The sequence below is a fragment of the Primulina tabacum genome, chromosome 3, assembly GCF_025594145.1.
Source record: "Primulina tabacum isolate GXHZ01 chromosome 3, ASM2559414v2, whole genome shotgun sequence".
Taxonomy (NCBI): Eukaryota; Viridiplantae; Streptophyta; class Magnoliopsida; order Lamiales; family Gesneriaceae; genus Primulina; species Primulina tabacum.
Genome location: NC_134552.1, coordinates 37,937,062 through 38,009,150, shown reverse-complemented (window position 1 = coordinate 38,009,150; position 72,089 = coordinate 37,937,062). Strand labels below are relative to the sequence as shown.

The 72,089-nt window shown below is 39.5% G+C and overlaps 3 protein-coding genes across 3 annotated transcripts; 2 read left to right on the top strand and 1 right to left on the bottom strand.

Moving 5' to 3' along the window:
- The first annotated feature begins 24,893 nt into the window (after nucleotides 1-24,893).
- On the top strand, nucleotides 24,894-25,616 carry LOC142538697 (uncharacterized). The gene has a single exon (XM_075643998.1). It carries the CDS (start codon nucleotides 24,894-24,896, stop codon nucleotides 25,614-25,616), a length of 723 nt encoding a protein of 240 aa, XP_075500113.1.
- Nucleotides 25,617-30,378: 4,762 nt separating this feature from the next.
- LOC142538696 (uncharacterized) lies at nucleotides 30,379-30,846 on the top strand. Its single transcript, XM_075643997.1, has one exon. The coding sequence runs from the start codon at nucleotides 30,379-30,381 to the stop codon at nucleotides 30,844-30,846; it is 468 nt and encodes a 155-aa protein (XP_075500112.1).
- Nucleotides 30,847-44,621: 13,775 nt separating this feature from the next.
- LOC142541067 (putative galactinol--sucrose galactosyltransferase 2) lies at nucleotides 44,622-57,128 on the bottom strand. Its single transcript, XM_075647607.1, has 14 exons — nucleotides 56,578-57,128; nucleotides 49,778-50,040; nucleotides 49,243-49,333; nucleotides 49,098-49,146; nucleotides 48,933-49,024; nucleotides 48,734-48,841; nucleotides 47,202-47,321; nucleotides 46,701-47,111; nucleotides 46,479-46,620; nucleotides 46,037-46,104; nucleotides 45,780-45,914; nucleotides 45,486-45,712; nucleotides 45,172-45,260; nucleotides 44,622-45,090 (listed from the first exon to the last, which is right to left on the bottom strand). Exons 1-14 carry the CDS (start codon nucleotides 57,054-57,056, stop codon nucleotides 44,809-44,811), a joined length of 2,556 nt encoding a protein of 851 aa, XP_075503722.1. The 5' UTR covers nucleotides 57,057-57,128; the 3' UTR covers nucleotides 44,622-44,808.
- Nucleotides 57,129-72,089: the final 14,961 nt, after the last annotated feature.

The following is a 72,089-nucleotide window of genomic DNA, read 5'->3' as shown; positions in this document are numbered from 1 at the left end:
ATTTTCCTTTATTTTATCATGCATTTTTCGGCCACCCTTAGTGCTAGAAGATTCATTTTCCAACTCATCAACTTTGACCAATTCTTTGCATGTAATTAGTAGGATAATTCTAGGATTTTTGGGAGCACAATTTAATTAAATAAATGGACATATCCTAGACTAGAAAATAAGGAAAAATCGGCCACTACCTCCTAGAAGCATCCACCAACTCATTTGATATCAAACCATAATTCAAAATTCAAATTTGGGAAGACTTGGTCTTGATATGATCCTATTATTGTGCACCCTTCTCCTCACCCCTCATAACCATTTTTCCCCCCTCTCCTTTTCAAAAATTCAGAGTGAATTCACACTCATTTTCAGTAGAAAAATTGTGAGGTACCTAGCCAAAAAGAAGAGAGAAAAATCGAGAGCAAGGTAAGGTAGAAAAGAGAAGCGCTCCACCTCCTCCGTGCCGCGTCGTCGTCGTTTCGTTCGTTTTCTTTCGAAACGAAATCAGGCATGTCTAGATTTCTTTCAAACCTCAATCAAGTCATATTATCATTTATTTTTCAGTACATGATCATGTTTATTCAAGTAAAAATCGAGATCCAAGTCAAAACATTTTGAAACCACACATGCAGAATTTTTCGATTTCCTTGGCAAGCTTCACGATTTCTTTTGGTTTGTGAGTTTCAGGTATTGGATCGACTCCAGGCTCCCAAGGCAGCTTGTATACATGTAGTAGGATGCATTATGACCATGTTGGTCCATTCAAACCAGCCCCATGCTTGCTGGAAATTCAGAATGACAGCAAGTCCCCATAGGTGCAGAAATGTTGTTCGAAAAATTCAGTTTGTTGTCATGGAGGAAGGATCTGATCTTGGCTGCCCCAAGGGCCTATATCCATGGTTGGATCCCCTCCCTAGCATGTCTAAGACGTGACTAAGTTGCCCTTTTGGTGGCTTGGTCCATGGTTCATCGGTTTTTAATCAAAACGTCACAACAGCCCCTTTCCCCATTCGGCCCCTTCCATTTTTCAGCATATGGTTTCGTTTCTTTTGTTGCTTGGTATGGATCTTGGTTGGCCTATGGCCCTTAGCCACGGTTCATATCATGCTCCTAGATGTCTAGATTGTGCCATGGTCAATCAAATGGCCACTGGAACGACGCAAGACATCGATCATAGCATAAACACTACACACGCATGCAGGTTGCTCTCGGTTGGACCCTTCGGTTAAGATTTGGTGTGATGCGGATTGTGGCTAGCCTATGGCCCTTAGCCATGGTTCAAATCATTCCTTGGGATGTTGGTAAGAGTCTCTGGTCGGTGGTTCACTCCCCTAATGGCCGATAGCCTCGAAACCAACGCAAGTCTTGTAGTTGCGCTGCTGCTGGAAATTACATCAAGTTGCTGTGTCGGTTCAGAGGCTCGTTCGAGTTCTTGGTTGGCTTTTAGCCAATCGCCATGGACTGGACAGTGCCTCATTGAGTTAGGAAGGTCATGTTTTTGACCGTTCGTCATTCGGATCATTTTTGAGGTCGTACGAGAATTTACGGTGCGATGTGCCAAATTGACTCTCGAAAGAGCGTTTCGTGTTTTGGCCTCCATTCCACCTAGATTTCGACCCTATCATTTTAGGAACATTATTTTATGATTTTTCAGCGTATTTTAATCATGACTATACGTCGGTTCAGTGTCGGTTCAGGTTGGCTCGGAGTCATGATTAAATGCGAAGTCATTAGGCGTCATAGTCGCATCTTTTGAACGTAAATTGCATAGTTGGTCATGTTTAAGCTATTGCATATTTTTCATGGCACAGTTAGGTTGCAGCGAGCCTGGGAACGATCCAATCCAATCCAGTTGGTAAAATTACAGGAATTTTCATTACGCCAGTTAATTATTTTACGTGCATTAAATAGAAAATGATTATTTTTGAGATTTATGCGATATGTCTTGTGGTTCATTCACTATGTGGGAGTGTTATTTTATACGGTCGCCGGTGACCGATCAGTTCAGTATGGTACCACCCGGTCGCCAGTGACCGGCCAGCTCAGTTCAGTTTCAGCCTCCCCTGTAGCCAGTTACCGATCAGTTCAGCTTAGTGCAGTGGCCACAGGCGTAAAACATAATCTCAACAGAAAATTTTATCAGTTATTTCAGTACAGGCTCCAAGGAGCAAACATTTTTACTGTGATTATCAGTTCAGTTATGCACGTAATATAATTGCTCAGTACAGATTATTTTCAGTATGCCTCAGGACAGGATATGTTAACTCATGCATATTTTAATTCAGATTTTTACTCGTTACCTGTGATATATGCATGCTGAGTCTTTAGGCTCACTAGACTTGATTGTTGTAGGTACTGATGAGGCCAGGGCCGAGGGCGGGGACCAGTGAGCCAGCTTAGGTCGGCAGTAGTGGCACCCGAGGACCTCAGAGCAGCAGTTGTTATTTTTTTCCGCAAACAATTTTATCAGTCGTTGGATATTTTTAAATCGTTGTTGTTGGCAAAACTTTAATTTTCTTTCGCTGCAATATTTTGAAATATTGAACTTGATTCACCAGTGATTTTATGAATGAGGCCATTTAAGTTTTTTTAAAAAGAAAATTTTTAATTTTCCGCAAATTTTCAAGAAAGGAGTTTTAGGCCCTTCACAGTTGGTATCAGAGCGGTGGTTCTGTATAGGGTTTCACTACTACTGACCGCGAGAAGCTCACGAAGCCACGCCTTTGGTCTGTAAGTTTTTCAGTTCAGCATTTTGTTCAGCATTTTAGTTAAAGCATGAATTAGTTTGTCAGCATGCTTCCAGATTTTCAGTATTTCAGAGTTCATTTAAAATAAATTATGGAATTATGCATGTTAGTTACGTATGGGTTATGTTGGAACAGTATGCCCCCTAGACGCATTTTAGAGCGCAACAGAGAGGAGGAGCCTCGCCGAGAAGACAGGGAGGAGCGTAGACCAGAGGGAGACCTACCACCTCCTCCACCGCCCCCACCGGACATGAGTGCCCAGATGTTAGCTGGGATGGCAAAGTTCTTCGCACAGTTTGCGGGGGGCAATGCCGCAGCCGCAGCCGCAGCCAGGCCGACAGGGCCCGAGGCTGTGTATGAGCGATTCATGAAGATGCGCCCGAAGGAATTCTCTGGGGCATCTGACCCCATGGTTGCCGAGGGATGGATCAAATCCCTCGAGGTTATCTTCGATTTTATGGAGCTGGGGGACGCAGACCGAGTCCGATGTGCCACCTACCTGTTCACTGGAGACGCCCGCTTATGGTGGGAAGGAGCTTCGGTAGCCCTGACATTGGCTACACTTTCTTGGACCCGCTTTACGGAGGTTTTCTACTCCAAGTATTTTGCTGAGGAGGTTCGCACCAGGCTGACCACCGAGTTCATGAGTCTGAGACAGGGGGATATGTCGGTTACGGAGTTTATCCGTAAGTTCGAGAGGGGCTGTCACTTTGTGCCCCTGATAGCGAATGATGCCAGAGCCAAGATGATGCACTTCCTGGTGGGCTTACGGCCGATCTTGCGCCGGGATGTTAGGGTATCTGACCCTGCTACTTATGAGGTTGCCGTCTCCAAGGCCTTAGCCGCAGAGCAGGATCTGCGGGATATCGAGAGGGATCGCCAGGGCAAGCGCCCAGTCCAGGCACCGCACCGCCCTCCTCCTCATCAGCATCAGCAGCAGAATAAGAGGCCTTTTCATGGACCGCCCAGGAACCGAGGCCAGCAGCAGCAGCAGCGGGGACGCCCAGCCCCGAGGACTCAGGAGCACCCAGTTTGTCCCAGGTGCTCACGTCGCCATCCTGGAGCATGTATGGCTGGCTCAGGAAAGTGTTTTAAGTGTGGCAGTCCAGACCACATGTTGCTGCAGTGTCCTCAGAGAAATCTGCCTACCCAAGGCAGAGTTTTTGCTCTCCATGCCGCGGAAACCAACCCGGAGACTATGTTGTTGACAGGTACCTTTAAACTTTAAGTTATTCTTCGAATTTCAGCATTTTGGGAATCGGGATTTAGATTTTTGAACTTAGAACTGTTATAGGATTGCATGCTCTACTCAGATTTATTTCAGAGGAATTAAGCTAGAGGAACCTTGACCTTTGCATGTCTATAAGTTTAGATCTTGTAGTGGGATTCAACTTAGAGCTCCGCTCTTTCAGGGAGAATTTTTATATCTGGTTCCGCTACCAAGGCCTTGATAGATTCAGGGGCCACTCACTCGTTTATTTCGGAGGTCTTTGCAAACTTTCTCAAGATCCAGACCATTGGGCTAGATACAGCCTTTTCAGTAGTGTTGCCGTCAGGCGAGGAGATGGCAGCTACCAATGTTATCCGAGATATAGACCTTGAGCTGCACGGTAATCTTGTTTATGCGGATCTGATCGTGTTACCGATGCCGGAATTTGACATCATCCTAGGGATGGACTGGCTATTGAGGAACAGAGTGTTGATAGACTTCCAGCGGAGATCCGTTCTTGTCCGACCGCCTGGAATGGAGCAGTTCTTATTTGAGCCGGACAAGTACTTTTCTTTACCGCGCATTATTCCTTATGTTCAGGCTAGGAAGCTCATGCATAGAGGGTGTCGGGCATTTCTAGCAACCTTTTTATCTATCCCCAAGGAACCCAGCCAGTCAGCCTCAAATGTTCCGATAGTTAGAGATTTCTTAGACGTTTTTCCCGAAGACGTCTCTGGTATGCCACCAGAGAGAGAGGTGGAGTTTTCCATTGAGCTTATGCCAGGTACGACTCCGATATCCAAAGCGCCGTACCGACTAGCACCGACAGAGATGGCAGAGCTTAAGAAGCAGATCCAGGAACTTCTCGACAAGGAGTTCATTCGTCCGAGCTTTTCTCCATGGGGCGCGCCAGTCTTATTTGTGAAAAAGAAGGATGGCTCGATGAGGCTTTGCATTGACTACCGGGAGTTGAACAGGGTTACAGTGAAGAATAAATACCCACTGCCGAGGATTGAGGATCTGTTTGACCAGTTGCAGGGAGCTTCGATTTTCTCCAAGATAGATCTGCGTTCCGGTTATCACCAGTTGAGGGTGAGAGATGCTGATGTTTCGAAGACAGCTTTTAGGACTCGTTATGGTCACTACGAGTTCCTAGTGATGTCGTTCGGTCTGACGAATGCGCCAGCGATCTTCATGGATCTCATGAATCGCGTATTTCAGCCGTACCTCGACCAGTTTGTGATAGTGTTCATAGATGACATTCTCGTCTACTCCAAGAGTCGGGAGGAGCACAGCAGGCATCTGACCACAGTGTTGCAGACATTGCAGAAACATAAACTATTCGCAAAGTTCAGTAAGTGCGAATTCTGGTTAGAGAATGTGGCGTTCTTGGGCCACATTGTTTCTAGCAGTGGTATTGAGGTAGACCCCGCCAAAGTTGTAGCAGTCAGAGATTGGGTTGTGCCTCAGAATGCATCAGAGATCCGCAGTTTTCTTGGGCTAGCAGGATATTACAGGAAGTTCATTCAGGGATTCTCATCCAATGCCGTTCCACTCACAGCACTGACAAAGAAAAATGTAAAGTTTGTGTGGAGCGAGGAGTGTCAGAAGAGCTTCGATACTTTGAAGCAAGCTCTTATCTCAGCACCCGTTTTGGCTGTACCGTCAGGATCTGGTGAGTTTGTCCTTTATACCGATGCTTCGAAGCTTGGTTTAGGTGCAGTTTTGATGCAGCATGGGAGAGTGATAGCGTATGCTTCTCGACAGCTGAAAATCCACGAGAAGAATTACCCTACCCATGATCTGGAGTTAGCGGCCGTAGTTTTTGCTTTGAAGATTTGGAGGCACTATCTGTATGGAGAGAAGTGCCAGATCTTTACCGACCATAAGAGCCTCAAGTATTTCTTTACGCAGAAGGAGCTGAACATGCGTCAGAGGCGTTGGTTGGAGCTTGTGAAAGACTACGATTGTGACATTAGCTACCACCCGGGTAAAGCTAATGTAGTTGCGGATGCTTTGAGCAGGAAAGTCGCAGTGATGGCTCATTTGACGATGCAGAAACCTCTTCAGATTGAGATGCAGAGGTTTGATCTTGAGACTTATCCTCGAGGTAGAGTTCCTCGTTTATCTACCTTGACTATCCAGTCCTCTCTTATTGACCGTATTCGCAGCGGTCAGGCAGCAGATGAGCAGTTGGCACAGTGGAAGAAGAGAGATGAAGCCAAGGGCAGTGTTTTGTATTCAGTCAGTGACGGTATTGTGAGATACCGAGATAGGATATGGGTTCCTAGCAGTGATTCTATCCGAGCAGACATCTTATCAGAGGCCCATACGTCCCCGTACTCCATTCACCCTGGGAGTACGAAGATGTACAAAGATCTGCAGCTATTGTATTGGTGGCCAGGAATGAAGAAGGACATCAGGCGTTTTGTATCCGAGTGCCTGACTTGCCAGTTAGTGAAGGCCGAGCATCAGAGACCAGCAGGTTTGCTCAAGCCTCTTCCTATTCCCGAGTGGAAGTGGGAGAACATTACCATGGACTTTGTGACCGGATTGCCGAGGTCAGCCAGAGGATCGAATCCTATCTGGGTGATTGTAGATCGTCTTACCAAATCAGCGCACTTCTTGCCTATTAAGACGACTTTCACCATGGTTCAGTATGCAGAGCTGTATATCCGAGAGATAGTCCGACTCCATGGTATTCCAGTTTCTATCGTATCCGACAGAGATCCCAGATTCACTTCCTCGTTTTGGAAGAGTTTGCATTCGACTATGGGTACGAAGTTGCTGTTTAGCACAGCTTTCCATCCGCAGACAGATAGACAGTCAGAGCGAGTTATTCAGATCTTAGAGGATCTTCTCCGTGCTTGCGTCATTGATTTCTCTGGGAGTTGGGAGTCGAACTTACCATTGGTAGAGTTCACCTATAACAACAGTTTCCAGTCCTCTATAGGTATGGCTCCGTATGAAGCGCTGTATGGCCGCAAGTGTAGATCTCCTGTTCATTGGGATGAAGTAGGAGAGAGAGCAGAGTTGGGTCCAGAGATTGTTCAGCAGGCAGCAGATGTAGTAGTCAAGATTCGTGATAGAATGAGGACTGCTCAGAGTCGACAGAAGAGTTATGCCGATCAGCGGAGGAGAGAGTTAGAGTTTGCAGTGGACGATCATGTCTTCGTGAAAGTGGCACCTATGAAGGGTGTCATGAGATTTGGCAAGAAAGGGAAGCTCAGTCCGAGATTCATTGGACCGTTTGAGATCCTTGACATAGTTGGGACGCTTGCTTATCGTGTGGCTCTTCCGCCAAATCTGGCCGGAGTACACAATGTCTTTCACGTCTCCATGCTGAGGAAGTATATGGCAAATCCTTCGCATGTGCTGAATTTCGAGCCGTTGCAGCTTACTCCGAACTTATCTTATGAGGAGAGACCCGTGCAGATCCTAGACAGACAGGAGAAGAAACTTCGGAACAAGTTGGTTAAGCGAGTCAAAGTCAAATGGCTCAACCATTCAGAGGAGGAAGCTACGTGGGAGTCTGAGCCGGAGATGAGAAGTCGATACCCTGAGTTATTCGGTGAGTTCTAATTTCGAGGACGAAATTTATTTAAGGGGGGGAGGATTGTAGAACCCGTAAATCAGTAGACGTATAAGCCATGCATAATTCTAGGTTTTCTTAAATTTAATTGACTTCATTGCATGATGCATTTATTTGAAGTTAATTATTTATTATTTCAGTTCAGTAGATTGATTTTTAGCATTTCAGTATTTTCAGTGAGTCCGGACCGGAGTTGGAGTTTTGAGATAGAATTTAAGATTCGAGAAATATTTCCAGAAGTTAATTTAGCTAGCAAGTAAGTTCATTTAAGTTAGAAAGGGAGGTTTGAGGATTTAATTTAATTATTTGAGGTGATTAAGAAATGAACTCATTTAAGTTATTTAATTAAGGGGTTAGCTCACTAAAATTATTTAAGGGATTAGTAAGGCTTTCAAGGATTATTAGTTGACTAGATAATCAACATTTCCCTTTATTTTATCATTCATTTTTCGGCCACCCTTAGTGCTAGAAGATTCATTTTCCAACTCATCAACTTTGACCAATTCTTTGCATGTAATTAGTAGGATAATTCTAGGATTTTTGGGAGCACAATTTAATTAAATAAATGGACATATCCTAGACTAGAAAATAAGGAAAAATCGGCCACTACCTCCTAGAAGCATCCACCAACTCATTTGATATCAAACCATAATTCAAAATTCAAATTTGGGAAGACTTGGTCTTGATATGATCCTATTATTGTGCACCCTTCTCCTCACCCCTCATAACCATTTTTCCCCCCCTCTCCTTTTCAAAAATTCAGAGTGAATTCACACTCATTTTCATTAGAAAAATCGTGAGGTACCTAGCCAAAAAGAAGAGAGAAAAATCGAGAGCAAGGTAAGGTAGAAAAGAGAAGCGCTCCACCTCCTCCGTGCCGCGTCGTCGTCGTTTCGTTCGTTTTCTTTCGAAACGAAATCAGGCATGTCTAGATTTCTTTCAAACCTCAATCAAGTCATATTATCATTTATTTTTCAGTACATGATCATGTTTATTCAAGTAAAAATCGAGATCCAAGTCAAAACATTTTGAAACCACACATGCAGAATTTTTGATTTCCTTGGCAAGCTTCACGATTTCTTTTGGTTTGTGAGTTTCAGGTATTGGATCGACTCCAGGCTCCCAAGGCGGCTTTTATACATGTAGTAGGATGCATTATGACCATGTTGGTCTATTCAAACCAGCCCCATGCTTGCTGGAAATTCAGAATGACAGCAAGTCCCCATAGGTGCAGAAATGTTGTTCGAAAAATTCAGTTTGTTGTCATGGAGGAAGGATCTGATCTTGGCTGCCCCAAGGGCCTATAGCCATGGTTGGATCACCTCCCTAGCATGTCTAAGACGTGACTAAGTTTCCCTTTTGGTGGCTTGGTCCATGGTTCATCGGTTTTTAATCAAAACGTCACAACAGCCCCTTTCCCCATTCGGCCCCTTCCATTTTTCAGCATATGGTTTCGTTTCTTTTGTTGCTTGGTATGGATCTTGGTTGGCCTATGGCCCTTAGCCACGGTTCATATCATGCTCCTAGATGTCTAGATCGTGCCATGGTCAATCAAATGGCCACTGGAACGACGCAAGACATCGATCATAGCATAAACACTACACACGCATGCAGGTTGCTCTCGGTTGGACCCTTCGGTTAAGATTTGGTGTGATGTGGATTGTGGCTGGCCTATGGCCCTTAGCCATGGTTCAAATCATTCCTTGGGATGTTGGTAAGAGTCTCTGGTTGGTGGTTCACTTCCCTAATGGCCGATAGCCTCGAAACCAACGCAAGTCTTGTAGTTGCGCAGCTGCTGGAAATTACAGCAAGTTGCTGTGTCGGTTCAGAGGCTCGTTCGAGTTCTTGGTTGGCTTTTAGCCCATGGCCTTGGACTGGACAGTGCCTCATTGAGTTAGGAAGGTCATGTTTTTGACCGTTTGTGATTCGGATCATTTTTGAGGTCGTACGAGAATTTACGGTGCGATGTGCCAAATTGACTCTCGAAAGAGCGTTTCGTGTTTTGGCCTCCATTCCACCTAGATTTCGACCCTATCATTTTAGGAACATTATTTTATGATTTTTCAGCGTATTTTAATCATGACTATACGTCGTTCAGTGTCGGTTCAGGTTGGCTCGGAGTCATGATTAAATGCGAAGTCATTAGGCGTCATAGTCGCATCTTTTGAACGTAAATTGCATAGTTGGTCATGTTTAAGCTATTGCATATTTTTCATGGCACAGTTAGGTTGCAGCGAGCCTGGGATTGATCCAATCCAATCCAGTTGGTAAAATTACAGGAATTTTCATTACGCCAGTTAATTATTTTACGTGCATTAAATAGAAAATGATTATTTTTGAGATTTATGCGATATGTCTTGTGGTTCATTCACTATGTGGGAGTGTTATTTTATACGGTCGCCAGTGACCGGCCAGCTCAGTTCAGTTTCAGCCTCCCCGGTAGCCAGTTACCGATCAGTTCAGCTTAGTGCAGTGGCCACAGGCGTAAAACATAATCTCAACAGAAAATTTTATCAGTTATTTCAGTACAGGCTCCAAGGAGCAAACATTTTTACTGTGATTATCAGTTCAGTTATGCACGTATTATAATTGCTCAGTACAGATTATTTTCAGTATGCCTCAGGACAGGATATGTTAACTCATGCATATTTTAATTCAGATTTTTACTCGTTACCTGTGATATATGCATGCTGAGTCTTTAGGCTCACTAGACTTGATTGTTGTAGGTACTGATGAGGCCAGGGCCGAGGGCGGGGACCAGTGAGCCAGCTTAGGTCGGCAGTAGTGGCACCCGAGGACCTCAGAGCAGCAGTTGTTATTTTTTTCCGCAAACAATTTTATCAGTCGTTGGATATTTTTAAATCGTTGTTGTTGGCAAAACTTTAATTTTCTTCCGCTGCAATATTTTGAAATATTGAACTTGATTCACCAGTGATTTTATGAATGAGGCCATTTAAGTTTTTTTAAAAAGAAAATTTTTAATTTTCCGCAAATTTTCAAGAAAGGAGTTTTAGGCCCTTCACACTTGGGTACACGGTTAGCATTCAGTACAGCATATCATCCCCAGAGCGACGGTCAATCAGAGAGAGTTATTCAGATTTTAGAGGATATGCTCAGAGATTGTACTATAGACTATCCAGGTAGTTGGGATTCCAAATTGTCTTTAGTTGAGTTCACGTACAATAACAGTTACCAAGCGACGATCGGCATGGCACCATATGAAGCGCTTTATGGCCGAAAATGTAGATCTCCCTTGTATTGGGATGAGATTGGTGAGAGGAAGATGTTGGGTCCAGAGTTGGTCCAACAGACAGCTGATGTTGTTGCTGTTATTCGGGAGAGGATGAAGACAGCGCAATCGAGACAGAAGAGTTATGCTGATGTGCGTCGTAGGCCGTTGCAGTTTGAGGTTGGCGACCATGTGTTCTTGAAGATTGCACCTCTCAAGGGTGTGATGTGGTTTGGCAAGAAGGGAAAGTTGAGTCCGAGATTTATTGGCCCATTTAAGATCTTGGATAGAGTTATATATCGAGCTTACAGGTTAGCCCTACCGCCAGATCTTGACAAAGTTCACAATGTTTTTCATGTATCTATGCTCAGGAAATATATTGCGAATCCTTCCCATGTTCTTCACCACGAGCCTTTGGATTTGACGCCGAATTTGACTTACCAAGAGATTCCGGTCCAGATTCTGGATCGCAAAGTTAAAGTATTGAGAAACAAAGCGATCGGCATTGTTAAAGTCCTTTGGAGGAATCATTTGATTGAAGAGGCCACGTGGGAACCAGAGGACGAGATGAAAGAGAAGTACCCTGAGTTGTTTGCGCAGTGACGTCAATTTCGAGGACGAAATTCCTCCAAGGAGGTGAGATTGTAATAGCCAAGCCTGGTGAACGGTATGGTTTAAGATTTCGTATGATTATTGGCTATTTGGGTAAGTTTAAGTATAGTTTGGATGTTAAGAATGTCGATTTATTATTTATAGCATGGTTGATTATAGATGTTGTGTATTGTTATTGTAGCGGCGTTACGATTAAATTCATGATAATTTTTATATTGATCCAAATGAGGTTAGGCTACTTCCATTAGAAAGATAAGACATAGAGGTGTAACTTTCTTATTTTGAGTTTTGTTCAAATCATTGTGGAAGGTAACCCAAAAGTGCCCCGAAGTGTGTCGTGTGTTTCGACGTTCTTCCAGTGACACATGTTGGGAGATTTATCTTAACTTTTTAATCAGACCTCCAATTGATCTGAAATTTTGAGAGGTTCCAGAAAAGACATAGATCTACAACTTTGTAGTTAACCATTTTTCCAAATTATGAAGAGAAGAGGCGTTTCGGAGGCGATCTTTGGAGAATATGTGCGCAGAGTGGAGAGCGCACCCGCGCTCTAAAAGATGACCGCACCCGCGGTCTACTGTTTCAAATTTTTGGATGAGTTGCCGAAGGCATAGCGCACCCGCGGTGCATGGGCTAGCGCACCCGCGGTCTGTGAATAGTAAAGTCGTGTTTTTGGTGTTTTAAGGTATAAAATAGGTGGAGACTTCACTTTTCTCTCATTTCTTTCCCATTCTCTCGGTTTCTTCAGAGCAAGGAAGCTAGGGTTCCTTTCCTTTCATTTCCTTCCTTTGATTCAAGCATTTTGTTGGATTATTGAAGTGAGATCAAGATAGTTTTGGGTTCAAGGAAGCTAAGTTACGCTTTTGGTCTAGTTTATTCTTAGTTTTTGGTGTTGGAGATGATATGGGTTTGTTGATGGTGTTGGTTTATGGATTAATTGATATGGCTTTTTGATTATTGAGATATTGATGGTATTATATATGGTTTATTGTTGTAGGAATTCAACCAAGGGTTTAGATTGAAAATGTTCTTGTTGGTAGCAAGTGGAATTTCATTATTGTGCTCACATGATAATATATGTATGGTATTTCAATGGTTTTAATGTGATATTCCCTTCATTTGATTCATGATTATGTATTGATACACTTGTTATATATATTGGAGGCATTTTATGTCTCAATTGTGAAAAAGGGAATACAAGAGAAAGAGTATGCAGTGTTTGATAAAATGCCCAAGAGAGAGTTCAAATGTTTTATGGATTGATAGATACATAGTCAGAGATTGCATGCAATTAGTTGATCAACGACCATAGGCTTATATCCCTCAAAATTGTCGATTTATATCGATGGGATATAGGTACAGAGATAGAGATACTATATAGATATCAATCCAACCAGAGTAAAGAGAAATACCATCATTATTGTTATTATTGCTATGATATTCATGTTTCAGAATATTCATGTTTCAGAGTTGATGGTATTTAATGTTTTCAAAGCCATGTTTTACAGAGTATGCTATGTATCCATTGTTATGTAAGAGTTCCACTTGCAGAGTTTTATACTCATTTCAGTTATTTCATGTGATGCAGATAAGAGCGACGGACCAGGACGTTGACTGGAGCCGGGGTCATATGCATATCATAGATGGAAGGAAGAAGATATTTTGATAGCTCTTTGGACATGATCATACAAATGATATTTTGTATTTTGGTTTCATCATTTGATTGATCATATATATACTTTTGTTTGTAAAAAGTGAATTTATGTGGTTGTCAAGAAAATTTTTAAATCCTTCCTCCCTTCAAAGAAATGTTTATTTAAATTCCGCTGTTATTTTACTAAAACGGGTCAGAGCGTTACAAAAGGTGTATGTCTATGTGTATAATGATACAAAATATGTTTGTATATAAGGATAAGATTATATGTACATATTGTTATTGTTGCTTGAGTGTTGGTGTATTACATATTGTTGTTGTTGCTTGAGTGTTGGTGTAATACATATTGTTATTGTTTCTTGACTATTGGTGTATTCAAAATATAGGGACATCATGCCAAAATTTTTATAAACCGTCATATTGATGCCTCTTGTTTAAATTGCTTCATAATATAGATATATCATTCAAATCCTATTTTTATTATGGTAATCATGTCAAGTATAGAGTAAGGGTATAACAGTAACAGTGTATCACATAATCAGATTTATCGAACAGAACTTATCATGAATTTGAGCTAATTCAGCGGAATCAAAGAATCTCAAAATCAGAAAGAACATAACATTCATCGATCGGGATTATAAATCAAATAAGCAGCGATTTTCGAAAATGAAGGACACACATACATGCATGTTTTGTTATATTTATGCAAAGTTTAAATTCAAGAAAAATACGTAACAAAAATCCACTTACTGAAATTCGAAGGTGTACTTCGAAATTTGCCGAAACACGGAGGTGAAAAACTTGCTGAAATTCGGACAGGTGATGGTCGAACTTGGACAGGACTTCACGATAATAAATTGATGATTCCAGCATGAGAATTCCGGCACGAGCTTCCCTTCTGCCCTCTTTCCTAGCGGTGGCCGAGACCTTCTTGGTGATGGTGAGGAGCCGAAATTTTTTATCGCATTTTGGGTGTGGTTTCTTTAGCACATTGAGGTGATATTTATAGGTGAGGTTGGTCTTTTCCCCTCCCCATGGCCGTCCACTTGTGTCCCAAGCAAAGCCATCAATGTGGTCAAGGCTATCCAAGCATCAAAGGTCATCTTGATCAACTCAAAGGTTATCTCTTACATAAAAAATTTGTCCTCTCCCTTAGCTCATATTTTAGCTCTCTTTTGGTTCTTTAACGACAAGAAAATTTGAGCTTCTTTGAGCTAAAAGATTGAGTTTATGAGCTGGGGTTTTACTCCTCCGGCGATGATGCTTTGATTATTGCGATTTCTCATAGCATAGCTTCTCGTTGAGCTAATCTTTGAGCTTTGGAGTTACTTCATCGAGCTGTGTTAGCTGAAAAATTTAAGTATATAATTTATTCTTATAATTAAGCTTAAATTTTTGAGTTTAATTTCGAGTTTTATTTCTTACATGATCTTCTTCAAAAATTCCGGGTTTTCACAGCTATCTTAGGGATGGACTGGCTGATGAAGAACAGAGTTCTAATTGACTTTCAGAAAATGTCAGTTTCGGTAAGACCGTTGGGCATGGAACAATTTCTTTTTGAGCCAAACATGTGGAGAAGTTTCTCTCGGATGATCTCTTGCATGCAGGCACGGAGATTTAGTAATAAGGGGTGTCAGGCATTCTTGGCCAGTATTATTTCAGCACCTGACGCACCCACCCCGTTGATATCTGATGTACCAGTTGTCAGAGATTTTCCTGACGTTTTCCCCGACGATGTCACAGGCCTTCCACCAGAGAGAGAGGTGGAGTTTGTCATTGACCTTGTGCCAAGCACTATGTCAATCTCTAAGTCACCATACCATTTGGCTCCAGCAGAGATGTTAGAGCTCAATCAGCAAATTCAAGAGCTCCTAGACAAATAATTCATCCGCCCTAGCTTCTCACCATGGGGCGCACCAGTGCTCTTCGTAAAGAAGAAAGATGAAAGCATGAGGTTGTGTATCGATTACCGAGAATTGAACAAGGTAACGATCAAGAACAAATACCCATTACCAAGGATCGAGGAATTATTCGATCAGTTGCAAGTTCTATAAGATAGATCTACGTTTTGGGTATCATCAACTGAAGGTAAAGGATGCATATGTTCATAAGACAGCCTTCAGAACTAGATATGGACACTACGAGTTCTGAGTGATGCCATTTGGACTAACGAATGCTCCAGTGATTTTTATGGACCTATTGAATCGAATATTTCAGCCCTACAAAGATTGATTTGTCATAGTATTCATTGACGACATTTTCATATACTCGAAGAGCCATGAGGACCACAGTCAGCATTTGGGTACAGTTTTGCAAGTCTTGCAGAGTCATAAGTTGTTTGCAAAATTCAGTAAGTATGAATTCTGGTTGGAGAAAGTAGCATTTTTGAAACATATTATACCTAGCAGTGGCATTGAGGTGGACCTAGCTAAAGTGGCCGCAGTAAAAGAATGGATTGAGCCGAAGAACGCATCTGAGATCCGTAGTTTCCTAGGCCTGGCAGGCTACTACGGGAAATTTATTCAGGGGTTTTCTTCGATTGCAGTGCCACTCACTTCATTGACTGAGAAGAATGCTAATTTGTACGGAGTGAAGAATGTCAGAAAAGTTTCGATACTTTGAAGCAAGATCTTATCACAGCACCAGTTTTGCTATGCCATCAGAGCAAGGTGATTTTGTGTTATACACCGCCGATGCTTTTAAGCTCGTTTTAGGCGCAGTATTAATGCAGCATGGTCGGGTTATAGCATATGCCTCGAGACAGTTGAAAGTGGATGAGAAGAACTACCCGACTCATGATCTCGAGTTAGCTGCCGTTGTCTTTGCGTTGAAGATATGGAGAAATTATTTGTACGGCAAAAAATGTCAGATATTAACTGATCACAAGAGTCTCAAGTACTTCTTCACGCAGAAAGAGGTGAATATGAGACAAAGACGGTAGTTGGAGTTAGTAAAAGACTACGATTGTGAAATTAGCTACCATCCACGGAAAGCTAATGTTGTGGCAGATACTTTGAGCAAGAAAGTAGCAGTCGTAGCACAGCTGTCAGCGCAGAGTTCTCTTCAGTCAGAGATTCAGAGGTTTGGCCTAGAAGTTCACCCTAAGGCAAGAGCTCCCAAGTTGTAATGCCCCAGATTTGACGACTGTCCTCACTGTTCCAAGACGAGTATTTCCAGCGTGCTTATGTCCTCACTCACACGCACACTAGAAAACTTCCCAGGAGGTCCACCCATCCCAAAATTTCCCCAAGTCAAGCACGCTTAACTTTGGAGTTCTTATGTGATGAGCTACCGAAAAGAAGATGCACATTCGTGATATGAGTAGTACAAATCAAATCTTTTAAGCCCTCTTCAACTGTATAGTCCATTACATTGAACAGTCTCGGAATCCCTCTCATTCCCGTGTGGGTCGGTTCATTCATGTTCCCTCCACCTAGAAGCCTGCAAGGAGCCGCTCATTGTCCGTGCAACAGATGGCACCGGCGATCACCCCCGCCCTCTTCGGCCCCGGGCCTCACATGCCCACCAGCTTCCGCTTGGTTCGTCCCCAAACCACACCGTACTAAGAGAGGTCGGCTCTGATACCAACTGTAATGCCCCAGATTTGATGACTGTCATCACTGTACCAAGACGAGTCTTTCCAGCGTGCTTATGTCCTCACTCACACGCACCCTAGGAAACTTCCCAGGAGGTCAACCATCCCAAAATTTTCCCAAGTCAAGCACGCATAATTTTGGAGTTCTTATGTGATGAGCTACCGAAAAGAAGATGCACCTTCGTGATATGAGTAGTACAAATCAAATCTTTTAAGCCCTCTTCAACTGTACAGTCCATTACATTGAACAGTCTCGGAATCCCTCTCATTCCCGTGTGGGTCGGTTCATTCATGTTCCCTCCAGCTAGAAGCCTGCCAGGAGCCGCTCATTGTCTGTGCAACTGATGGCACCGGCGATCACCCCCCGCCCTCTTCGGCCCCGGGCCTCACACAAGTTGTCTAATCTGACAGTCTAGTCTTCTTTGCTTGACTGAATCCGTAGAGTTCAGCCTTCGGATGAACAATTACAGAAATGGAGACTGAAGGATGAAGCCAAGGGCAGTGTACTCTACGCAGTGTCCGATGGTACCATGAGGTACAGAGGAAAGATGTGGGTGTCTAGTGTTGATTCGATCAAAGAGGATATTTTGACAGAGACACATACATCTCTGTATTCTATCCATCCAGGGTGTTCCAAGATGTACAAGGACTTATCGATGTTGTATTTGTTGCCAGGGATGAAGCAGGGCATTCGTCGATTGGTATCTGAATGTCTCACTTGTAAGCAAGTGAAAGCAGAGCATCAGAGGCCAGCAGGGATGCTTAAGCCGCTCCATATTCCCGAGTGGAAATGAGAGAATATCACCGTGGATTTTGTTGTTGGATTGCCGAGATCAGTCAGATGATCTAATGCCATTTGGATTATAGTGGAACGTCTTACTAAATCGGCACACTTCTTACCGGTGAAGACAACTTTCTCCATGACTCAATATGCAGAGCTCTATATAAAGGAGATAGTCCGATTGCATGGGATCCTAGTTTCTATTGTGTTTGACAGGGACCCGAGATTCACATTGTCCTTTTGGAAGAGTTTACATTCAGCTATGGGAAGAAGTTGCTATTCAGTACGGCATTCCACCCTCATAAAGATGGCCAGTCTGAGCGAATGATTCAAATTTTGTTAGATTTTTTGTGAGCATGTATGATCGATTTCTATGGGAATTGGGTATTGAAGCTACCTCTAGTGGAGTTCACCTACAACAACAGTTTTCAATCATATCTATGTATGGCTCCCTACGAAGCACTGTATGGAAGGAAGTGCAGATCACCGATTCATTGAGATGAAGTCGGTGAGAGATCAGAACTTGGCCCAGAGATTGTTCAGCAGACTGCAGACGTGGTGGTCAAGATCCGAGACAGGATGAAGACCGCCCAGAGTCGCCAAAAGAGTTATAATGACAAGAGAAGAATGGATCTCGAATTTGCCATAAGAGATCATGTATTTGTGAAGATAGCACCTATGAAGGGTGTTATGAGGTTTGGGAAGAGACGCAAGCTGAATCCGAGATTCATTGGGCCATTCGAATTTCTTGACATAGTATTTTGTTTAAACGTGAACAAGTCCCGAGTGGTCTAGAAATTCATAACTTATTTAATTACTTTGGTGGTGAGTTTGATTGGTAAAGTTAAGTTATGGAATTTTAAGTTGTTGGAATAATGTATTAGTTTGTATGTGCAGCAGTAGCCCAAGCGAGATCTAACGAAGCTCTCAACGCTATGTAAGTATGTTCGACGTTCAAAAAGAAAATATTTTATGTTTTTGAGGTATGCGATTTGTCTTGTGACCAATTATGAATGGGTTTGGAAGCCGGAGAACGTGTCCGGAGACCTCTCCATCCAGATAAAGCATGACCAGGTTATGATCAGGATTAGGAAGCGGTAAAGCATGGCTAGGGACCAATCCACCTGGTAAAGCATGAACGGGGATCTTATGTATGTGGCAGTGGACATCCCTGCCAGCCCAGTACTGCGATTTAGTCTAATCGGGCGCATTATGTTATGGGTCACTAGCTTTGAAACATATCTCTATGCAAAATGATAATGATTATGTATGTTCAAGTATGTATGTTGCAAGAACGATTATGAAAAGTTTATGAATTGATGGCACATCTATATTTATGTAAGTATGCTCAGAGTTTAAATATGTATTGTGAAGGGCCTAAAACTCCTTTCTTGAAAATTTGCGGAAAATTAAAAATTTTCTTTTTAAAAGAACTTAAATGGCCTCATTCATAAAATCACTGGTGAATCAAGTTCAATATTTCAAAATATTGCAGCGGAAGAAAATTAAAGTTTTGCCAACAACAACGATTTAAAAATATCCAACGACTAATAAAATTGTTTGCGGAAAAAAAATAACAACTGCTGCTCTGAGGTCCTCGGGTGCCACTACTGCCGACCTAAGCTGGCTCACTGGTCCCCGCCCTCGGCCCTGGCCTCATCAGTACCTACAACAATCAAGTCTAGTGAGCCTAAAGACTCAGCATGCATATATCACAGGTAACGAGTAAAAATCTGAATTAAAATATGCATGAGTTAACGTATCCTGTCCTGAGGCATACTGAAAATAATCTGTACTGAGCAATTATAATACGTGCATAATTGAACTGGAGATCACTGTAAAAATATTTGCTCCTTGGAGCCTGTACTGAAATATCTGGTAAAATTTTCTGTTGAGATTATGTTTTACGCCTGTGGCCACTGCACTAAGCTGAACTGATCGGTAACTGGCTACCGGGGAGGCTGAAACTGAACTGAGCTGGCCGGTCACTGGCGACCGGGTGGTACCATACTGAACTGATCGGTCACTGGCGACCGTATAAAATAACACTCCCACATAGTGAATGAACCACAAGCCATATCGCATAAATCTCAAAAATAATCATTTTCTATTTAATGCACGTAAAATAATTAACTGGCATAATGAAAATGTCCCGTAATTTTACCAACTGGATTGAATTGGATCGTTCCCAGGCTCGCTGCAACCTAACTATGCCATGAAAATTATGCAATAACTTAAACTTGACCAACTATGCAATTTACGTTCAAAAGATGCGACTATGACGCCTAATGACTTCGCATTTAATCATGACTCCGAGCCAACCTGAACCGACACTGAACCGACGTATAGTCATGATTAAAATACGCTGAAAAATCATAAAATAATGTTCCTAAAATGATAGGGTCGAAATCTAGGTGGAATGGAGGCCAAAACACGAAACGCTCTTTCGAGAGTCAATTTGGCACATTGCACCGTAAATTCTCGTACGACCTCAAAAATGATCCAAATGACGAACGGTCAAAAACATGACCTTCCTAACTCAATGAGGCACTGTCCAGTCTAAGGCTATGGGCTAAAAGCCAACCAAGAACTCAAACGAGCCTCTGAACCGGCACAGCAACTTGCTGTAATTTCCAGCAGCTGCGCAACTACAAGACTTGCGTTGGTTTCGAGGCTATCGGCCATTAGGGGAGTGAACCACCAACCAGAGACTCTTACCAACATCCCAAGGAATGATTTGAACCATGGCTAAGGGCCCTAGGCCAGCCACAATCCGCATCACACCATAACTCAACCGAAGGGTCCAACCGAGAGCATCTTGAATGCGTGTGTAGTGTTTATGCTATGATCGATGTCTTGCGTCATTCCAGTGGCCATTTGATTGACCATGGCACGATCTAGACATCTAGGAGCATGATATGAACCGTGGCTAAGGGCCATAGGCCAACCAAGATCCATACCAAGCAACAAAAGAACGAACCAAAAGCTGAACAAATGAAGAAGCCGAAGGGGTATAGGGGCTGTTTTGACGTTTTTATTAAAAACCGATGAACCATGGACCAAGCCACCAAAAGGGCAACTTAGTCACGTCTTAGACATGCTAGGGAAGTGATCTAACCATGGCTATAGGCCCTTGGGGCAGCCAAGATCAGATCCTTCCTCCATGACAAGAAACTGAATTTTTCGAACAACATTCTGCACTAATGGGGAGGTTGCTGTCATGTGCTCGTTCCAGCATGTATGGAACTGAAACTCACGATCTATCATGGCCCTAACATGTCCTATTACATGTCTATATGAAGCCTCGAGCCCCTGGAACGATCCATCCCTGAAATCGAAACAAAACATACCAATCGTGAAGCATGGAAGTCGATAAAAATCTGTGCAGAATTTTCTTTCTTGTTTTGCTGAAAATTTCGGTTTTTGAAATGATAAAATCTGATCATGTACTGAAAAATAATTAATAATATGACTTGATTGAGGTTTGAAAGAGATCTAGACATGCCTGGTTTCGTTTCGAAAGAAAACGAACGAAACGACGACGACGCGGCACGGAGGAGGTGGAGCGCTTCTTGTCTACCTTTCTTGCTCTCGATTTCTCTCCCTTATTTTCCTACTGGATTCCCACGGTTCTCAGCTTAAAATTTCACTCAGATTTCGAAAGAAAAGAGAGGGGAAAAATGGTTAGGAAGGTGAGGAGAAAGGGTGCAAGATATAAGGAATGAATCAAGACTAAGTCCACTCTCCTTTGAAATTTGAATTGTTGTTTGATATCAAGTCTACTTGGGGATGAGGTGGCCGAATATTAGCTTGTTTTCTATTCTAGGATATGTCCATTAATTAATTAAATTGTGCTCCCAAAAATCCTAGAATTATCCTACTAATTACATGCAAAGAATTGGTCAAAGTTGATGAGTTGGAAAATGAATCTTCTAGCAACTAAGGGTGGCCGAAAAATGCATAATAAAATAAAGGGGAAATGTTGGTTATCTAGTCAACTAATAATCCTTGAAAGCCTTACTAATCCTTTAAATAATTTTAGTGAGCTAACCCCTTAATTTAATAACTTAAATGAGTTCATTTCTTAATCACCTCAAATAATTAAATTAAATCCTCAACCCTCCCTTTCTAACTTAAATGAACTTGGTTGCTAGCTAAATTAACTTCTGGAAATATTTCTCGAATCTTAAATTCTATCTCAAAACTCCAACTCCGGTCCGGCCTCACTGAAATAACTGAAATGCTAAAAATCAAACTACTGAACTGAAATAATAAAATAATTAACTTCAAATAAATGCATTTAAAATAATCATGCAATGAAGTCAATTAAATTTAAAAATCTAGAATTATGCACGGCTTATACGTCTACTGACTTACGGGTTCTACATGTATTGAGCTACTTTAAAATGCATGTGGATTTATTATATATTACTTGCTATTCTCATTTTATACATGTTGAGTCTTTAGACTCACTAGACTTGCTCGATGCAGGTGAGGACGAGTTAAGGAGACGAGAGGCGGGGATCAGTGAGTTGGCCCGGACTTTGCGGAGACTTAACCCGAGGACCGCTTTAGTTTCAAGAGTTTTATGCATGATAAAATTGTTTATTCTGATTTTTAATCAAAATTTCTTTATGTTGTTTTAAACAAGTACTCTTTCAAGCATTTTATTTTTATGGCATTTTGAAGGAGAATTACTTATTTAAGAAAAAATTTTATTTTCTGCAAATTTTAAGTATGTTTAAAAGTACGGTACATTACAACCTCGCCAGCCACCTGATGATCCTCGATGGAGTCGATAAACGGATCAAAGTGCATGCTAGTATGTAAAGCTCCTACATCGTCCCGGGTCAAAGAACTAATAGTGTACAACCATAACTGCGGACTTTTCTACTCGATAAGTGAGAACCACTTGGACAGTCCATTGGAGGGTTGTTCAGTGCATCATCATATGATCACTCATCCTTGTGAATGGACATCTCCATGCCCTTGCCAATGAAACATGACGTTTGCACCATTGATGCTAGTCTTGAGCTTGAGCGACCTTTATCCTCATTTTAGGCGTCTGAATCGACTAAGAACCTGTTTAGAATATACGGTACGCTTCCTAATGATTTTATGATCTTATTTGCATTGCAGACCTCGTGGTACCTATTGATTCAAGAACTTTATTTATGCAGCTTGCATGGGTGTACAGGTAAAGTATAATGTCATAATCGAATAAAATCTTAAAATATTATTAAAATAAAGATTGTTTTATATTAGAGTCAATAAAAGCCTAAGCCACAAGTTGGCTTGTCGGGAACCTACTCTAACACTTGACTCGCCTCGTTGATAATACTTTCTCCACAAAAACGACGTGAAATCAAAAAGTAGTTGTCCCATTCGCAACAAGGAAATGAGCCAAATCTTTGAAAGGAAATTTTGCAAGAACATGCATTTACTTCACATTTTACACAAGGATAATTGTTATAGATAAATTCAAACGAGTTAAATTTCAATTATTACAAGAAAATATCGGCACTTAATATTACTGTCGTATGGAAAAGGGATGCAGACGTTACTATTTGGAGGCAAAAGAGTCAAACGACTCCGGCCTATTTTTTTCGGGGTCAATAAAATTTTTTAAAAAAGTGTAAATTAACTTGATATAAATTTATTATCCACTTATCTGTTTTTCTTTCTATCACAAAAAACTATTTTTCATGTACCAGTATAAATTTTTTTATAATTCATGGGTCTTTCGATAAATTTATTTATAAAATTTATTATTTCTAAGTCACTTGATAATTTTTTCCCCAATATATATTTATTTTTCCCGATGCCAATATAAAAAAATTATTTCATAGTGGTGTAATTGAACTAATATAAATACATATCATCTTACTCGTAGGGGTTTTGTAAGAAATTAATTGAATAAAATAGATGAAATTTCTCAACTGCTCTGTTTGGGCTAAAAATAATTAATTATACAAGCTCAATTTAATTAGAAGCCTAATTAAATTATACAAGCCCATAACGGAATAATTCTTATCAATTCAAAACTGAGCGTGGAAAAGATAGAAGAACATGGATGGAAAGAGAGATCGTGGCATGAAAAGCGGGGAACGTGGTTCATGGGGGAGTGGAGAGAAACGGCCCGTTGCTAGGAAGAAAAGAGATGGGCAAACACAACAGAGAAGGACCCACAACTCAACTCATCAAAAACTTGCAAAATACTCTCTGCTAAAATTTCAATCTTCAAGCACTAGTTTTTTAGCGTTCCAGTATAATTTCTAGCACTCTATCGTTTTAGATTTCAACAACTTTATATTTTATATATATATATCTTGTAAATTTCTACAGTTTATTGAAAATATAAACAATATCAGGGATTTATTCCTCAAATTCCAATAGTTTTCTTTATTTTGGCATTGCATTTGTTTTAGGAGATTAGAACCGCCGATCAAATTTAGGATTCGCTTTTGCTTGTTTTTAGAAGTTAGATTTTATCATTTTCACACAAATCGGTGCAACTTCGCACCTGGCACGCCCGCAAATCAAATATTGTGCAAACATATTTTTGGCACGCCCAGTGGGACCCTCACTATGCCGCCAAGAAGAAAAGAAAACATCAATCAAGGGGATGGGGAGTCTCAACCAAGCCAGGAAGAGGCTCACGCTCCATTGGCAGAGCAGACGGCCGCTGAAGAGCCGACCAGGGAGTTGGATTTGCATCCAAGTAATGTTCCAGAGATGCACGCTCATATTTCAAACCGTTTGGTTGAAGAACTGACTGCGATGAAAATTGAAGAAATATCATAAGCACTGTCCAAGGCGGTGTCTGATTGCTTGAAGACAATGTTGGGTAAACCGAACCAGTCAACCAACAAAGAGCAGAACATAAGTGAAAAAGAAGGGAACCAAGGAAGCAACCAAGTCCAAGGAAATAACAACGTCCATGAATTTGACCAAGGAGTTGGAAACTCAAGGGCTGGCGATCATCGCCGCCCGGAGTTCACTCTCACAAATCATCCAGAAAAAAGGTATACACTACCTCACAAGAGAGAAGAAATCTTAGGAGGAAGATCCCAGCCATATCCACGTGCTCATGGAGTGGGGAGCTCGAAACAACCAGTTACTCAAGTGTACAGCATGACAAATCCTCTATACCAACCAGGAGCTTATGATGACATATCGCACATGGATTATCAAGAAGTGGATGGGGGCTTCCCAGGAGGTAATATCGGTTTAAATGCAGGGTTCCAAGCTCGGGGGGCAAATCATTACCATCACCAACTCTCCGCTCGGAACATGCATGGGATTGATCCAGAAATGGTGAGAGAGGCTGTTCAAGAGCTATATGGGCCGGCCTTGAAATAGATTGACCGTCCAGAGTTCCACAAACCCTATCCAGACTACATAGACGTGAATAACCCGTACCCAAGGGGTTATAGAGTTCATGATTTCAGTTTTTTCTCCGGGGAGGATGGCCAGTCCAGCATGGAACACATTGCCAGATTAACCATCCAGTGCGGGGAATTAGCCAACTTAGAGAACTTCAACAATCTAAAGTTGCGGCTATTCCCGAATTCCCTCACTGGGACTGCATTTGCTTGGTATGCCTCACTCCCCAGAAATTCAGTGATAAGTTGGCAAGAGATGGAAAGACAATTTAACATTCAATTCTATAGAACAGAGCTAGAAGTGTGCATTGCCGACTTATCCAGAATCACTAAAAAGAAAGGAGAGTCTGTGGAATATTTCATAGACAGGTTCAAAAAGATAAAAAATAGGTGCAAGATATTCCTACCTGAGACCGAGTTCGTAAAGATGGCACAAAAGGGGCTGGATTTTGAATTAAGGAAGAAATTCCAAGGTATGGAGTTCAGGGATTTCTTTGAGCTAGCCGCCAAAGTGGCTGAATACGAAGAACTCTTGCGGGAAGAGTCATACAAGAAGAAAACTGCTATGGGGTCTTATTATCAGGAGGTTGAAGACGTGGCATTGGCAGAAATTCGATCAGCTGGTTCTTGCACAGTTCTCCTGCTAAAAAAGAAGCCAGCAGAACTTGAAAAGAAGAACAACTCCCAACTCCCCAAAGATATGCAGTATACATTTGATGTATCAAAGACCGAAGAAGTTTTTGATTTCTTGGTAAAAGAAAAATTCGTCACTTTTTCAGCTGATCACAGGATGCCACCCACAGAAGAGCTGAAAGGGTGAGAGTATTGTAAGTACCACAACTCCTACAATCATGCTACTAACTCTTGTTGGGCGTTCAAGAACATTTTGCATAACATAATTAACAAGGGAGTCGTGAAGTTTTCTAACAAACAGGAGTCTATGGTGGTGGATGATGATCCTTTCCCCCCAGTAGCTTTGGTTAATGTGAATGTGACAGATTTGAGGGATCTTCTCAATGAGAAAAGAAACCGATCCTTTGCAGTGAAAGACCGAGTAATCAAGAAATACTGGATCCCAAAGGGTCAACTGTTTGAAGATCATGGAAGGCATAGTGCCGATCAAATACGAACAGTTCAGCAGCGTTTCCCCAGAAATGTTGGTGAATCCGCGGCCTATCGGCAGAGGAACCAACATTTCCTTGAAAGACCGGTGCTTGAGAATCAAAAGTTCAGAAGGGAATCATCTCGTGATCAGCACCAGAGATACTCGGACAGGAGAAACATACGTAGAGTTGAGTCACGAAAGGTGGAAACCAGGAAAGTATCAGCTGATCAGTGCATAGAGCGGCGTGCATATGAAATGTCAAAAGAAAAAATGATTGAGAGCCAGAGAGCAAAGCCGAGATACGTCCTTCCAGCCAGAGGGGAGTTCAGTGAGTCTTGGAGAGTGGCCCAACACAAAAAGTTCCCTAGGCCATCGACTAGGACACAAAAGAGACGGCTGTTGAGAGAAAGAGCTATTGCAAGAAGAGAGGAGTCCGCTAAGTTAAGAAATGAACCCACAGTTGATGTTCCAGTCTCCAGGGAGCCAATGGGGAGTAAATCTAAGTTTGGAAGATCGGCTACTGAGGATAAGTTTGTGGAAGATGATGATGATTTTTTAAGCGAAGAGGATGATCAAGCAAGAAAAACAATTAATTTTTGCGTTGGAGAATTTCACATCACCGTGGATTGTGCCACAGGAGTGGTGATACTACCCGAGAGATTTAAAATGATGAAAGAAGAGGATGGGGAGTTGATGCCCCAGGAATCAGTGCAAAAGAAAGAGCATGCAAATAAACTCCCTGAGGGGAGTTCAAGAGTGATTATCCAGGAGGGCCACCCAAATAAGCCTCAACAGGTGATACTTGAAAAGCCTACACCGGCCATGACCAAGCACATAAGGCCGTTGTACATCAAAGCCCATGTGAATGGGAAGCCAGTGTCTAGGGTGTCGATTGACAATGGTTCAGCTGTGAATGTTCTTCCAGTAAGAATGTTGAAAAGTCTGGGCAAAACTGAAGAGGACTTGATTCCTTCGGAAGTTTTGGTTGCTGCATTTACAGGGGAAACCACCAAGTCCGTTGGGGTATTCCCTGCTGATGTTACTGTGGGGAGTATTTCATCGTTATGTGCATTATTCTTTGTAAACTCCTTCGCCAACTTCCAAGCGTTGTTAGGCAGAGATTGGATCCATGCAAACCAGTGCATACCATCCTCAATGCACCAGCTGTTGTTATTTTGGAAAGGGGATGACGTGGAGGTCGTAGAAGCGGATGGACAGCCCTTTCAAACGAGTGCAAGTGCAGTTGAGGCAAGATATTACAATGAGGATTTTGGGCCCATCAAAATCCGTAGCAATAGCAAGAAAGAAAATCCACTGTACATGCAAACACCAACTCCAAGCTCAGTGTTGGAAAGAATCCTCAAACCTACTGTTATTTTGTCGTCTAGGCCGATAATCCAGCCGCTGATTGAGGAGATTGATGATTGATTTGAACCAAAAAGAAAAGGAGGTAGCTCCAACCTCTATATGGAAGGCACATGTGCAGCAAGTACTGGACAAACTAAAGGAAGAGGAAGCATGGGACACTTATGGAACTAAAGTTGTCCAAGAAGAAGAATACAAAGAGGATGAGCTCCAAGTCGATTAGTTGTTGATGGCGCCATCTCAAATGGAAGATGTCCAACACGAAGTTTAAGACCCATTGGAAGAGATTAACTTGGGGGAGCTTGAGAATCCAAAAGTAGTATATGTGAGTAAGCTATTGGAGGAGCAGTTGAAGCAAGACTTGATCAGCATGTTGAAGGAATACAAAGATTGTTTTGCATGGAGTTATGATGACATGCCAGGGTTGGACCGAAAATTGGTCGAACACCAACTTCCACTCAAAGAAGGTTTCGAACCATTTCAACAGCCATCTCGTCGTATGTCAAAAGAAGTCGAGCTGAAAGTGAAAGAAGAAGTCGAGAAATTGTTAAAGGCCAAGTTTATAAAACCAATAAGATATACCGAATGGCTTTCGAACATTGTGCCAGTCATGAAAAAGAATGGCAAGGTCAAAATATGCATTGACTTCCGAGACTTGAACTGTGCAACTCCCAAAGATGTATATGTGATGTCAATACCTGATATGTTGATTGATTCAGTGGCTAGGCATGAGTTGTTATCTTTCATGGACGGATTCTCAGGTTACAATCAGATCACAATAGCAGAAGCTGACACTCACAAAACCGCATTCAGATGCCCAGGAGCTGTTGGTACGTTTGAATGGCTTGTTATGCCATTCGTGCTAAAAAACGCAGGAGCCACGTATCAAAGGGCTATGAACTCGATCTTTCATGATATGATAGGACATCATATTGAAGTATATATAGACGATATTGTTGTGAAATCCAAACAAGCTGCTGATCACATTGAACACTTGAGGAAAAGCTTCCAACGAATGAGGCAACATGAGTTAAAGTTAAATCCATTGAAATGTGCCTTTGGTGTGAAAGCTGGAAACTTTTTGGGATTTCTTGTACATCAGAGGGGAGTTGAAGTGGATAAAAATAAAGCCAAAGCTATTATGGAAGCAAATCCGCCTAGAAACAAGAAAGAGTTGCAACGTTTCCTTTGGCAAGTGAATTACTTGAGGCGTTTTTTTTCTAACCTTGCAGGGAAGACAAAGGAGTTTTCACAGCTGTTGAAGCTCAAAGACAGCGGGGAGTTCAAATGGGAAGATTCGCATCAGAATGCTTTTGATGTGATCAAGAGATATTTATCTAACTCACCCGTTCTTATGCCTCCCAGGTATGGAATGCCCCTTAAATTATACATCTCTGCTGCTCATGAATCAATTGGATGTCTACTAGTTCAAAATAATCATGAAGGAAATGAACAAGCCATCTATTATTTGAGTAGATTTCTTACTCCAGTAGAGGTGAAATACTCTGTGATTGAAAAGCTATGCTTAACACTGTATTATGCAAGTACTAAGTTAAGACATTATTTGATTCAATCAAGAGTGTTTGTGGTGGCTAAAACCGATTTGATTAAATACATGCTTAATAGACCCATTCTCTCGAGGCGGATTGGTAAATGGTCTTTGGCATTGGCCGAGTTTACATTGACCTATTACCCCCAAAAGTCAATAAAAGGCCAAGCTATCGCCGATTTTTTAGCTGATCACCCTTCACTTGATGAGTTTATTGGAGAAAAGGTTGGATTTCCAGTTTGTGGAGTTGGAGTTAAACCCTGGGAGTTGAAGTTCGATGGATCAAGTACAGAAACAGCAGCTGGAGCTGGTATTGTGATCGTCTCCCCAAGAGGTGTGAAAATCGCTCTATCTTTTAATTTGGGTTTTCCATATACCAAAAATCAGGCGGAATATGAAGCATTGGTCATTGAATTGGAAATTCTGAAAGATTTAGGGGCGAAAGAATTGTTAATATCAGGGGATTCTTAACTGGTACTCAAACAGCTGTCAGGGGAGTTCAAATTCACAAGTTTGTCCTTGGCTCCATACTATACTGCTGCATCCCAACTCCTAGATGATTTTGAAGAAGTGTCATTAGTACACGTCCCAAAACAAGAAAATTGGGAGGCAGACGAGTTGGCACAAGTTGCTTTGGGATTGAAGATGTCTCCAGAACTTACACACAGGTTGGTGTTGATTCAGAAGAAAAACCACCCTTCAATTCACCAAAGAAGAATTCAGATAGACATGCTCAACTTGGATATAAACTTAGCTGGTGACTGGAGGGATGACATAAAACAGGTGTTAGAATCAACCGGGAGAGATATTCCACATGGTTTAAAAATGAGAGCTCTTAATTATATTTTAGTGGAGGGAGATTTGTACAGGAAAGGGTTAGATGGTCTGCTCCTCAGGTGCATAGGTTTCCCAGAAGCATTGGAGATCATGAAGCAAGTTCATGAGGGAGTGTGGAGCGCATCAATTGGGAGTAAAGATGAGATGGTTGATAAGGAGGTATGGCTACTATTGGCCATCCATCCTGAAAGATTGCATCAAATATGCTAAGGGATGCCATCCATGTCAGAAACATGGGAACATCCAAAGAATTCCGGCAGATGAGCTTCACAGTGTCGTCAAACCATGGCCGTTCAAGGGTTGGGCCATGGACTTAATAGGAAAAATCTACCCAGCATCATCTAAAGGCCACTCGTTCATCCTTGTGGCCACAGATTTTTTCACCAAATGGGTAGAGGTAGTGCCTTTGAAGAGAGCGGAACAAGGAGATGTCATTAACTTTTTGAAAGAGAATATTATTCATAGATTTGGAATCCCAGAGTCGCTAACCACGGATCAGGGAATTATGTTCACGGGTTCCGATATGAGGGACTTTGCAGAAGACTATGGGATCAAATTGATAAACTCATCCCCTCACTACCCACAATCCAACGGGCAAGCCGAAGCGTCAAATAAAGTGTTTATAAAGATTCTACAAAAGATGATGGAAGAGAATCCCAGAGATTGGCCAAGGCTATTATCAGAAACTTTGCGGCATACAGAACATCCAAGAGGAGTGCCACTGGAATGAGCCCTTTTTCACTTACCTTTGGCCATGATGCAGTGTTCCCATTGGAGATTATGGTGCCATCAATGCGAGTGGCAAGGCAAAATGAACTTTCCCTGGAACATTATAATGAAGCAATGATCATGGAGTTAGAAGAACTGGATGAGTTGAGAATCCAAGCGTACAATGCTCTGCTATTACAGAAACAAAATGTGGCGAGAATTTATAACAAAAGAGTTAACAAGAAAAGCTTCCATGAAGGAGAAGTAGTGTGGAAGGCTATACTTCCTTTAGGAACAAAAGATAGAGAGCTAGGCAAATGGTCTCCCAATTGGGAGGAACCATTCAAAGTACACAAGGTGTTAGACGGAAATGCATATTGGCTATCGAGTCTAGATGGCCATCCACACAAAAGATGCATAAATGGCAAGTATCTCAAGCTTTATTTTCCAAGTATGAGGGAGAAAATGGAAAAAGATAGCGAATGAAGCAAACACGAAGGCTGATATTCAGTGGGGATTTGGCCTTCTTCAGTGGGAAGTTGGCCTTTAGGGCCACTTTTGTATATATTTAGTTCCTTATTTCAAGATGTCATGTGAGGTAGGCCTTAGGGCCACTGAAATAAATATATGTTGTTTATGATTCAACAATAAAATTGATCGGAGAAAGTGGGACACTAAGACACTTTCATTATTTTGAAGGCCCTTTGTTTCACTAGGGAGTCGACCTTATGGCCACATTATATATAAATTCGGTCGATATTTCCAATGTTTTTATGGTACGAGAAATCATGGTGAAGAAGACCGTACTGCCATTGTATAAATTGGTTGTTTGCATGTGCAGTGACATACCCATGAAGTAGGCCTTGAGGCCACTAAGAATACCGCAGGAAAGAGACACAGCGAGCGGGGCGTTGAGCTCACCGAGCGGACAACGAGGAAGAACTGAAAAGAACAAGGGTGTTATGCGAACCCCAAGAGGACCCAGAAGTTGACTTTGGAAGAAAAATAGGCTAACCAGCCATTTTTATATGTTTTAGCTTCAGATTGTAAGATTTTATTTGAAGTAGGCCGTAGGGCCACTAATGTAAATATTTGTTGGTTATGGTTCAAAAATGAGAACGATCAATTAAAAGTTGGCCAGTAGGCCACTTTTATCATATTGGATCCACATTGTTTCGATAGAGAATGAATAGTGGAAATAATCTCGAGTGGGGAGTTTTAAGCCAACATATGATTTTGATTGAAGCTATTGAAATGAGTTGGGTTAAGTGGATTAAGAACGAATAGAAACTCCTTCCCAACATCCAATACACAACATCACAAACCCACCTTCATTCCCCATCCATCACCCAACAACCACAACACCCAGCCAACAGTCAACAAATCAAAGGCGGAATCACCGCTTGCAAGAACACTAAGTAACTGTAAAGGCCCTAATTCTCCTTGCTTGAAAATTTGCGGAAAATAAAAAAAAAATTTCTTTTTAAAAGAACTTAAATAGCCTCATTCATAAAATCGACTGATGAATCTAGTTCAATGTTTAAAATATCGCAGCGGAAGAAAATAAAGTTTACCAAAAATCACAATTTAAAAATATCCAACGACTGATAAAATGTTTGCGGAAAAAATAACAACTGCTGCTCTGAGGTCCTCGGGTGCCACTACTGCCGACCCAAGCTGGCTCACTGGTCCCCGCCCTCGGCCCTGGCCTCATCAGTACCTACAACAATCAAGTCTAGTGAGCCTAAAGACTCAGCATGCATATATCGCAAGTAACGAGTAAAAATCTGAATTAAAATATGCATGGGATAAAATATCATGTCATGAGGCATACTGAAAATAATCTGTACTGAGCAATTATAATACGTGCATAACTGAACTGAAAATCACTGTAAAAATATTTGCTCCTTGGAGCCTGTACTGAAATATCTGGTAAAATTTTCTGTTGAGATTATGTTTTACGCCTGTGGCCACTGCACTAAGCTGAACTGATCGGTAACTGGCTACCGGAGAGGCTGAAAGTGAACTGAGCTGGCCGGTCACTGGCGACCGGGTGGTACCATACTGAACTGATCGGTCACTGGCGACCGTATAAAATAACACTCCCACATAGTGAATGAACCACAAGCCATATCGCATAAATCTCAAAAAAATAATCATTTTCTATTTAATGCACGTAAAATAATTAACTAGCATAATAAAAATGTCCCGTAATTTTACCAACTGGATTGGATTGGATCGTCCCCAGGCTCGCTGCAACCTAACTGTGCTATGAAAAATATGCAATAGCTTAAACTTGACCAACTATGCAATTTACGTTCAAAAGATGCGACTATGATGCCTAATGACTTCGCATTTAATCATGACTCCGAGCCAACCTGAACCGACACCGAACCGACGTATATTCATGATTAAAATACGCTGAAAAATCATAAAATAATGCTCCGAAAATGATAGGGTCGAAATCTAGGTGAAATGGAGGCCAAAACACGAAACGCTCTTTCGAGAGTCAATTTGGCACATCGCACCGTAAATTCTCGTACGACCTCAAAAATGATCCGAATCACAAACGGTCAAAAACATGACCTTCCCAACTCAATGAGGCACTGTCCAGTCCAAGGACATGGGCTAAAAACCAACCAAGAACTCAAACGAGCCTTCTAAACGACACAGCAACTTGCTGTAAATTTCCAGCAGCTGCACACCCGTGTAACATGTGTTGTTTTCGAGACTACCGACCATTGGGGCGTGAACCACCGACCAGAGACTCTTACCAACATCCCAAGGAATGATTTGAACCATGGCTAAGGGCCCTAGGCCAGCCACAATCCGCATCATACCAAAACTCAACCGAAGGGTCTAACCGAGAGCCAACGTGCATGCGTGTGTAGTGTTTTGCTTAGATCGATGTCTTGCATCGTTCCAGTGGCCATTTGATTGACCATGGCACGATCTAGACATCTAGGAGCATGATATGAAACGTGGCTAAGGGCCATAGGCCAACCAAGATCCATACCAAGCAACCAAAAGAAACGAACCGAAAGCTGTCAGACCGAAGTAGCCGAAGGGGTATAGGGGCTGTTGTGATGTTTTTATTAAAAACCGATGAGCCATGGACCAAGCCACCAAAAGGGCGACTTAGTCACGTCTTAGACATGCTAGGGAAGTGATCCAACCATGGCTAAGAGCCCTTAGGGCAGCCAAGATCAGATCCAACCCCTTGGCAACCAAACTGAAAATTTCGAACTCAAAAAGGGACACAAATGGTGTTGCTGTCATTTCTTGCTTTCCAGCGAACATGGGCTGAAACCGATGGACAAATGTGGTCCTAATGCATCCTATTACATGTATATAAGTCGCCTTGGGAGCCTGGAGTCGATCCAATACCTGAAACTCACAAACCAAAAGAAACCGTGAAGCTTGCCAAGGAAAATCGAAAATTCTGCATGTGTTGTTTCAAAATGTTTTGACATGTATCTCGGTTTTTGCTTGAATAAACATGATCATGTACTGAAAAATAAATGATAATATGACTTGATTGAGGTTTGAAAGAAATCTAGACATGCCTGGTTTCGTTTCGAAAGAAAACGAACGAAACGACGACAACGCGGCACGGAGGAGGTGGAGCGCTTCTCTTGTTTCTTGCTCTCGATTTTTCTTCCCTTGCTTCCTACTGAATTCCCACGGTTTTCCTCTCTCAAAAACACTCTGAATTTCGTGACTAAGGGAGGGGGAAAAATGGTTAGGAGGGTGAGGGAAATGGATGCAAGATATAAGGAAGATCCAAGACCAAGTCTTCCCATTTTGAATTTTTGAATTATGGTTTGATATCAAATGAGTTGGTGGATGCTTCTAGGAGGTAGTGGCCGATTTTTGCTTATTTTCTAGTCTAGGATATGTCCATTTATTTAATTAAATTGTGCTCCCAAAAATCCTAGAATTATCCTACTAATTACATGCAAAGAATTGGTCAAAGTTGATGAGTTGGAATGAATTGCTTAATAAATCCAAGGGGCCGAAATCATGCTAATAAAATGAGTGGGAAGTGTTGGTTATCTAGTCAACTAATAATCCTTGAAAGCCTTACTAATCCTTTAAATAATTTAGTGAGCTAACCCCTTAATTTAATAACTTAAATGAGTTCATTTCTTAATCACCTCAAATAATTAAATTAAATCCTCAAACCTCCCTTTCTAACTTAAATGAACTTAGTTGCTAGCTAAATTAACTTCTGGAAATATTTCTCGAATCTTAAATTCTATCTCAAAACTCCAACTCCGGTCCGGCCTCACTGAAATAACTGAAATGCTAAAAATCAAACTACTGAACTGAAATAATGAATAATTAACTTCAAATAAATGCATTTAAAATAATCATGCAATGAAGTCAATTAAATTTGAAAATCTAGAATTATGCATGGCTTATACGTCTACTGATTTACGGGTTCTACAATCCTTCCCCCCTTAAAAGAAATTTCGTCCTCGAAATTAGAACTTACCGAATAACTCGGGGTATCGATCTCTCATTTCCGGCTCAGACTCCCACGTAGCTTCCTCCTCTGAATGGTTGAGCCATTTGACTTTGACTCGCTTAACAAGCTTGTTCCGAAGTTTCTTCTCCTGTCTGTCTAGGATCTGCACGGGTCTCTCCTCATAAGATAAGTTCGGAGTAAGCTGCAACGGCTCGAAACTCAGCACATGCGAAGGGTTCGCCATGTACTTTCTCACCATGGAGACGTGAAAGACATTGTGTACTCCGGCCAGATTCGGCGGAAGAGCCACGCGATACGCTAGCGTCCCAACTCTGTCAAGGATCTCAAACGGTCCAATGAATCTCGGACTGAGCTTCCCTTTCTTTCCAAATCTCATGACACCCTTCATAGGTGCCACTTTCACGAAGACATGATCGCCCACTGCAAACTCTAAGTCTCTCCTCCGCTGATCGGCATAACTCTTCTGTCGGCTCTGAGCATTCCTCATCCTATCACGGATCTTGACTACTACATCTGCTGCCTGCTGAACAATCTCTGGACCCAACTCTGCTCTCTCTCCTACTTCATCCCAATGAACAGGAGATCTACACTTGCGGCCATACAGTGCTTCATACGGAGCCATACCTATGGACGACTGGAAGCTGTTGTTGTAGGTGAACTCAACCAGTGGCAAGTTCGACTCCCAACTCCCTGAGAAATCAATGACGCAAGCGCGAAGAAGATCCTCCAAAATCTGAATAACTCGCTCCGACTGCCCATCCGTCTGCGGATGGAAAGCTGTGCTAAACAGCAACTTCGTACCCAAAGTCGAATGCAAACTCTTCCAAAATGAGGAAGTGAATCTGGGATCTCGGTCGGATACGATAGAAACTAGAATACCATGGAGTCGGACTATCTCTCGGATATACAGCTCTGCATACTGAATCATAGTGAAAGTCGTCTTAATAGGCAAGAAGTGCGCTGATTTGGTAAGACGATCTACAATCACCCAAATAGCATTCGATCCTCTGGCTGACCTCGGAAATCCGGTCACAAAGTCCATGGTAATGTTCTCTCACTTCCACTCGGGAATAGGCAGAGGCTTGAGCAAACCTGCTGGTCTCTGATGCTCGGCCTTCACTAACTGGCAAGTCAGGCACTCGGATACAAACCGTCTGATGTCCTTCTTCATCCCTGGCCACCAATACAATAGCTGCAGATCTTTGTACATCTTCGTACTCCCAGGGTGAATGGAGTACGGGGATGTATGGGCCTCTGATAAGATGTCTGCTCGGATAGAATCACTGCTAGGAACCCAAATCCTATCTCGGTATCTCACAATACCGTCGCTGACTGTATCACAACACTGCCCTTGGCTTCATCTCTCTTCTTCCCACTGTGCCAACTGCTCATCTCTGCCTGACCGCCTGCTGCAATACGGTCAATAACAGACTGGATAGTCAGGATATCCGAGGATTACCTGGATAAGTCTCACGATCGAACTTCTGAATCTCAATCTGAAGGCTGAATCGTCAAGTGACCAACTGCGATTCCTGCTCAAGCATCCGCAACTTAATCTTATGAATAGGTACAAGCGTAATCTTACACAAGCTCCAACCAACGCCTCTGATCATGTTCAGCTCTTCTGCGTAAAGAAAACTTGAGGCTCTTATGGTCGGTAAAGATCTGACACTTCTCTCCATACATATAGTGCCTCCAAATCTTCAAAGCAAAAACTACGGCCGCTAACTCCAGATCATGGGTAGGGTAATTCTTCTCGTGGATTTTCAGCTGTCGAGAAGCATATGCTATCACTCTCCCATGCTGCATCAAAACTGCACCTAAACCAAGCTTCGAAGCATCGGTATACAGAACAAACTCACCAGATCCTGACGGTACAGCCAAAACGGGTGCTGAGATAAGAGCTTGCTTCAAAGTATCGAAGCTCTTCTGACACTCCTCGCTCCAAACAAATTTCACATTTTTCTTGGTCAGTGCTGTGAGTGGAACGGCAATGGATGAGAATCCCTGAATGAACTTCCTGTAATATCCTGCCAACCCAAGAAAACTGCGGATCTCGGATGCATTCTGAGGCACAACCCAATCTCTGACTGCTGCAACTTTTGCCGGGTCTACCTCAATGCCACTGCTAGAAACAATGTGGCCCAAGAACGCCACCTTCTCTAACCAGAATTTGCACTTACTGAACTTTGCGAATAGTTTGTGCTTCTGCAATGTCTGCAACACTGTGGTCAGATGCCTGCTGTGCTCCTCCCGACTCTTGGAGTAGACGAGAATGTCATCTATGACCACTATCACAAACTGGTCGAGGTACGGCTGAAATACGCGATTCATTAGATCCATGAAGATCGCTGGCGCATCCGTCAGACCGAACGGCATCACAAGAACTCGTAGTGACCATAACGAGTCCTGCAAGCTGTCTTCGAAACATCAGCATCTCTCACCCTCAACTGGTGATAACTGGAACGCAGATCTATCTTGGAGAAAATCGAAGCTCCCTGCAACTGGTCAAACAGATCCTCAATCCTCGGCAGTGGGTATTTATTCTTCACTGTAACCCTGTTCAACTCCCGGTAGTCAATGCAAAGCCTCATCGTGCCATCCTTCTTTTTCACAAATAAGACTGACGCGCCCCATGGTGAAAAGCTCGGGCGAATGAACTCTTTGTCGAGAAGTTCCTGAATCTACTTCTTAAGCTCTGCCATCTCTGTCGGTGCTAGTCGGTACGGCGCTTTGGATATCGGAGCCGTACCTGGCATAAGCTCGATGGAAAACTCCACCTTTCTCTCGGGTGGCATACCAGAGACGTCTTCGGGAAAAACGTCTAAGAAATCTCTGACAATCGGAACATCTGAGGCTGACTGGCTGGGTTCCTCGGGGACAGATAAAAAGGTCGCTAGAAATGCCCGACACCCTCTATGCATGAGCTTCCTAGCCTGAACATAAGGAATAATGCGCGGTAAAGGAAAGTACCTGTCCGGCTCAAATAAGAACTGCTCCATTCCAGGCGGTCGGACAAGGACAGATCTCCACTGGAAGTCTATCAACACTCTGTTCTTCAATAGCCAGTCCATCCCTAGGATGATGTCAAATTCTGGCATCGGTAGCACGATCAGATCCGCATAAACAAGATTACCGTGCAGCTCAAGGTCTATATCTCGGATAACATTGGTAGCTGCCATCTCCTCGCCTGACGGCAACACTACTGAAAAGGCTGTATCTAGCCCAATGGTCTGGATCTTGAGAAAGTTTGCAAAGACCTCCGAAATAAACGAGTGAGTGGCCCCTGAATCTATCAAGGCCTTGGTAGCGGAACCAGATATAAAAATTCTCCCTAAAAGATCGGAACTCTAAGTTGAATCCCACTACAAGATCTAAACTTATAGACATGCAAAGGTCAAGGTTCCTCTAGCTTAATTCCCACGAAATAAATCTGAGTAGAGCATGCAATCCTATAACAGTTCTAAGTTCAAAAATCTAAATCCCGATTCCCAAAATGCTGAAATTCGAATAATAACTTAAAGTTTAAAGGTACCTATCAACAACATAGTCTCCGGGTTAATTTCCGCGGCATGGAGAGCAAAAACTCTGCCTAGGGTAGGCAGATTCCTCTGAGGGCACTGCAGCAACATGTGGTCTGGACTGCCACACTTAAAACACTTTCCTGAGCCAGCCATACATGCTCCAGGATGGCGACGTGAGCACCTGGGACAGACTGGGTGCTCCTGAGTCCTTGGGGCTGGGCGTCCCCGCTGCTGCTGCTGCTGGCCTCGGTTCCTGGGCGGTCCATGAAAAGGCCTCTTATTCTGCTCCTGATGCTGATGAGGAGGAGGGCGGTGCGGTGCTTGGACTGGGCGCTTGCCCTGGCGATCCCTCTCGATATCCCGCAGATCCTGCTCTGCGGCTAAGGCCTTGGAGATGGCAATCTCATAAGTAGCAGGGTCAGATACCCTAACATCCCGGCGCAAGATCGGCCGTAAACCCACCAGGAAGTGCATCAGCTTGGCTCTGGCATCATTCGCGATCAGGGGCACAAAGTGACAGCCCCTCTCGAACTTACGGATAAACTCCGTAACCGTCATATCCCCCTGTCTCAGACTCATGAACTCGGTGGTCAGCCTGGTGCGAACCTTCTCAGCAAAATACTTGGAGTAGAAAACCTCCGTAAAGCGGGTCCAAGAAAGTGTAGCCAAGGTCAGGGCTACCGAAGCTCCTTCCCACCATAAGCGGGCGTCTCCAGTGAACAGGTAGGTGGCACATCGGACTCGGTCTGCGTCTCCCAGCTCCATGAACTCGAAGATAACCTCGAGGGATTTGATCCATCCCTCGGCAACCATGGGGTCAGATGTCCCAGAGAATTCCTTCGGGCGCATCTTCATGAATCGCTCATAAACAGCCTCGGGCCCTGTCGGCCTGGCTGCGGCTGCGGCTACGGCTGCGGCATTGCCCCCCGCAAACTGTGTGAAGAACTGTGCCATCCCAGCTAACATCTAGGCCCTCATGTTCGGTGGGGGCGGTGGAGGAGGTGGTAGGTCTCCCTCCGGTCTACGCTCCTCCCTGTCCTATTGGCGAGGCTCCTCCTCTCTGTTGCGCTCTAAAATGCGTCTAGAGGGCATACTGTTCCAACATAACCCATACGTAACTAACATGCATAATTTCATAGTTTATTTTAAATGAACACTGAAGTACTGAAAATCTGGTTGAAATTATTTCATGGAAGCATGCTGTCAAAATAATTCATGCTTTAACTGAAATGCTGAACAAAATACTGAACTAAAAAAACTTACAGACCGAAATGCTGAACAAAGTACTGAAAATCAGTGTAAAAATATTTGCTCCTTGGAGCCTGTACTGAAATATCTGGTAAAATTTTCTGTTGAGATTATGTTTTACTGCTTGTGGCCACTGCACTAAGCTGAACTGATTGGTAACTGGCTACCGGGGAGGCTGAAACTGAACTGAGCTGGCCGGTCACTGGCGACCGGGTGGTACCATAATGAACTGATCGGTCACTGGCGACCGTATAAAATAACACTCCCACATAGTGAATGAACCACAAGCAGCCATATCGCATAAATCTCAAAAAATTAATCATTTTCTATTTAATGCACGTAAAATAATTAACTGGCATAATGAAAATGTCCCGTAATTTTACCAACTGGATTGGATTGGATCGTCCCCAGGCTCGCTGCAACCTAACTGTGCCATGAAAAATATGCAATAGCTTAAACTTGACCAACTATGCAATTTACGTTCACAAGATGCGACTATGATGCCTAATGACTTCGCATTTAATCATGACTCCGAGCCAACCTGAACCGACACCAAACCGACGTATAGTCATGATTAAAATACGCTGAAAAATCATAAAATAATGCTCCTAAAATGATAGGGTCGAAATCTAGGTGAAATGGAGGCCAAAACACGAAACGCTCTTTCGAGAGTCAATTTGGCACATCGCACCGTAAATTCTCGTACGACCTCAAAAATGATCCGAATCAGAAACGGTCAAAAACATGACCTTCCCAACTTAATGAGGCACTGTCCAGTCCAAGGCCATGGGCTAAAAGCCAACCAAGAACTCAAACGAGCCTTCTAAACGACACAGCAACTTGCTGTAAATTTCCAGCAGCTGCACACCCGTGTAACTTGTGTTGTTTTCGAGACTACCGGCCATTGGGGCGTGAACCACCAACCAGAGACTCTTACCAACATCCCAAGGAATGATTTGAACCATGGCTAAGGGCCCTAGGCCAGCCACAATCCGCATCATACCAAAACTCAACCGAAGGGTCTAACCGAGAGCCAACGTGCATGCGTGTGTAGTGTTTTGCTTAGATCGATGTCTTGCGTCGTTCTAGTGGCCATTTGATTGACCATGGCACGATCTAGACATCTAGGAGCATGATATGAACCGTGGCTAAGGGCCATAGGCTAACCAAGATCCATACCAAGCAACCAAAAGAAACGAACCGAAAGCTGTCCAACCGAAGTAGCCGAATGGGTATAGGGGCTGTTGTGATGTTTTTATTAAAAACCGATGAGCCATGGACCAAGCCACCAACAGGGGGACTTAGTCACGTCTTAGACATGCTAGGGGAGTGATCCAACCATGGCTAAGAGCCCTTAGGGCAGCCAAGATCAGATCCAACCCCTTGGCAACCAAACTGAAAATTTCGAACTCAAAAAGGGACACAAATGGTGTTGCTGTCATTTCTTGCTTTCCAGCAAACATGGGCTGAAACCGATGGACAAATGTGGTCCTAATGCATCCTATTACATGTATATAAGTCTCCTTGGGAGCCTGGAGTCGATCCAATACCTGAAACTCACAAACCAAAAGAAACCGTGAAGCTTGCCAAGGAAAATCGAAAATTCTGCATGTGTTGTTTCAAAATGTTTTGACATGTATCTCGGTTTTTGCTTGAATAAACATGATCATGTACTGAAAAATAAATGATAATATGACTTGATTGAGGTTTGAAAGAAATCTAGACATGCCTGGTTTCGTTTCGAAAGAAAACGAACGAAACGACGACGACGCGGCACGGAGGAGGTGGAGCGCTTCTCTTGTTTCTTGCTCTCGATTTTTCTTCCCTTGCTTCCTACTGAATTCCCACGGTTTTCCTCTCTCAAAAACACTCTGAATTTCGTGACTAAGGGAGGGGGAAAAATGGTTAGGAGGGTGAGGGAAGTGGGTGCAAGATATAAGGAAGATCCAAGACCAAGTCTTCCCATTTTGAATTTTTGAATTATGGTTTGATATCAAATGAGTTGGTGGATGCTTCTAGGAGGTAGTGGCCGATTTTTGCTTATTTTCTAGTCTAGGATATGTCCATTTATTTAATTAAATTGTGCTCCCAAAAATCCTAGAATTATCCTGCTAATTACATGCAAAGAATTGGTCAAAGTTGATGAGTTGGAATGAATTGCTTAATAAATCCAAGGGGCCGAAATCATGCTAATAAAATGAGTGGGAAGTGTTGGTTATCTAGTCAACTAATAATCCTTGAAAGCCTTACTAATCCTTTAAATAATTTAGTGAGCTAACCCCTTAATTTAATAACTTAAATGAGTTCATTTCTTAATCACCTCAAATAATTAAATTAAATCCTCAAACCTCCCTTTCTAACTTAAATGAACTTAGTTGCTAGCTAAATTAACTTCTGAAAATATTTCTCGAATCTTAAATTCTATCTCAAAACTCCAACTCCGGTCCGGCCTCACTGAAATAACTGAAATGCTAAAAATCAAACTACTGAACTGAAATAATGAATAATTAACTTCAAATAAATGCATTTAAAATAATCATGCAATGAAGTCAATTAAATTTAAAAATCTAGAATTATGCATGGCTTATACGTCTACTGATTTACGGGTTCTACAGTAACCGTGTATGCGGAAAAGAGGTCCGACAGAAGTGCAAATGCATAAACGTGTATGCGGGAAAGGGGTTCGACTGAAGTGCAAATGCATATACGTGTATGCGGGAAAGGGATCCGACTGAAGTGCAATGCATAATGTTTGGGGCGAGGGAATCGTCTTGAGTGGATGCAGCACATAAGAGCACATAAGAGCACGTAAGGGTTAAGTCTTACATGTGTTTCAAAAAGCCTCAAACGACACCAAGGCTTAGGTGTCGAATACACCGGAAAACTGAGGCCAACTCATGGCCAATCCATGCTACCTGCTAAGAATAAACATGCCAATGTACACGAAAAGAATGAACCAGCAAAAGAAGATACATGGGAATAGCAGCCAAGATAGAATCAAAATCAGTAGATTGCTTGGGGTCAAAAGCCACTGCATGCACGCAAGAAATATTCATAAAAAATCAATTGCTACTGATGTATAGCACAGGGCCAAATAATGGCCACTTTACCACACCTACAAAGCAAAGGCTAATGAATGACCTAATAATACCAAATCCATAATTCCCCACAGAAACCTGGCGTCAAAATAGTTAGCCCAATTATACAGATAAACCAATTGTCCATCCTTTGGTTTCTAGGGTACCAAATCATACAAAGCAAGGAATAGAATTGCAAGTCAATCACGACGACAAACAATATTCAAGGAATCGAGAAACACTGAGTAATGATTCAAGAAAAGGGAAGAGGAAAATACCCATGACCGTAGAGAGTGAAATTGGTCACCCCGAGAAATCCACTGATTCAGGCGCAGCAAATGAGGAAGTCGGCATGGGCATGGGTTGCGCGGGATGAGCATCGGCGCCAAGAGGAGTGTCTAAAATTGACATAGCGGCTGCCAAGGGACGACCCAAGCCGAGTGGGGAGTTCACCTGTTCCGAGGGAGATAGACCAGCGCCCATTCGATAGCCCATCAACGACCCAGAGACAGCAAGGAACGGATTAGGGCCGGTAGCCGAGCCAGCGAATGCGACGGGCGGCGAAGTGGAGACGGCAGTGGAGACACGCGAAGCGCCCGCGGTGTTCGACTCAGTTGGGCGCGTCGGAGATGATTCCTGAGCCATCGTGAAATCTTCAACAACTACGGTGTATAGGAGTCGACGGCGGAAGCGAGACGAATGGATTCCAAGTAACAGCGCGCTTCCTCACTAACAGAGGAGAGAAATCAAACGAAGATCAGGGAGCGCCGAAGCGGGAAGAAGAGAAAGGGCCGAAATTGGGGATTTGAATTTGAGAAGAAATCGGCTGTGAAGAAATCCAACGGAGAATTGGGCTCGGCCCAAAGTTGCTAGCCCACTTCACGATAAATGCTTGTGGGCCGCTCCAAATAAACAAAATGGACTTGGCTTACATACAAGCATTTTGGCCCGTGCGGGAGGCAATTGTTTGGGCTAAAAATAATTAATTATACAAGTTCATTTTAATTAGAAGCCCAATTAATTTATACAAGCCCATAACGGAATAATTCTTATCAATTCAAAACTGAGCGCGGAAAAGGTAGAAGAATGTGGATGGAAAGATAGAGATCGTGGCATGAAAAGCGGGGAACGTGGTTCATGGGGGAGTGGAGAGAAACGTCCCGTTGCTAGGAAGAAAAGAGATGGGCAAACACAACAGAGAAGGACACACAACTCAACTCAGCAAAAACTTGCAAAATACTCTTTGCTAAAAATTCAATCTTCAAGCACTAGTTTTTTAGCGTTCCAGTATAATTTCTAGCACTCTATCGTTTTAGATTTCAACAACTTTATATTTAAATTTCTACAGTTTATTGAAAATATAAATAATGTCAGGGATTTATTTCTCAAATTCCAATAGTTTTCTTTATTTTGGCATTGCATTTGTTTTAGGATATTAGAACCGACGATCAAATTTAGGATTCGATTTCGCTTGTTTTTAGAAGTTAGATTTTATCATTTTCACACAAATCGGTACAACTTCGCACATGGCACGCCCGCAAATCAAATATTGTGCAAACATGCTCATATTGTTTTCAAGTTCTTATAATTGATTATCTTTGTTCTTTTGGTTACACTAGCAACTGCAAAATAAAAAAGTTGAAATTCACCAAAAATAGATTTCGTAAATCTACCATGTCACGAGAAAATATCAATTAATTGGTTATATTATCAATTAAAAATAAAATTATTGAATAATTTGATTGATATTTATCTCTAATAATCTAAGATGAATCTTTTTTAATGATAATTTTGTATATGTTTAATCTTATTTCTCAATTATATAATATATATTGCCCATTGTTTAGATTTTATATTATCTTTAATATACTGATTTAATTCAAAAAAATTGTTAGGAGCATAAAAAAATTTGAACGCACGTTGTGACGTAAACACATCTTTTTAAAGTTAAACTCAGACCTAAAGTTGTTAGTGTCGACCCTGACACGATGCTTCTTTTTCTTGCCAGTGTGGCTGCATGTAGTAGAGTAACTTTTGAATGCTAAACAATGGAACCAGATCTTGTGCTAAATATTATATTTTCCGATAAATATTTTATGAAATAGAACTAATACATTATCTTTATATCCCTCAGTCGGCATTCACCTTCAAGATTAATCACCAGTAATCCGTTATCCAGGTCGTAAATGAATTCTTCTTGCTTGCTGTCAACTGTACATTGACTCGGTTTCTCAGTAGAATAAACACCGAAGCGCCCACAACCCCATGCTTCAATACTTACAATATGCTTCGAAGGTTCTGTGATGAAACTAATACTTTCGTTTGCACCTCCAGAGTTATACATGTCAATCAATCCAAGCGGAGCCAAGTGAAGAGTTTCACTGAAAACCTGCTCGGACACCAATAACAAGATCAATAGGCAACAATCAAACACAACATAATTCTCTTTATATGATAGCGCTTTACTTACCCTTATCGGGGAGATCGTAAATACTTCACACTCGAGTGTGCCTAACGACACTTCAACTTTATCTTCTTTTGGCAATCTAGTAAGAGATCCTACAATGCGATAACGTTTGTAATTTGAGGTATGGGTTCGTCATTGGATTAAATGCAACATTAAGATTATCAGATAACAAAATTTACCAAGCTATATGCTCTGTGAGCCTATGTGGCCAACAACTCTTAAAATTAAATTCCACAACATTTAAAAATTGAGTTACAGACACTGCCGATTATACGTAGAGCGACAGATGATGCTATCATACAAGTAGTAATAGTTACCTGTATGAAAATCAAACACAGCACAGTCTCCACAGCAATTTTCATCAGTAACTTCATAAAGATAATCAATATCAAGAGGGGAAACATGGCCTGAAAGATTTAGAGATTTAGCTGATGTGATGGGGTTGTATTCCGGTCCACCTTTTAGCGACCAATTTCCGGCTCCTTGGCAATTAAAAACCCCGATTACACCAGATAACTTATTCAAGTTCCATATCTTCATTAGACTGCCCATGTCGATGAAATTAAGTCATCTACTAATCCAAATACAAAACTGAAATTTTTCGTTCTAACCTTTTGCCGTCCATGACTGTGTCTACAAATAAGCAATCTCGTGTCGGTCGTCCAGCATACCTAGCCCTTAATATCGAGCCATCTGGCAATACCAGCTTCTTAAGTATTTTAAAGTCGTGCCTTCCTGGTTTGTCACTACAATAGTGAAAAAAATCCTAGTATATGAATTTCTTATATATTATAACAAACAAAATTTTATGCCAGAGAAAAAGGGTTACAAAGGCACATCAAGCTATATGTTTAAAAGTATAACTTACCTTACATAGACTGGACATCCACCCAACGCTCTAGCCGCACCGTGAAACTCAGCTGCATAATGTTCGCTCTAAAATGATGGAATAAAAAAAATTATAACAGATTATCAATCATACAGAGGCACTCCTAGAATTTCATACAACAGGGCACAGATAATGGAAATTTTTTTCCAGGGGGTGGGGGAGGATGGTTTCCTATATTTGGGTAGGTAAAAAATAAAGGAAAAAAAAATTAATCGAATGCAGGAGGGGAGAGTGATAGTGTAATACCACGCTGCCAAGTCCGATCCTGGTTATATTAACCTAAAAGTTTGTGGACAACTAGTTCTGTTGGTCACTGAATGAATTTACACCTTAATTTACAAGATATTAGCTTTGTTGCAACCTCTTGGTAAAAAAAGGTATCGGTGCAATCAAAATTGTTTTGTACTAAAATCTTATGTACCTGGAACATGTCCCAATCTGGAACCACGATCTCTCCAAGAAGAAGGCTGTTGAAGGCTATAGAAGCCACATGGACTGTTTGAAAAGTCGGTTCTCGGGGCATGAAATCTTCTGATGCTCTTGCAGTTGCGCTTCTCCATGAACTTAAAGTCCGCTGTGAAAAAAAACACTAAGCTCCAAAGTAATACAAATTGCCAATAAAATTTAGGAAGAGAGGTCAAACCTGTAGATAGAGTCGGTGTTCAGACTCATGCAGCAAATTAAGTTATTTTCTTTAAAATTTCTAGCAACCGACTCCTCCAAGGCTTGTTGGTATTGTCGGGTGAGGGACACTCGTCCACCGAATCCCATACCTAGTGTCTCAATTAGATTTTGTACATCTACTTTTACTCCATCAATACCACAACTTGACAGGTAACAATGGAAATCATTAAAAAAGTCGTAAATTCTGTAAGGATCTATGAGCCCAACACCATATTTTTCCAAACTGTCCATGGCAATATCTCGAAAATTTCCAATATTTCCAGGAGACTGGATCGGATATATCATTTTGGGATGGTACTTCTTCATTTTTTCTGAAGAAGGAAGGACGCCTCCCCAGTAACCAACGATAGCATGCCAAACATATACAAATCTAGAACAGATATTGGCATGTTATTAGCATTTGTGCCATAATTACTAATACTTTGAGCTCAAAATCAGAAATTTTAGCATAGCCGCTTACTTCAGACCATATTTTTCTTTGAAGAATTTGACCATTTCATGCAGATTATTGCATGAAATATCTACTCCCATGCTCATAAACTTGGAGCTTTCCCTGAAATCAACTAGTCTGCTGGCAAATCTGCAAATCACCAAATTATATCACATAAATACATGGGAACAATCCTATGAGCTACCTACATGGCAGCAAGAACGAAAAGTGAAGCTTGTCTACTGTTTAGATATTTAAGTTGCACCAGAGGGGTGATCACGCTGTGGTTCAGACGGTTTCTTCGCAAAATTCAAACCGAACTGCCTTCTCTGGTTCTGTTTGAAATATATTTGTTAATCACATTCAATTATTTAAAAATAAGCGGTTAGACAGTTCTTTTTAACAAAGAGAGAATAACTACCAAGTAAAACAAATAATAAGTTCTTAGTACGATATAACAAAAAAACTAAATTGATATAAAAATAGTAGATAAACTTAGAATGTCTTTCGAATATAAAATATAGCCCAAATTATAAAAAAATAAAATTATATAAAAAACCATTCTATTATTAATTTTTAATTCTTCAACATGATACTAATTTGTATTTTGAAGCGTTATTATAATCATTGCTATTAGATATACTAATGTCTAATGCGAGCAAAACTTTTGAAATTATAATAAATATAAAAAAAATTAAAATTATGTAAAACAATTAAAATATAAAATTTTAATTCTTCAATATTTTTTACTTTATAATTTGTGTTTTTTAGCGTTATTATTATCATTGTTATTAGATATAGGTAGTGTTTGCAAGAACTTATTTTAAGTGTTTCTCAATTTCTACATACAATTTCCAAACATTTCATTAACTAGAAGGTTAGAAACACTTAAAATAAAATTTTGCAAACAACATCATACTAATGTCTAATGCAAACCGAACTTTGAATTTAAAATAAATTGTGTAGAGAATATATAAAAAAAAATTTTATGGATGTTATATCTATTTGAATATAGCAAAATATTTACATTATTATTGAATAATTTTTTTGCATCATAGAAATAGAGTGGAATATGACTTATGATTGGTAAATATTTGAAATTTTACATATTCAAATTTGAAAACAATATGTCAACCCTAAGGTTGGAGCCTGTTGCACCCTACAAAATGTGGGATCTTCAATTTAATAAATTGCGTAAAATTAGGTCAAAATTGCACTAAGAATGTTTCTAAATATTTTGAAATTTTGTTTTTTTACTAGTTGCTTTAGGTTAATACAAATCAAGTAATGTACAACTATATCATAAATAATAAAAAATAATTACTTTAATTGTGTGGTAGGGTCAGTGCGGTTTTTTATTCAAATTGTAACCACACCACATTAAGTGGTGCGGTGTGGATTTGTTTTCCAATCGCGGTTTTATTTAATAAATTTAAAATGGCAGTGTGGTCAGTGGCGCCGTTCGTTTCGGGCGGTTTTTAAAAAACTTTGATCAGCCCAGTGAGGTTAAAATTTTTGTTAATCCTTTTTTAACTAGGAACGATTCCAAAATAAGAACTTACTGTGATCCTGAAGGCAAAGGCTCTCCGTCCTTCTCAAACTCATTTATTGTATCTTGCCATCCATCATCAATTATCAAATATTTGGGTGGGCAACCTCCCTCACTAAAACTGTTTGAGCCACAAAGATTTAATTTCATATAAGGGAATGAACAAGTTAATACTTTTCATAAGATATTTACGTCTGAAACTTTCAGTGTACCTCTCGAGCCCAGCTTTAATGCCCAGTGGATTGACATCTTTATAGAAAGCATCCCAGGTGCACCAACCAAACCAATCCAAATGAGCAGGTCTCTAACAATAAAAAGCACAATATAAGATACAAAACAAGGATTTTAAGGTGATCGGAAAAGTGACCTATTTGTACCTTCTTATGCTTAACATGAGTGAAGGTACCTTGATGCCCCTCCAATATCCTGCACATGAAGCCACGAGATCCTAAGTTAACATGAAACAATAACTAACAATCATACTAAATGCTGAAACGAATGACAATAGATTCGGTTAGATACTTGATGGAATCCTTCATGAGCTCAAAAGGATTATCCCCTGAATTTATAAAGACAGTTTTTGATACACTGTTGGTTTCGGTGCAAGCATCTCCTGAATAAAAAGACACTACAAATATCAAAACATAAATTGAAAAATAGAAAGGTATTGACTTGTAAAATTTGCAAGCTCCATAAGAAATCAAATAATATAATATGATTCAGAATTGATCATATTAAAATTTACGACATACCTTCTATATGATTCATTGTTAGCAAAGTTTTCTTCCACAATAATCCCAATATTATTTAACTTATCTAAACAAGTGAAGATGATATTCAAAACTAAGCGAGATTAATATAGTTTTAGCCATCGGGGTATAGTACCGTGGATGTAGGCACTCATGAATTGATCACATAAATTCTACATCACATTATTTTTTATGTTCCTTATATTGTACTAATTCAAAATCGAACTAAATTAAAAAAGGATAGGATAAACGTAAACACTTGATTTGAGCTTCACAAGTTTCGAAATGGGCCAACGGGGTTACTTTACCACTTTCAACACAGAACTGGAGCTCATTTGCCGATGTCCCTTGCAGAGTTGCACGAAATTGTCCTTCCACTACCGGCAAAAACAACACGTAGAAACTATATCCTACAAATCGTCTGGATGAATTACCATCAGAGACAGCAGACTTTTCAGTCACTTCCAAAAGCAGCATTTGAGTTTCAATGGGGACATCACTTCCTGAACTTCCGAACCGAGGTATCATCCACCAAATTTTGTGTCTGAAGAGACACAAAAACTTGTATTCTCTGCAACATTTATGCAGCTGGCATCAAAAGAAACCAACAAGACTTTCACAAAACCAACAGAGCAGAAAAAGTGATTCGATACTAACATAGTCAAGAAGCCTGGATTATTAATAAAAGAAACACAAACTACTCAAATTTGACTCAATTTTCACTAGACGCAGCTTACTTCTCATATTAACAAACTAATATACTTCACAACATCAAGACTATAATTAATACACCAGTACTCAGTTTTCTCTGGAACGAAAAGAAATTAGTAAACTTCACAACTTCTGATACCCAGAAAGATGATACAAAGAATAGGCACAAATGATTGTCACAGAAAGAAAAATATTTTCTTGCCAGAATCCGAGCTACCTCGTACTGTCGTACGATTAGGACAGAGGCCAAGGTACAGATATTAAAACACTTAAACAGCCCACGTAAAATAAGTAAAAATAACAAGACATTATGATATATTCTCCCCTGAAATAGAAATATTTTTTTAAAAAAATGAAATAAACCTGAAAAACTGGAAACCAGAATCAAACGAGGAAACAACCAAAGAGCAAGAAATTAGAAATCATAAATTTTTCACACACATTTGTAGAACTTGGAGGGTATTGGGCTGAAAAATGAGAAAGCCCAATAAGTTTGAGTGAAGAAGTACTTGGTAAAAGAATTGGCATAAAGAAACAAGAAGCCCAAATCGGAAATTGGATATAACGGTTAGGGATTAACATTCTGGACAGATCTTCATCAACTTCAAAGAGGCTTCAAGAGATACCGAAAAGAGAAACGAGTGATACAATCAAAAGCCAGAAGCATACAGAATACACATTACAAATAGAGAGGAAAGGAAGGAAAGAGATCAAGGGAATTAAGCATCGATTGAGTCTTGTAAAGTTTCGTTGTGATTTGTATACTGTGTATTGTAATTGCTCTGGTGATCAATAAAGTGCGACTGTTTTCTCCGTGGACGTAGGTCTTGAAAGAGGCCGAAACACGTAATCTTGTTGTGTACTGTGATTGAGCTTGTGTTCGTGAGTAAGTTGATTGTGCAAGTTCTCGGTCAAAGTCTCTGTGTTGTTCTTGCGTGTGGTTCATCAGACTTGGTTACAAAGAGTGCACAAACAAGATCAAATTAGTGTGGCTTAAACACTGGTGAAGAGTCCATTGAGCATAACAAATAGCGTCGTCTGTGGGAAAAATCATATTGGGAACGATGAAGTGTGATATTGAAAAGTTTACAGGGAAGAACGAGTTCTCCTTGTGCAGAATCAGAATGAGAGCTAAGGGCTTTCCCATTTTTCAGCCCAACACCCTCCAAGTCCAATAATAGTGAATTGGCATAAAGAAACAACAAGCCCAAATCGGAAATTGGATATAACGGTTAGGGGATTAACCTACTGGAAAGATCTTCATCATCTTCAAAGAGGCTTCAAGAGATACCGAAAAGAGAAACGAGTGATACAATCAAAAGCCAGAAGCATACAGAATACACACTGCAAATAGAGAGGAAAGGAAGGAAAGAGATCAAGGGAATTAAGCTTTGATTGAGTCTTGAAAAGTTTCGTTGTGATTTGTATACTATGTATTGTAATTGCTCTGGTGATCAATAAAGTGCGACTGTTTTCTCCGTGGATGTAGGTCTTGAAAGAGGCCGAAACACGTAATCTTGTTGTGTATGGTGACTGAGCTTGTGTGCCTTTGTAAGTTGATTGTGCAAGTTCTTGGTCAAAGTCTCTGTGTAGTTGTTGCGAATGGTTCATCAGTCTTGGTTACAAAGAGTGCACAAACAAGATCAAATTAGTGTGGCTTAAACACTGGTGAAGAGCCCATTGAGCATAACAAGTGGCGCCGTCTGTGGGAAAAGGCATATCAATGGGAACGATGAAGTGTGATATTGAAAATTTTACAGGGAAGAATGACCTCTCCTTGTGGAGAATCAGAATGAGAGCCATACTAATCCAACAAGATCTCCTTGAAGCGCTCAAGAAGAAGGAGGACATGCTAAATATGACCAAGTCCTCAGCAAATGGGTTGTATCTGAAACAGAGGCTCTACTCTTTCAAGATCAAGGAAGATCAGAGTCTTGAAGATCAAATTGAAGAATTTATCAAGATTCTAGATGATATTGAAAATATTGAGATTAAACTAGAAGATGAGAACAAGGCTCTTATACTCCTGAATGCATCGCCGAGAACCTATGAACACTTCAAGGATGCGATCTTATATGGCAGAGAACAATCAATTACACTTGAGGAAGTTCAATCTGCAATAAGACCCAAGCAATTACAGAAGAAGATCGCATCAGGCACTGAATCCTCAGGAAAAGTCCTAATTGACTAGGGGAAGGCCAGAAAAGAGAACACCAAAATTTAAAAGAGGAAGATCGAGATCCAAGAGCCAAATGAAACTCAATTGCTTCATCTATCACAAAGAAGGTCATTTCAAAAGAAATTGCCCTGAGAGGAATAGGTGGAAACAATAGAAGTCTTCAGATAATGGTGAAGCATCAGTGGTATCTGATGGTTATGAGTCAGCTCAAGCCCTTGTGATTACAAAGGAAGACTCGAATACCTACTGGATTCTAGATTCAGGGTGTTTGTTCCACATGTGCCCAAATAGGTCATGGTTTGAAGAACTAACGGATGTTGATGAAGGACTAGTGCTAGGAAACAACAAAGCTTGTAGGATTAAAGGATAGGGCACTGTTAGGATAAGAATGCATGATGGGGTGGATGGACTCTTAAAGAGTGTAAGGTTTGTACCTGAGTTGAAAAGGAATCTGATATCATTAGGTACATTGAATTCAAGAGGTTACACATTCAAGTTTGAGAAAGGGATTATGAAAGTAATGAAAGGGTGGGTCACTGGTAGTAATGAAGGCAATGATCAAAAACTCCCTGTACCTCATGTTAGGAAATACACTGATTGGTGGAACTGCAGTAGCCTATGTAGCACGGATACCTTAAAAAAAAAAATTTTGAAGTATCGGATACGGATACGACACGGATACGGATACGACACGCGGATACGCGTGTCGGATACCACAAAATCCGTATCGTTGACTTTGTTTAGGGTTGACCAGCCGGATACGTTTTGGACACGGCGAGGACACGTCATGGATACGGCATGGATACGTTTTTCGGATACGTTTGGGCAAAATTGCAAATATTTAAAAGTTTTAGGGGTTAATTAAAAAAATTAAAATTTCTAGGGACTAAAGAAAAATAATTTAAAATAAATCTGGATGGGCTTTTAAATCCATAAATACATTTGTCCGTCTCTTTCATTCCATTTCTATAATTTTTACTTTTCAATACAAAATTTATATAAATATATATAATATTTATATATATTTTAATGAATGTCGTATCCTAGCCGTATCATGTCTAATATTTTCAAAATTTGATGTGTCGCCGTATCGTATTCGATACGATACTCGTACCCGTATCCATGGAACATAGGCAGTAGCACACAAATAAGAAGACAAGACAAACTTGTGGCATCAAAGACTTGGACATTTGAGTGAGAAAGGGCTCCAAGAGTTGTCCAAACAGAGGCTGCTAGGTGATGGGAAAATCCAGATGATGGGACTCTATGAATATTGTGTTTTGGGAAAATCCAGACGAGTTAGTTTTTCAAAGGCAAAACATATCACCACAAGACCTCTAGAGTACATGTACTCAGACATATGAGTTTCTTCAAGAACAGCCACACATGGGGGAGGAAGATATTTTATGACAACCACAGATGATTTCACAAGAAGGATATGGACTTTCACATTGAAAATCAAAGATGAGGTTGCTGCAAGATTTAAAGAATGGCTATTGACAGTGGAAAACAAAACTGATCAAATAATAAAACACAGGACTAATAATGGACTTGAGTATCTATCAGATCAGTTTAACAAGTTGTGCAAGTAAAAAGCATCACCCGACATAGGACAGTGGCAGGAACACCCCAACAGAATGGGATTGCAGAAAGAATGAAAAGAACTTTATTGTAAAGGGTAAGGTGCATGATTCTAAGTGCAAATTTACCTAAGACATTATGGGGTGAAGCACTTTCTACTGCCTGTTATTTAATCAACAGGTGTCCAACAAGCTCCATAAGTTTTAAGACACCTATGGATGCATGGAATGGTAGACCAGCTGATTATAAAGGTTTAAAAGTATTTGGATGTCTTGCTTATGCACATGTAAAAAAAGATAAGCTAGATTCACGAGCCTTGAGGTGTATATTCATTGATTATCCTAAAGGTATTCAGTGTTCTAAATGACGGTCGAGGCGGCCGCCTAGGCACCGCCTATGAATGAGGCGGGTGTTTTAGGCGGCCCAAACTATACGGCGTTGGGGAGGCGGGTCGAGGCGGCGAGCAGGCAGGCGATGCACTCAAGACTTTTAAGTTGTAGTAAACAATTTTAAAAATCTATTCAACATTTTTAAAAACCTAGTCAACAAGTTTAAAAACTTAGTCAATAATTTTAAAAACATAGTCAAAGTCAACTAATTTTAAATATCAAAACCCTAGCACACCCTCACTTTCTTTACTGCCGCCCGCCGCCGCCGCCGATTGCATATGTAGATGATTTGGAAGATTAGTTATGTTCAGTCTACTACTTGTTCTAATGATGGATAATTGATTGAAACTTTGAAATTTAAACTTAGTTTTTTGGTAAAAATAATTATATTACTTTGTTAGCATAATAGCATCAATATGATGATAAATATTTATTAATTACACATTATCTACATGATATTATATTTTATGCTTAAACATTATTTAATTGCACATTTTACATAAAAAATGATGACTATTTGTGATTATATTGCATGATTAACTATTAAAAAAATTACTTAAAAAAATTCAACCACCTAGGCGGTCACCGACCGCCCCGCCACCGCCTCTCACCATTTACAACCTTGAAGGTATTAAAGGACTATAAGGTGTGGAACCTGGAAACATCAGGACCAAGATGCTTTAACACAAGGAATGTTGTGTTTGATGAGTCAAAAGTGGGATATGCTCTGAAGGAAAATAAACCAGAAGGTGAAGTTGTGGTGTGTGAGTAATCACAAGTCGAGATGGAGCCTAAACAGAATACTCAACTGAATGATTATGAAACTCAAACTGATTCAGAGGATGACACAACGAGATCATCAGTAGGAGTGGAACCAAATGAAAATATAAGAACATACACGTTGGTCTGGGACAGACAAAGGAGACAAGTTAAGCCACCAAAGAAGTATGGACATGTTGATTTAACATGATATGCACTGTCAATAGTTGAACAGGTGGAGACCTTGGAACCTACATCTTACAAGGAAGTTGTGGTCAGCCAACAAAGAAATAAATGGATGAAGGCCATGGACGAGGAGATGGATTCAGTAAAGAAAAATGAGACTTGGAAATTAGTTGATAAACCCAAGGATCAAAGAATATTAGGTTGCAAATGGATTTACAAACTCAAGGACTCCAATCCAGGAACTGAGAAACAAAAATACAAGGCAAGGTTGGTTGCCAAGGGCTACTCTCAATAAAATCTATTCTCCAGTGGTAAGCATAGCTCAATAAGATTAATCATTGCTTTGGTCACTCAGTTTGATTTAAAATTACATCAACTTGATGTTAAAACAGCATTTTGCATGGAGAGCTTGAGGAAACAATCTTTAAGCTTTATGGAGCAACCAAAGGGGTATGTCAATAAAGAAAATCAAGGCAAGGTCTGTCTACTAAAGAAGTCTCTTTATGGCCAAAAACAAAGCCCTTGACAGAAGAAAACCCTGTAGATATCCTAATTAAAGCACTGCCTCAAACTAAGTTCAGACATTGTTTGAACTTAGTAAATGCAGGGGAGATCAAGTGAAGCTTGCAAGGAAGAGAAGCAGCCGATCTTTAGAGAAAAGGTGGAGATTGTAGAATGGGTTTCTCTATTATTGGACTTGGAGGGTATTGGGCTGAAAAATGGGAAAGCCCAATAAGTTTGAGTGAGGAAGGAACTGGTAAAAGAATTGGCATAAAGAAACCAGAAGCCCAAATCGGAAATCAGATATAACGGTTAGGAGACTAACCTTCTGGACAGATCTTCTTCATCATCTTCAAAGAGGCTTCAAGAGATACCGAAAAGAGAAACGAGTGGTACAATCAAAAGGCAGAAGCATACTGAGTACACATTACAAATAGAGAGAAAAGGAAGGAAAGAGATCAAGGGAATTAAGCCTTGATTGAGTCTTGTAAATTTTCGTTGTGATTTGTATATTGTGTAATGTAATTGCTCCGGTGATCAATAAAGTGCGACTGTGTTCTCCGTGAACGTAGTTCTTGAAAGAGGCCGAACCACATAATCTTGTTGTTTACTGTGATTGAGCTTGTGTGCGTGAGTAAGTTGATTGTGCAAGTTCTCGGTCAGTCTCTGTGTAGTTCTTACATATGGTTCATCAGTTTTGATTACAAAGAATGCACAAACAAGATCAAATTAATGTGGCTTAAACACTGGTGAAGAATCCATTGAGCATAACAACATTAAAAGAAATCAAAACATAACTTACTGCAGAATTCCAATAGGAAAAACATGACGCGAGCTGGGTATACTAGAAATGGCACCAAGATATACAGCAGAAGTTGATGAAGTAGAAGACGATAAATCATCAGTCACCGGATAAACGGCGACGTTCGAGGGAACACCCTTCAACAGGACCTTCCCGTTTACTATGAGGAAACCTTCCTTCATGCATGGCAGCGCATTTTTCACTTTCATTTGAGCCTCACCCTTTGAGGGTTCTCTCGTGGTCTCAGAAAAAGTAGCATCGTTTTTTAAATCCCGGCTACCATTTTTTCCACAAGATGAAAATTTGGGTGCAGAAAACCTAAGTCTATAAATTGGGTTTCTTGGAATTGTGGGTTTGAAATGATGAGCAGATGTAAGAATAGAGACACACACAGACGAAGAATTTAAGGGATGTAATTTTCTTAGAAAACGCTTGCTGAGAGATCTGGTTCCGCCGCTATAAACTGTGTTGTGTGCCATTGGAGGAGTGATAATGTAGAGAGTTGGAAAACAAAGCGACTCTGTTCCAGAAAATGGTTGTGTTCGTGCTAGAAGTCGGCACGTGTTCTTAGGTTTGGTTTGGTTTGGTTGGTTCGGTTTTTTACAAAAATCGTTTGATTATTTTGGTTTTGTTAATTTGGGTTCTACAAGACTATAACTGTTTGAACAAAAAAATCTGTGATGATTTTGTATTTGGATTTTTATGAAAAACATATTATTTATAAGAGACTTAATCTTGTTTGAATTTGTCATTAAAACATCATATTTTATCTTAGTTAAATCCTTAAATGTAGAGTATAATAAATATACTAATTAAATAATAATCGACTAAAAATTAACGAAAACATTATTAATCGACTAAATATCATTTCATAAAATATATAATCTAAAAAAATATAAAACTAAAATTGCTATTCTAATTATAATTTGATTTTTTTATTCGATTTTGGCATATATGATTTGAAGCTGAACTATATAAACTTCGTGTTCGATTTTGACATATATAATCTATTTTTTTTAATAATGCTTTTTAAAGATGCCTTTTTACTTGTTATTCAATTAATTATTTTGTATTTTTCTGTGTACAGGATATGGGACATAACCTCAAACATGAAATATTTATGTCAAGTGAATTGTAAGTCATCGATCTAATAATAATGTTTAAGACTTTAGCAATAACCTACTGTTGATTTTACAATTATTTCTTATGAATTATGACGATAGATTTGAAATGCATTATTTTGTTTCAAGAAATAACTTTTTAAGTAATCAAAATTTTACCTCAGCTTACGACTAGTGAGCAAATCTTCAACAACTTAAGGCTCGAGTAGACAACAAGGGGTCTGGTCTGCAATGATAAACAAGTGTTCGGAAGTGTCGGTAGTGTTTCCAACTTGACCCGATGATGCTTAAGTTAGAAATTGACTAAAGAAAATGTAAATAAAAGTGTGAGAGAAAGTAATGTTAGTGTAAGATAAACGTGTGAATGAATGAACCGTAGTAAGATTTTGTAGATTTGATCACCGATGATCATCAGAGGACAGTCCCGTCTGCCCGAGTAGGGCTATGACCGTCTTTTTTTACCCTTTTAACGAGATAAAACGATGAATCTATTTTCATTTACGCATAGACCTATGCTTATCTCATGCTCGGATTTTCAAAGCGGTCTTCCTTAGGTAACGACTACCAAGGGGCTCGGGTCTGACCACACGAGGTCGAATACTCTTCCTGACCGTGCTCAGGTAGGAGCTCATAGGGAGGCTTGGTCGGACCGGGCTTTACATTTGGGGGCATAAAAACTTTAAAATGGACCGTAACGTGAATATAAAATCCACAAAATTAAAAGTTATCCAAAAAATTAGGTATATGTAATTAAAAATTATTGTTCATTCTCAACTAAAAATCCCTAGTAATTTTTTTCGATTGATTAATTTATCTCAAATTATCTAAACTCACTTACTTCGATGAATATTTTTATATTGAGTGATGACTGACATGATTTCTCAGATAAAAATAAAATTGGATAATTATTAAGGTGTTTGAGTGAAGGGATAAGATGAGGTTTATAATTTAAAATTTACATATTTGACAATTATACTCTTGCAAAAAAAAAAATAATTATTATAGTTATTTTCTTTTGTTTTTAAAATTTATTTTTATTTCCTTTTATACTCAAAACATTTATTTCTTCTTCCATTCACTTCGTCTCCTTCACGTCCCCATCTTAAATTTCTTCTTCATTTTCCCCCTTCATATTCTTCAATTTTTCATGATACTATATCTAACACCTTAAACGTATTTCTTCAATTTCACACGGCCACAAATCTGCGAGATTTAATTGGTGGCATGGTCGTACAGCTTCGGAAGCAGTTTATGCATTTGAGGAGTTGTGGGCATGCTATCCCATTTTTCAGAACATTTTTGGAGTAATTACTGTGCAATTAGAGAAGTGAGTGATGAATTACTTGTATCAATTTTTTTAAAAAAATTGATACTGTGTGTTCATATTTTAACAAGTGAAATTTAATAATTTAATAGACAAGAAAAAATAGCCCTTCTTGCGTTCATTATTAATTATTTTATAAAAACTTATTTGAGTAATTCTAAAAAACTAAATATTTTGTTAATCATAATTAATTAATAATTTAAGGGTTAGTTTGGTTGATATGATAAAAGAGTGATCGATCAGTGATCACTTGTCATCACACATTTGGTTTATATGTATACTAGTATTTAGCCCGTGCGATGCACGGGATGATATTATTAAAAATTAATAAAAACTGAATAGATATTTAAATTGAAAAAAAATATAATTATAAAAAATAAAAATAAAAAACTATTTTTTCGCTAATTTTAAAAAATAAAAATAAAAACTATTGTGAATATCGGTAGGGTTGACCCGTCTCACAGATAAAGATTCGTGAGACCGTCTCACAAGAGACATACTCTTGATTTTATCTACAAAATCACTTCATAATATACACAACAACTTATTATTCCGAAAAAAAATGAAACATATGATCATAAATAAATTATGTATAAATCAGAAAAGTTATTTTATGAACATTTACTATGTGTATTCCAAAACAATGTTAATAAATTTTATAAGGTGTCTTCTAATAAGATGTGTAATTTCTTTAGAATCAATTTAATCATTTCCATTAGGGGACATTTTATACTATCATGTATCCGTGAACTTTGTAATATAGAAGAAAATTATCACTTTAGTAATACGTAATAATTAAAATTTTGTACAAATAGAATAATAATGAGCTACTGAAACGTTCATCAAACTCATTTAGAGTTTCACCAGTCTTCATTTTTAGATTTTCAAACTTCTGCATTGCTACAGACAGTTTATTTTCCTTTGTCTGCTCATTTCCTTCACATATCTGAATGAGCTTTTCTCAGTTTTTTTTCGCAGTAGAACACATCTTGATTTTACTGAAGGTGTTCTTATCAAGAGTTTTATAAAGAATATCCTTCACGACGTTGTCGAGATTAGCTTTCTTCTTATCTTCGCTAGTCCATTCGTTTCTTGGTTTTTCAACCATTTTTGGTGCACCTTCAGTAACAGCAATAGCTGTATTTGGCTTTAAGATCTTTAATAGGCCGTCTGTGATGACATACCACATGTCATCATCTTGGGCTGCAAGATGAGCCTGTATCCGGATCTTTCAGTCATCAAAATCTTCCTTCGAGAACATGGAAACCTTGCTAAAATGTGCCATAACTGTTGCAAATTTTCAGAACAAGAGAAACCCGCTCTGATACCACTTGTTGGGGATCAATGTAGAGTTTAGAGGGGGGGTGAATAAACTCTTCTCCTTTGAAGATAATTGTTACAAATGGTGCTAGAATCCTGTTAAAAATTGTAGTTGTTCTTGTTCGAGTGTAATTACAGCAGATCACAAAAGTAAGTGCGGAAACGATCCAATGGAGTAGGGTGACAATAGTAGTAACAATAGGCAATAAAATAATAGTTGTTTCTGGAAGTTCGAAGATAAAATCTTCTACGTCTCCCCTTCTTCTATTTCCAGAAGGTATCACTAAAAGACTTTGATTTTTACAGTACACACTTGTACACACCCACTTCAATAGGGCTTATCCTTTGCATACTGAAACTCTTAGTAACTCAACACAAAGGTTAAATACAACAGGGTTCTGGAAAAGATTCTTTTCCAGTTTTACAGACTCTTCTCTCAAAATATAGTAAAAGTGTTTTGCTTGAAGAGATGAAGAAACAACAGTACAGAATGATCTCCAAAGATCAGATGTAAAATATGAAGCGTGTACTGTTTTTCTGCAAGTTTGAGCTTAGAAGATGAAGATTGATTTGCGGTTGCTCAAAGTAGCGTTGGATAGATAAAAATAATCAGCGATGTTCTCTAAATGGTTTTGATCCATATATATAGATAACTTGAATGCAACGTCTATAATAAAAAACGGCTCTATTGATTTATGAAAGAAACAGCTTTATTCCTTAAATAGATCCTGCAAAAATCTTTCAACACAATCAGTCTTGATACTTACCAAAATGGGTAAAGCGAATTAAATGACTTCGTACAACATTTAATGGTGCAATTAATACTTCGTACTATGTAAAGTAACGGTAACATTTAAGATAGGAATGATTGAGTGAAATATCGTTAAGTAATGATCCAGTAAAGCTACGTTCTGCTATTGTTATACTAAGCCTTTGAACACCAACTAAAGTACTACTTCTGGTAAAGTGAGTCAAGAGCTACTGCTTTGCATTAACTTCTGGTTGGAGTTATTCCTACTGGTTTTGATTCTCATCACCACAATAAAATAGGTCTAACACATAGTAACACAAATCATATCACAAATTAAATTGATTGATATAATCAATGCAAAATTTTTAATGTGGTTTATGTTTTCAATAGAGTTTAGTTTCAATTTGAATAAAAAATAATAAAAGACATATAATACATAAATTATATTTGAATTAATATAAAAATTAATTAAATTCAAATTTGAATTAAATGAATTGATAAAATCAATGCAAACAATAAATGAAATTATCATTTATTGTAGTACATATATTTCAATATTCATTATATATCTTTCCTTTTTTTAGAAATGATATTTTGGCGGGAAATTACTATTTTTGGCAAAAACTCTGCTTTTATATATACTAGTATTTAACCCGTGCGATGCACGGAATGATTTTATTAAAAATTAGTGAAAATGAATAAATATTTAAATTGAAAAAAATAATATAATTATAAAAAATAAAAACTATTTTTTTGCTAAATTTAAAAAACTTTCTTACATACAACGCATGTCGATAAATTTTTTTAGCTAATAATCACTATCATATCTCAAAATTTTATATTGTGTTAGTCTAAGGTAATGACATGATGCTTATCGTGTTTAGTGTATTGATGTCGGCCACCAACCTTAATTCATATTTCATTCTTTAATTTTCGAGAAGCTGTATATTATTATTTTTTAATATGTGATAAAAAAATATTTTTAAATCACATTCAATAAAATTAATGAGAAATACTTTTTAAAAAATTCAGTAATTTCGTCTAAATCCACATTCACAAATAATTTTGTGACGTGACGCGTGTTTGAGACATTTGAATGATAACAATAATTGTTTCATCAATATCTTTATCCAAATGAGTTGTGATTTTATTTACAAAATCTCTTCATAATATACACAACAACCTATTATTACGAAAGAAAAATGAAACATGTGATCATAAGTAAAATATGTATAAATCAGAAAAGTTATTTAATTAACATTTATTATGTGTATTCCAAAACAATTTCAATAAATTTTATAAGGTGTCTTCTAATAAGATGCTTACTTTCTTTAGAATTGGTTTAATCATTTCTATTACGAGAAATTTTATACTATCATGTATCCGTGAACTTTGTAATATAGAAGAAAATTGTCACATTAGTTGTAAGGCCCGAGATTTTATCATTTTAATCCGAGATTATTTAATTTATGAATTTTGGAATGTTGAGTCATATTCCATGGTTTTACAATTCCATAGGATTGAAATTGAATTAAAAAGAGTTGTGAGGACAAATTGCAAATAGTGAAGACTTCAGGGGCTAAAGTGCAATTATGGGATTTTAGTTGGACACTTGTCCTTGCCATGTATTTGGATATATTTCCTTCATTCCACTTCAGAATGGCAGCAATGAAAACCGAAAGCTTCCATAAAAATTCCTCAAAGCTTCATTTTATACTAGAATTGTGATTTTGAAAGATCCGGCCTTCAGATTTTCGATCCGAGCACAGTTCTGTGATCCTCTCGTCAATAGCTTCAAAAGAACGTAAGTTTTATTATGTTTTATCATGTTTCGAAAATTTGATATGGGAGGAATTATAATTTGATTATTATTATGTGTTCTGGAAATACTGGTAATCGTAAAATCGAAACCGGATTGAAAAACAGACCGTATATGCTATTGATATCATTTTCATATTATATTGGAATGAAATGATACAGATTTGAGATTGTGGCATTATGATGGTATTGGTTGAGATTGTGAGTTGCTAAGATTGGTTATTGATATTGAGTTGCCGAGGGTATACCGAGATTGTACCGTTATGCCGTCGACATGTACTGAAATTGAGTATTGATCAGAGTGAGTCTTGAATTGAATGAAATGTTGATATTCTTCTTCTCGATAATGTCATTTCAGATTTATATTGACAGCTTCGGATTCAAGACTTCGACTTCGTCAGAACTACGAAAAGAAAAGTATAAGTCGATGTTAACCGGGAGATTAACTTGAGTCAGATTGGACTCTAATTTCCCTAAAACCACATACTTTATTTTATTGCAATTGTTTGACATTGATATGATTAATCTATTGATTTATAGAAAGTAGAGAATAACAGATAGCTATTGAGCGAGAGTCATTGACAGAAGGGTCAGACAGTGACATAGTGGTCATTGGCCCATTGCACATTGTCATAGGATAGCTTTGGCGGATATGCCAAGTCTGTGGCGAATATGCCAAGACACTGGATTATTGACTTATATCGATATTGCTTAGGGGCGGATTGACTCCTATCGCTGAGATTCGATATATGTGTTAATGTCCAGGAACCGGGATCCCTAGGCTAGAGATGAGTCGAGTCGGAGATGACGAGTCAGAGAGTTTTATCTGTATTCAATAATGTGTCATAAATTTATGATTCATGTTCTTAATACATGATTTATGCTTTTGTATATGATTTTATGCATCGTATGTATACATTGCTTATACTGGGATTATATTCTCACCGGAGTTATCCGGCTGTTGTCGTGTTTGTATGTGTGCATGACAACATGTGGGACATGATCAGGGTCGAGGAGATGATGAGAGACCGTGATTAGAGTGGAGACTACGGACTTTTACGTTGCTGTAAATAGGATTCAGCACTTGACATTTAGATGTTGAACCTTAGTTTGAGTTTGATGTTTGTTGTACAAGACTTGTACTTTTATACTGATATGTATATTAGATTGAATTCCATTACGTTCCGCAATTTTAAAAATGAAAAAAAAAATTTAGACCCAGATTAATTAATTGATCCATTTATCCCAATGACGATTAAGAAAATGATTAGCGTCCGGGTCCCCACATTAGTAATACGTAATAATTAAAATTTTGTATAAATAGATGAATAATATTTTTTTACTTTTCGATTATGAAAGAAATATTTCAAAGTGTCTTGTTGTTCTCATTGTTTCCATATGTAGATAGTTCATAACAACGAACAAATCTAAATTTAAACGAACATTACATCTTCGAAGGAGTCAACTCATATACTGAAAAGAGGAGTCATTTCAGAATTCAATTTTAGAATAGATAAATTTAGTAAGATAAATAGAATAAAATTGGTTTCTAATATAATATGTAATATTGTATTATTTATAATTTTAAATTCAAATAAGACATCCCAAGGAAAAAAATTTATACATTGGATGCTTTTGACAGAATTATATTATACATCAACTCTTTCAAATTATGGAAATCTTGAATTGCATGTATTGAGTGTCAAATATTTCTGATTATCGAGGGTAATATACATGTTTATTGAGAGTAATTTAATCATGGCCATTTGAAACTTTTTTGAATCTATATCTTTTAATTTTTTTGTGCTCTCTTATTTGAATTTTTAAGAAGAGAATTCAAGATATACAATATACATATGGTTTTGGAAGAAAACTACAACGCATTACTTCTTTCAAATTAAGGTAATTTCGAAATAATATGTATTTGAGATAAAAAAATTATGATTATTAATTGGTAAATTAATGTTCATTAGAAAAATTTGTTGTAGTGATAACTTTTAATACTCAACAAATTTTATTTTTAGAAAAATTAAATAAACTAATTAAATATTGTATTTCTTTTTTAGTAAGTAATTTGGGCAGAAAATTACTTAAAATAGAAAAATTTATTTTTGAATGATTTTCCTCATGATTGATATTGAACATTGCAATCATTTGTATTTTAAATTTATTTATACAGTTTTTAATTAGACTGATTTATATAATCAATGCAAACTTTTTAACATAGTTTATGTTTTCAATATAGTATAGTTTTAATTTGAGTAAAAAAATAAAAAAATATATAATACATAAATTACATTTGAATTAATATAAAAATTAATTAAATTTAAAATTGAATTAAATGAATTGATATAATCAATGCAAACAATAATTGAAGTGATCATTTATTGTAGTATACATATGTCAATATTCATGATAAATCTTTCTTTTTTAGAAATGACATTTTAGCGAAAAATTACTATTTTTGGCAAAAACTCTGCTTATGTATATATATATAAACGTTATGTAAATCAATCTGAATTACATATTAAATACAAACATATAAATCCTGTATTGTCTACAATAATTCACTAGGTTCAACTACATGTCAGTACTGACTCCTAATTTACTTCTGAGCCCGGATCTCCACGCTATCTAGTCCAGCCTCGTTCTCTTCTTAACCCTGATCATGTCCCACCTGTTGTCATGCACATATACAAACAAGACAACAGCCGGATAACTCCGGTGAGAATTATATTCCCAGTATAAATCATGTATACATGCCTTTCATATAAACAATATAAAAGCATGAAATAAACATTCATAACATGTATCAAAATCAGAACATGAATCAAATATTCATCACATGTATTATAATCCTAAACATGAATCAATATCAAGAATAAATTATATTCTAAACATATATCATCATCAGGAACATAAATCCATATCAAGTAATGAATCACTTTCCGTGATTCTCAGACTCGACTCAGTCCTAATCTAGGGATCCCGATCGGAATAAGAACATACACACACCTACACTCCCGATCGGGGTGGTGGTATGTTCTTATTCACGGACTTTGGCTCTTTCCATATCGAACACCAGTAATAGAAGAAACTCCAATTCTATCCACTCCGATATAGCCAAACGTCTGGTGTCTTGACCTAACCGTCACAGACTTTGGTATTTTCACCAATATCCTATCTTGTGACATCGTGCAATGTGCCCGTGGCGATCCCACCACTATCAGGCGCTTCTGTCACAAGATCACTCGTGTACGACTAGACGTATCCGCCTATGACTCCGTACATCAATCAATAAATCAAAGATATCAATATCATTTAATTGCAAATAACAATGCAATAAAATAAAGTATGTGATTTCGGGAGACTCAAGTCAAACCTTACTCGAGTTGTGCAATCCCAACTCAACATTAATTTATACCTTTATCTTCTCGGTCCGACGAAGTCGAAGTCTCGAAGTCAAATCTGTCCATATAAATCTGAAATACAATATCGCATAGGCACAATCTCAATATGCAACTCAATTCAAAATCTAGTCTGATCAATGTTCAAATCAACATAATCTGATCAATATCGAATCAAGATACAATCTAATCCATATCGACGATATCACGATATAATTGAAATCACTACTGAATCTGATCAATATCAATTGACTGATGTTTCGACGGTATAACAATACAGTCTCGATAACCCCGTCAATCTCACATCATAGATATAATACCCAAATTCATAATCAATATCGGTACAACTTATAATCAATAATAATACAGTTCTGATATCGAATCTCAATCAAATCAACTCCGAAAATCATAACAAATACATACACCGTCTGTTCTTCAATCTGACTTCAATTATACGATGTCTATTATATCAGAAACACCATATATGATTCCTATTCAATTATGACAATATCATAATTTCAAACGATACCAGAATTCAATGAAACTTACGTCCCGTTGTAGCTGCCGTCGCTAGGAACACGGTACTGTACTCGGATTCGAAAACAGACGGACGGATTGCTCGTAACTTAAATTTCACCTGAAGCTTCCCTCGGTTTCTTATGAATTCTGAATTGAATTCATGATATATACATATACATATATATCTTCGAGCATTCCAAGACCAAGTGGCTTATTTTCCTTCTGCATGTCGCGCGCATATGCGTGCCCAAGGCCCGCGCATATGCGCCTGGCTTTCTGCCCGGCACTTCTGAATTTATCAACTCGCGCATATGCGTGACTCGTGCACACCCTTACTCGCGCATATGCGCGACTTCACCCCGCGCATGTGCGCCCAACTCTCTGCCTACCTCGCGCATGTGCCCGGCTCACGTCGCGCATGTGCGCGCAATGTTCTGTTATAGCTCCTTGGCTACTGGACACCTCGCGCATATGCGCGTCCTCATGCCGAACATATGCGCGGGGTCTTCTGCCAAACCCGCGCATGTGCGCGGATGGCATCTCCCTCGCACATATTTCGCGTCTTTTCTCGTCTTTCCCGGTCTGATTCATTCCGTCTATAATCACATCAATTAATCACTAAATCATTTCAAATTAACAGGATAAATTTCTCGGGCCTTACATTTCTCCACCCCCCCCCCCTAAGATTCGATTTCGTCCTCGAAATCATAGGCAATCAGATCATATCACAGGTAATCATATCAACCCGGAAGAAATGTATACCGGAAGTTAATCAGAAAACTCACTTTAATGAACTACTTCCAGAATCTTTATCTCATTTCAGATTCCATTCAGCAAATAGTTTATTCATTACCCTACCCATTCCTTTGAACTTCCAACAACGGAATAGTTTTATCCTGAATCATCTTTCTTCTGCTGATTCTGATTTCCATCTGGAATAATACTTCACGAAGTATAATCTCATAATACCACTCGAAATAACTGATAATAGAATAAATTTCACAATACTGGCTATACAACATCCGTATATACCAATTAACAGCTCATAATAAATCAACATTAACATCTCCTATCAACTTTGATAATTCCAATCGAGGTTATATTCAATCTTCCAGCTTCAAATATCAACAGTCATCATCCGACTTTGATATATTCAATCTATTTATTTTGCGCTGTCTTTATTTTCTTCTAAATCAGTTTCAATTTCTTTTTCATATCTCTAATTCCATCCGATCCAATCTCAGGTATCTCGGAGATATAATTCCCATACGAATAAAATCTACAGTTCTCACTGTACAATGCCTCGAATGATGCTATCTCCATACTCATTCGATAACTATCGTTATACAATAATTTACAAGTGACAATAAATCATGTCAACTAGTGCTAAAATCCAGCACTACAGTTCCTGGATATCCTCCAGTATCAGGATAGTTACTCCTATTATCTGTCGATCTATAGACGATAAGTGAAAGAGTTTATTGTATATTCTGCCAAAGGTACAAAATCAAACGAAAATCACATTCTGATATAATCAACTTTGGCATTCATTACCATCTGACCCCTTTTTCTGACATAAATCTCAGTCGTCTGGTCGTATCTGTACGTCATCTTGTACAACATCATATAAGCAGATTCAAGCCATCTGTTAATCATAACTACATCATAGCACAATCTTATCCAGATTTCAGTAGTGTCGTTACACAATCCATAGAAATGTATTCCCATTTCTATTCAAGAATCGATAATCTATATAACCAACCTCCTGGTTTCTATTTTTTTCTGTCTTCATATGTCGACGATGCATACATTTCAGTACAAACTCTGCTACAACAGATTTCCTCTGTTTATATCAAAACTGTCCTTTTTGAATAATCATACATTTTCTGTCACCCGAATAAATACTGAATCGACTACCGTGCGCTTCTGACTATATCTATCATTTCAGATTCGAAATATTCGGCACAAACAAGTCGGTTATTCACATATAATACAGTATTACCTACCTGATATTCTGATCGACACCCTGTTCTGATTATCGAAACCGAGTTCTGAACATTCTGGTTAAACTTCTGGACTACTTTAATTTCCAAAATCAGCTCTGATTCAGCTGGAACTGTATATACTCTCAACGGTTCCTAATAATCTGTGTCACATCTTCGACGTTGTTTAAATCAACTGCTATATCATTTTCGAATGTAATGTCCCCCAAACAATATAATCTGTCTTTAATACTGTTTTAGAACAATAACAATTCTCAAGCAATTTCATAACAACAGTCACATATACAATAATCTGTTAAACTCAGGCAAGAAAATAAAGAAGTTTCTGACATCGGTATCATTCTCAGCCACTGATCACTGCCTCAGCTGTGCTAATATCAATCGGTATACCATATTCGGATATCACATACTCAGAATACAATCTGTTTCAATCAAGATTCATATGTGAACAATTTCTGTATACAACGATTTCAGTTCTCAGATCCTTCAATACAAGATATTCGATTTAGTCAGTCATATGCCACGAGTATATCACAAAATATCATAGATAAACGGCATAAAATCATCAGAATACCTTTGAATACCGGATTCATCAACCCATAATCAGAACTGAAGTACTTTACAGAGAAACACACAATCAGATGTAACTTTCGGTCAGTAAATCCTCTAACTGATATTTCAATTCTTTCAAATCAATCAGTATCATTCTGTACGGACTTCTAAAATAAAACTAGTACCTCGTATCGAATCAAGGCGGAAATCACTCTCCCTGATATAAGGCAAATCCGGAATCTTTTCTAGGAAGACTTTAGCAATTCTCCTGCTACTGACAAATCATTCCCTGATACGCTCAGTTTCAGTAATCCACTGAATACATAAGGAATTACTCCATTCCTTTCGATAATCATCGAATCATAATTAATACGGAAGTCAAAGGAATTCAAAATCGAAAATCCTTACCGTACATTATTCATTCTTCGGCCATTTCAAGTCCGAATCTTACCATCTCCTAGTAAGAATCTACAATTGAAAAGGGCCTAAAACTCCTTTCTTGAAAATTTGCGGAAAATTAAAAATTTTTTTTTTAAAAGAACTTAAATGGCCTCATTCATAAAATCGACTGATGAATCAAGTTCAATGTTTAAAATAATAGCAGCGGAAGAAAATAAAGTTTTGCCAACAATAACAATTTAAAAATTATCCAACGACTGATAAAAATTGTTTGCGGAATAAAATAACAACTGCTGCACTGAGGTCCTCGGGTGCCACTACTGCCGACCCAAGCTGGCTCACTGGTCCCCGCCCTCGGCCCTGGCTTCATCAGTACCTACAACAATCAAGTCTAGTGAGCCTAAAGACTCAGCATGCATATATCGCGGGTAACGAGTAAAAATCTGAATTTAAAATATGCATGAGATAAAATATCATGTCCTGAGGCATGCTGAAAATAATCTGTACTGAGCAATTATAATACGTGCATAATTGAACTGAAAATCACTGTAAAAATATTTGCTCCTTGGAGCCTGTACTGAAATAACTGGTAAAATTTTCTGTTGAGATTATGTTTTACGCCTGTGGCCACTGCACTAAGCTGAACTGATCGGTAACTGGCTACCGGGGAGGCTGAAACTGAACTGAGCTGGCCGGTCACTGGCGACCGGGTGGTACCATACTGAACTGATCGGTCACTGGCGACCGTATAAAATAACACTCCCACATAGTGAATGAACCACAAGCCATATTGCATAAATCTCAAAAATAATCATTTTCTATTTAATGCACGTAAAATAATTAACTGGCATAATGAAAATGTCCCGTAATTTTACCAACTGGATTGGATTGGATCGTCCCCAGGCTCGCTGCAACCTAACTGTGCTATGAAAAATATGCAATAGCTTAAACTTGACCAACTATGCAATTTACGTTCAAAAGATGCGACTATGACGCCTAATGATTTCGCATTTAATCATGACTCCGAGCCAACCTGAACCGACACCGAACCGACGTATAGTCATGATTAAAATACGCTGAAAAATCATAAAATAATGCTCCTAAAATGATAGGGTCGAAATCTAGGTGGAATGGAGGCCAAAACACGAAACGCTCTTTCGAGAGTCAATTTGGCACATTGCACCGTAAATTCTCGTACGACCTCAAAAATGATCCAAATCACAAACGGTCGAAAACATGACCTTCTCAACTCAATGAGGCACTGTCCAGTCCAAGGCCATGAGCTAAAAGCCAACCAAGAACTCAAACGAGCCTTCTAAACGACACAGCAACTTGCTGTAAATTTCCAGCAGCTGCGCAACTACAAGACTTGCGTTGGTTTCGAGACTATCGGCCATTAGGGGCGTGAACCACCAACCAGAGACTCTTACCAACATCCCAAGGAATGATTTGAACCATGGCTAAGGGCCCTAGGCCAGCCACAATCCGCGTCACACCATAACTCAACCGAAACTCCAACCGAGAACCAACGTGCATGCGTGTGTAGTGTTTTGCTTAGATCGATGTCTTGCGTCGTTCCAGTGGCCATTTGATTGACCATGGCATGATCTAGACATCTAGGAGCATGATATGAACCATGGCTAAGGGCCATAGGCCAACCAAGATCCACACCAAGCAACCACAAACCGAAACCATATGCTGAACAAAGGAAGAAGCCGAATGGGGAAAGGGGCTGTTTTGATGTTTTGATTAAAAACCGAGGGGCCATGGACAAAGCCACCAAAAGGGTGACTTAGTCACGGCTTAGACTTGTTAGGGAAGTGATCTAACCATGGCTATAGGCCCTTGGGGCAGCCAAGATCAGATCCACACCCCTTGACACAAAACTGAAATTTCGAAACACAAATCTGCGCCTATGGGAACTTGCTGTCATTCTGAATTTCCAGCAAGCATGGAGCTGGTTTGAATGGACCAACATGATCCTAGTGCATCCTACTACATGTATATAAGCCGCCTTGGGAGCCTGGGGTCGAACCACAACCTGAAACCATCAAAACTAAAAGAAAACGTGAAGCTGCCATGAAGAGCCGAAATTCTGCATGTGTTGTTTCAAAATGTTTGGACATGGATCTCGATTTTTGCTTGAATAAACATGATCATGTACTGAAAAATAAATGATAATATGACTTGATTGAGGTTTGAAATAAATCTAGACATGCCTGGTTTCGTTTCGAAAGAAAACGAACGAAACGACGACGACGCGGCACGGAGGAGGTGGAGCGCTTCTCTTGTTCTTTC

Excerpts from the sequence above, each read along its gene's own strand:
- LOC142541067 (XM_075647607.1), bottom strand. The coding sequence starts at position 57,056 with ATGGCACACAACACAGTTTATAGCGGCGGAACCAGATCTCTCAGCAAG. Across the intron at positions 49,334-49,777 it reads CCAGTTCTGTGTTGAAAGTG|GAGATGCTTGCACCGAAACC; the intron begins GTAAAGTAACCC and ends CTTTTTATTCAG. Across the intron at positions 49,025-49,097 it reads CTCATGTTAAGCATAAGAAG|AGACCTGCTCATTTGGATTG; the intron begins GTACAAATAGGT and ends TTTTATTGTTAG.
- LOC142538697 (XM_075643998.1), top strand. The coding sequence starts at position 24,894 with ATGGAACACATTGCCAGATTAACCATCCAGTGCGGGGAATTAGCCAAC.
- LOC142538696 (XM_075643997.1), top strand. The coding sequence starts at position 30,379 with ATGAGCCCTTTTTCACTTACCTTTGGCCATGATGCAGTGTTCCCATTG.